This window comes from Erpetoichthys calabaricus, chromosome 8, assembly GCF_900747795.2.
Source record: "Erpetoichthys calabaricus chromosome 8, fErpCal1.3, whole genome shotgun sequence".
Lineage (NCBI taxonomy): Eukaryota > Metazoa > Chordata > Cladistia > Polypteriformes > Polypteridae > Erpetoichthys > Erpetoichthys calabaricus.
Window position 1 is genome coordinate 123,297,382 of NC_041401.2, and position 72,089 is coordinate 123,369,470.

At 39.4% G+C, this 72,089-nt stretch overlaps 1 protein-coding gene across 1 annotated transcript; it reads right to left on the minus strand.

Annotated features, from left to right (window-relative positions):
• Positions 1–18,961: 18,961 nt before the first annotated feature.
• rpl22 (ribosomal protein L22) lies at positions 18,962–38,649 on the minus strand. Its single transcript, XM_028807415.2, has 4 exons — positions 38,545–38,649; positions 37,216–37,320; positions 36,930–37,054; positions 18,962–19,154 (listed from the first exon to the last, which is right to left on the minus strand). The coding sequence occupies exons 1-4, from the start codon at positions 38,554–38,556 to the stop codon at positions 19,010–19,012; spliced, it is 387 nt and encodes a 128-aa protein (XP_028663248.1). The 5' UTR covers positions 38,557–38,649; the 3' UTR covers positions 18,962–19,009.
• Positions 38,650–72,089: the final 33,440 nt, after the last annotated feature.

Genomic DNA, 72,089 nt, shown 5'->3' on the forward strand with positions numbered 1-72,089 from the left:
TACGCCGCCAGGGACTCAGATCCTGCAGTGCCAGACGTGTTCCGCTGCTTTTAAGCCAGTACATGTGCAGGCCCGTCTGAAGTTTGTTAGAGAGCATTTGGATGATCCAGAAGAGGATTGGGAAAATGTCATATGGTCAGATGAAACCAAAATAGAACTTTTTGGTAAAAACTCTACTCGTCGTGTTTGGAGGAGAATGCTGAGTTGCATCCAAAGAACACCATACCTACTGTAAAGCATGGGGGTGGAAACATCATGCTTTGGGGCTGTTTTTCTGCAAAGGGACCAGGACGACTGATCCGTGTAAAGGAAAGAATGAATGGGGCCATATATCGTCAGATTTTGAGTGAAAACCTCCTTCCATCAGCAAGGGCATTGAAGATGAAACGTGGCTGGGTCTTTCAGGATGACAATGATCCCAAACCCACCGCCCGGGTAACGAAGGAGTGGCTTCGTAAGAAGCATTTCAAGGTCCTGGAGTGGCCTAGCCAGTCTCCAGATCTCAACCCCATAGAAAATGTTTGGAGGGAGTTGAAAGTCCGTGTTGCCCAGCGACAGCCCCAAAACATCACTGCTCTAGAGGAGATCTGCATGGAGGAATGGGCCAAAATACCAGCAACAGTGTATGAAAACCTTGTGAAGACTTACAGAAAACGTTTGACCTCTGTCATTGCCAACAAAGGGTATATAACAAAGTATTGAGATGAACTTTTGTTATTGACCAAATACTTTTTTCCACCATAATTTGCAAATAAATTTTTCAAAAATCAGACAATGTGATTTTCTGGATTTTTTTTTCTCATTTTGTCTCTCATAGTTAAGGTATACCTGTGATGGAAATTACAGGCCTCTCTCATCTTTTTAAGTGGGAGAACTTGCACAATTGGTGGCTGACTAAATACTTTTTTGCCCCACTGTAGGTTGGATAAAGCCTAAGGGGAAACTAATTCAAATTGTAAAAAGTTACAAGAGGTCCAATTCACAGTGCCTGTATTCATGAAAGTACTGGAGAGATCAATAGCCATCATTCTGAGAGGAATGTAGACCACTGATTTTATCTCTAATCAGGTCAATCTTATTTATGAAAAATCTCAGAAATTCATCAGCATTGAATAGAGAGCTATGTGCAGGAGCATTATATGTGAACTCGATAACCGTATCAAACAAAAACTGTGGATTATTTCCACATAGATAACCGTATCAAACAAAAACTGTGGATTATTTCTATTAGTGTTATTAAAATTCAAACAAAAACTGTGGATTATTTCTATTAGTGTTATTAAAATTAGAGAAATATGCTGTGGTAGCAGCTGCAAGTACGCATTTCTAATTTTTAAAAGTTTCTACCCAGGCAAGATGTGTATGTGATGTGTAAACCAATGAGCCAAACAGACTAAAAAGTATACTCTGATTGACACTGTATGTAAGTTCAATTGTTTATAAAATGGACTTCTAGCCCTTATTTTTTGATCATTCTGACCATGTTGTAACAGACCGCTGTGATGGATGCTCCCTCATTAGCATGTTTCTACAGAAGTAATAAAGGACGCAGATGGACAAGCTTTTGTTCTGCCTGATTACTGACTCAAAAAGTTTTTATCAGAATTGTCCTGTTAGAGGATACGTTTCTTTCTTTAATTAATATGTTTGATTTCTACCAGAAGTGGCACCCCTCTACTCTCCATTTTGCTTGCAGAAAACTGGATGCCACTTATGATGCTTTGCGGCAAATAGAAAATAAAAGTAAGCCTGTCATGGGAAAACTGTGACAACCTTCTTACTTCCTTCTTGTCTCTTCTGTCAGCAAAGAACTTTTTTTTTTTTTCAAAACATCATTGCATCTTAAGAAAGGAACCCTTGTCGCTTCATGTCTACCTTTAAGACTCTCCTGAATCTTCCTTCTGCTTAGAGCCTACCATCCCTGTCACCTGATGGCTGTTTTCCAATTTAAAATGACCAATATTTAAAACAGTTCAAGACTGACAAGCATCCATTGACTTGTCACTAAATGGCTCTTGTCTTTCTTTCTGTCCTATAAAGGATTGTGAGATTTCTGACCTGCTCTATAACCACATTGCCACAATTTGTGTATTAGACCTCATTCCTTCACATCTCATTTAGTACATCTCTTCTCCATCAACTCCTCACTACACACAGGTACCTTTCTCAGCTTGCTTCCTATTGAGCATTGCAGTTCTGTCTCCATTCAGTCACACTTGAATACATAAGGTGCAGAACTCCACTTTATCATCATGTGAAAAGACAATTTCCACTCAGGGATTAACAAAGTATATCAAATCAAAATAAAAAAATCAACAACCCACAAGATTTTCTTCAATCTTTGGTCCACAAGTGCCATTCTACAGAGCCTGCTTTTTCAATAACGTGTTATTGGCTCTGCTTAAGCTGCTTCTCTCTCTGTCAGTTCTGGCATCCTACTCACCCTTCCATCAGCTTTCACTGCCATTAACCACTCCCTCCAGAAGCTTGTAATCATGGTGAACTAGTTTCTGTCCTGTCATTCTTACTACTCATTCCACTCGTCATTTACCTAATTTTTGAAAAATATCTCAATTACTGTATAAGGTAATCAAACTACAATTATGTGCCACAATACTTGAGAATTTTTCCACATAACTTTTTTTTGTATGAAGGAAACCACTTAATATTTATTTGAAGTTTCCCCTAACCAGGCTGCCCCTAAGTTCTTTTTGATGTACTCAATTTAAATTAACAGCTGTAATCCAAACATACTAATTGCCATCAGAATTTTGGACACTTAAATCATGTTTCCTTTTTACCCTCTGCTTAAACTGAAAAGATATGACACTTTTAATCTTTTTGCTTATAGCTCATACCCCAAATCCCATAGTCCTGGAATCACACTAGTCACTCATCTCTGGATTTTCTTTAGTGTTAATATGTTCTTTTTACAGTATAGAGACCACAACTACACACAATATCCTAAATAAGGCCTCACTAATGTGTTGTATAGATTAAGAATAACCTACCTTTGATTTATATTCAGTCCACCTTGCTCTATAACTAACACTGTTAGCCTCCTTAACTACTTCATGGTTTGGATGTGGATATGCTACTATGACTACCTGGTCTTTCCCATAAGGTAATCTTTCAAACTTAAAACCATTGTGTATTCAAGTCTAATACATTAACTGTCTATGTGCAATTATTTATATTAATTCATAATAACTTTCCTCTACCCAAATATGAATTCTTCACAGATCCATCTGTAATGATCCTGCTGACCCCAGGTTATCTGCCATTCCACCTAGTTTAGTATTATTTTCTATCTCTACCAGCTTGTTAGTTATTTTCCATCCATTTTCCAACCCGCTGAATCCGAACACAGGGTCACGGGGGTCTGCTGGAGCCAATCCCAGCCAACACAGGGCACAAGGCAGGAAACAATCCTGGGCAGGGTGCCAACCCACCGCAGGATGTTAGTTATTTTCTCAAGTGTATTTACATAAACTAAAAAAGGCCTAATTTGGAAAAGGTTCCTTTCATCATAACCACTTGTTTCTTATTTGTCTTCTTTCTTTGTTTTATGGGTTGCTTGGTCAGTTAAATGACACCTCCTTCTGGCCTGCTCAGAATTTATGAGCTGGAGATTGGAAGGACTGTGGTCAGTTGCTTTTACTGGGCATTTTCTCAGTACTGTGAGGAGAAAAGGAGAGGTCATGATTAGCACCAGTTCTCCCTCTCATACTGTAGTACATACCTCAGACGAGCCCAGAAGGTGATCCTCTGACACACATGTGACAGCCTGTACTTGACATGTATTGCTTCTTCTTTTCTTTAGTGATTCTTTTATATTGATTTGCTCACGACACACTTTATCTTACTGACCAGTAGTTGTTATGCTTATCCAATCACCTGTTTCTGATATTATAGGAATATATTTTCTAACTTTGATTTTTTTGGAATTTCATTGTTTTCTGAAGGATACATGTTAATGGGTTATACTGTATTTATGTAATCACAAACTTCTTTGAATTCTCTAGGATTAATGTTTTCTTGTCCTGGCAATTTGTTTGATTTAAAACTTTTTATTAGCAATTCTTCATATCTCTGCTACAGTGAGGTTATTGACTTCTTCATACATAAAAAGTGAAAAAAATTAATTCAGATAATTTACTGTTTCATTTTCTGTATACTGCATTTCACTGTATTACGCACTTCTGAATCTGTTCCTCGGAGAGTCGCAGTCAGGGCGGCTGATGGAACGGCCCTTATAGATGACACTGCAGTTGTGACCTGCTGGGCTGGCTACTTTGAGTAGCTGTTTAAAGCTGATCCTACGGCTAGGATGTTGGATATCTCTGGGTCCATGGTTCTTGAGGCTGATCCTCCAATTAGCTGTGAACCACACAATCTCACTGAGATAGCACAGGTGGTGAACCAGCTGAGGGTAGGGAAGGCTGCAGGGATCTGTGTTATCCGGGGTGAACTTTTCCAGGCTGGTGGTAAGGCTGTCCTCCTAGCATTGCAAGCAATCTTTGCTTCCATTTGGGAGACAGGCATCATCCCAACTGACTGGAAAATGGGACTTGTCATCCCTATCTGGAAAGGGAAGGGTGATGTGGCAACTACAGAGTGATAACATTGCTCTTGGTGCCAGGTAAGGTCCTTCCTAGTGTCATCTTCAATAGGATCTGTGATCATTTGCTCACTTACCAGAGACCGGAGCAGTCTGGTTTTACACCTAAGAAGTCTACCATCGACTGCATCCTGGCACCGAGGGTTCTCATGGAGCGCAAACACAAGTATTGGCAGAGTTTCTTTGCAGCCTTTGTCGATTTTTGTAACATATTCGACTCAGTTTATCTAGATGTCCTATGGAACATCCTGAGACTTTGTGGGATCCCCTCAAGGTTGCTGGATATCATGGCCGGGCTGTGTACTGGTACTGTGAGTGCTGTGCCGAGTGGAGGCATGTGAAATTAGTTTTCCATGTCATTGATGTTAGGTAACAAACTGTCTTCAATGCTTCTGGTGGTTTGCTGGGAAAATGTAGAAATACATACATTTACCTCTGTAAAAAAATAGTGTTTTACAGTATATTAAAGTGCTTTTAAGCACTGTTGCAGAATGTGTGATACTAATGACAATTACCATATATACTCGTGGATAACTTCTCCCACGGATAAGTCGGGACTTGATTTTATTGTATAATTTCTGGTATTTTATAATGTCGGTTGTATAAGTCGAATGCGAAAAACTTACACTCTTGGTACAAGGGATTATGATATGCTAACGCCCACCTGAGAGAGTAACCATGGAGCACACTGCCTTTTTTTTCTATATCGGTACGGCAATGCGCTGTATCAGCACGTGCTCCTAACCTCTCTCTCTCTCTCTCTCTATTGTGCCTACATGACCACACGGTAATACCCAAACTATTCCGAAGCAACGTTTGCACTGATTTGTGTTTTTTGTGTCTCATACACCATTATCGTAAGAGCATCCCTTATCTATGATGGAGCGTTCAATTAGAATAAACTATGAAGGTTCGTTGAAGTAGCGAAAGAAATTGGTAACTGCGTTGCTGCAACAAAATTTGATGCGTTTGAGAAACTAATGTGAGATTGGAGGAGGCAAGAAGATGTAAAAAAAAAATTGTCATTTTTTTGAACGGGCGTATAAGTCAGGGTCTGATTTTATGATCAATTTTTTGGTTTTTCAAGACCCGACTTATACGTGAGTATATACGGTATATAGAATCTAACAGACAATTAATTAAATTGCCTAAGAAGATTAAAATACTGTAAAGTCAACAGAAACACTTAAATCCAAGGGAAAAGTCATTTTTGAAAAAGAGAACCATTACTACAAGACTGAGTAAGCAATATTACACCTCAAAGGACTACGCAGAATCTTGGGAATAGAAGCTGTCTGTTTTCACAAGGCAGTGGCAGCAACACAGGGCCGGGGGACATCCGTGGAGCACTAGATGGCAGCTCCTCTGGGTTGCAGCAGTGCCTCGGATTCCTACAGGGCTCCATGGGAGTACTTCCAGATAATGCCTGTGTCTTCCACCTCCACTCCTATTCCGGGAAGTTATATCATGTATTTCACTGTATTACACACACCCAAATCTGTTCCTCAGAGAGTTGCAGTCAGGGCAGCTGATGGAACAGTCCTTACAAATGACACTGCAGTTGTGAACTGTGACATCTTCTTCCCAACTCTGGCTCCTCAAATGAAGTGAAGCAGTCCCGTTTATGCTACACCTGGGAGAACTTATATATATAAAACTACTCAAAAAAATGAAAACACATCAGATCTCAATGGGAAAAAAAAATCATGCTGGATATATATACTGATATGGACTGGGTAAAGTGTTAGGAATGAAAGGATGCTATATCATTTGATGGAATTGAAAATTATCAACCTACAGATGGCTAAATTCAAAGACACCCCGAAAAAATGTGAAAAAATGATGCGGCAGACTAGTCCATTTTGCCAAAATTTCATTGCTGCAACTCATAATTGTACTCAGTAGTTTGTATGGCCCCCACATGCTTTTATGCATGCCTGAGAAAGTCAGGGCATGCTTCTAATGATACAACGGATGTTGTCCTGGGGGATCTCCTCCCAGATCTGGACCAGGGCATCACTGAGCTCCTGGACAGTCTGGGGTGGACCGAAACATAATGTCCCAGTGGTGTTCCATTGGATTTAGGTCAGGTGAGCGTGGAGGCCAGTCAATAGTATCAATTCCTTCATCCTCCAGGAACTGCCTGCATACTTTCGCCAGATGAGGCCGGGCATTGTCGTGCACCAGGAGAAACCCAGGACCCACTGCACCAACATAAGGTCTGACAGTGGGTCGAAGGATTTCATCCTGATACCTAATGGCAGTCAAGGTGCCATTGTCTAGCCTGTAGAGGTCTGTGCGTCCCTCCATGGATATGCCTCCCCAGACCATCAATGACCCACCACCAAACCGATCATGCTGAACGATGTTACAGGTAGCATAGCGTTCTCCTTGGCTTCTCCAGACACTTTAATTTCTGTCACATGTGCTGATGGTGAATCTGTGAAAAGCACAGGGCACCAGTGGTGGATCTGACAATTCTGGTATTCTATGGCAAATGGCAATCGAGCTCCACGGTGCCAGGCAGTAAGCACGGGGCTTACTAGAGGACGTCGGGCCCTCAGGTCACCCTCATAAAGTCTGTTTCTGATTGTTTGGTCAGAGACATTAACACTCTTGGCCTGCTGGAGGTCATTTTGTAGGACTCTGGCAGTGCTCATCCTGTTCCTCCTTGTCCAAAGGAGCAGATACCGGTCCTGCTGATGGGTTAAGGACCTTCTACGGCCCTGTCCAGCTCTGCTAGAGTAACTGCTTGTCTCCTGGAATCTCCTCCATGCCCTTGAGACCATGCTGGGCGACACAGCAAACCCTCTGGCAATGGCATGTATTGAAGTGCCATTCTGGAGAAGTTGGTCTACCTGTGCAACCACTTTAGGGTCCAAATATCGCCTTATGCTGCCAGTAGTGACACTGACCGTAGCCAAATGCAAAACTAGTGAAAAAACAGACAGAAAAGATGAAGGAAAAATGTTAAACCATTCCTGTTTTGGGGGTCGTCTCATTGTTGCCAGCTCTAGTGCACCTGTTGTTAATTTCATTAACACCAAAGCAGGTGAAACTGATTAACAACCCCCTCTGCTACTTAACTGACTAGATTAATATCCCAAGAGGGAGTGCAGTGGAGTGTGTACACCTGATGAGCCCAGAATGAGGGCGAAACACGTGTCGTGTACTCTTTGCATTTATTTGACAGTAAACTATTGCAACCACTCTATGATCTGCTCTTCACAAACTGAGGGCACCGTGGCGGATGTTAGCAGATTGCTGGCCAACCACAAAGCGTTACCTGGTAGGTAACCACCCACACTAACAGATTGTGACACAGACTTCGAATGCCGTGAATATATATATATATATATATATATACACTACAGTAGGGGGCTTCGCTCACCAACCCCTGTGTTTGGTTTTCCAGATACACACTTTTAAGATTTTTTTTTTCTTTGAGTTGTTGCAATTTCATTAGTTTCAGTTTTATTTCAGAACTTCTTAAAAAAAACAATATTTGGAATCTTTAGAGTCCCAACATGCAAAACGATCTACGTCATCAGCAGTTAATAATTTTTTTTGCAAAGTAACCAATAAATGCATGTGAGGTAAACTCCGTTTTTGAAATTTTCTGACTTAAACTTCAAAGCCTTACAATATTTACTACTTCAGACATATCACCTTTGTCCATATATTCGATCTCTATTCACCTTTTCGTTATTTCTCTGAGTAATAATTTCTCTGTTTGTGCTAATGCGATGTTTACTTTCTTTGTTTTGACACTTTCGTTTTTTCTGCTTTCATTTTCTGTATCTTGCTCTACATGTATTTCGCGCCTATGTTTTTTTTGAGTCTTTTGAATTCCACTGTTTTCATTATCTATAACCTGCTCAGCATGTGTTTGGCCCCCTTGTTTTTTAACCTCTTTATGACGTTTTACTTTGTTTTATACTCTTTGAAAAAATAGCAGGACAAAGCAAGGTCAGAAATAAAACACAATGACACCTGGTCCGTGATGATTATTTTCCCTTTTTTCGAGTAATAATTTCCTTTTGTTTGTGCTAATGCGATCTTTACTATCTTTTTTTGATACTGTAGCGACCTCCGCGTCCGGCTCGAAAAGAGAAGAAGTAAAAAAAAACCCAGACAAACGTAGTAAAGTCTCACAAAAGTTTTACTTGAACAATCAAGAAAAAGAATGCCGACTTCATAACCCCAAACACAACCTTCTAGCACCCTCTCCAACCCCTCCTCCTGTCCCAGGACACCCCCCCCCCCCTTAATGCATCAATCAATACCCTGCTGTCACTCTTCCGAGCTGTACTCCGCCCTCCCTCAATCGAACCTAACAGTCACTCAAAAAAAAAAGGATTCAACCTGCCTGGGACGCTACAATACTTTCGAATTCCACTGCTTTCATAATCTCTAACCTGCTCTGCATGTGTATAGCGCCATCGTTTTTGAACGTCTTTATGAAGTTCTACTTTGTCTTTTACTCTTTGTCTTTTAATTCTGAGCACGATTGGACATGCTTTTTTTTCAATTCCACCTGTTCTGGGCTGATTATTACTTTCCTTATTTTCTTTTTTGCATTTTTTTTTGTCCAATGCTTTTGAGTGTCTTTTCTCCGCACTGCTCTTTCTTCTTCGCTTAGTCGTCGACATTTTATCTATAACGTATTGTCCTTACATGCTTTACATGCACTGAGAGCCTTGGATCTGTGTGTGCTCAAAGCCTTGACACTACTGAGTGTTTTGCTGCCTGTGGTCTTATTTGATATTGGTTGTAAGTAGGGCGTGTCTTGCAAGAATCTCATGTTCTACGTCCCCGCGAGACGCTCCGTGGCCAATCTGTTTCGTCTCGCAGGTCTTTTAAGTGTCTTCCATGATCTTCACGTGAAGATCACGTCTCGTCTCCCTAGACTTTCTCTCCCAGGATTTTTTTTATAACAGATATATATATTGTCACAAACTCCACTCTGAGTCATAGTAAGGTTTGGGGCAGCCACCCGTATATTTGGTATCCTGGCTGCAAAGTTGCAAAAATGTAAACAGCACTGATGTGCACAAAACTGAGTCCAAAACAGAACTGAGGGAATAGGGAAAAGGTGGAGGCTTTTAAAGGGGAAGACTTTGGGGACTTTAGGGGTTTAGTGTGCACTGTTGTAAATAATGGATTGTGTAAATAAACGTGTTGTGGGTGAGTTGAACGTGTCCGCCTGTCTGTGTCCGGGTCATCTTCCACAATAGATACATGTATTTATATTTATATATTTTTAGTTGATACTAAATTAGGTAGCTCTGAATGTCAGCATTTTGACAGTTGTAACCACAACTGGGGGGCACCACTGAGCCCTGAACCTCAGACACAGTTCCACATAATACAATCCTAGGTACTAATAAAGGATATTAATTTTTCACCAATATCTTTCCAAGTGAAAAGAGACAATACTAAATGAAATGAATACTCTCTTTCTCCTTTTGCTCCTCCTGGTGAGTGTCGCCCGTTGCCTCCCAACTCCGACTCCTCAAGGTGAGGCGGAAGACTCCTTTTAAGCTGGACCTAGAGATGCTTCTGAATTGTTCTGGCACTACTTGTTGGGAGCACTTCTGGGTCATGTGGAAACTATTGAGGTCCTCCTCACCAGCACCCAAGGACCCCAACAGAGTTGTGCAGTGTTGTCCCATTTAATCCTACAGGAGTCTAAACAGGGATTACTCGAAAGGGACACTGCCACCTGTCATATGCAGAAATGAACTGCTCCCAGTTTCTAGCTTTCTGTAGTCTGTATATTGTTCTGTTATCCCAGCTGGGATGAGGGTTGCCAGATGGCACTTACAGCACATTGAGCATGGGAAAGGTACTATATAAATAAAATGTATTAATTATTATTACTGTTATTATTACACAGTGTAGAACATTTGGCTAGGGTCTTAGAATATAATGGCTGTGAAGTATAAAGTTTTATGCTTTTAGACAAAAGACAAATGATTATAAGGATAACATTTTATACACATCTATTTTGCAACCCACTTAATCAAAATTAAAAAAATAAAACACACTCAGATTGGAGCTTTGCATACTATAACATATAATAGACATTAAACTGGTGAAGGCAATCAAAGTCAAACAAAGTAAGTACATATTAAAACCAAAACAATCATCAATTTTTGCACAATACAGTTCCTACCTATATGAGCAGGCACTACTAGATAAGAACACATTTAAAACTCACAAATCATAATTGCATCGAGTAATTCTTTCCAAAGAAGGGAAATCTGTCAATACGTTTCAATGTAAGAATGTTAATGTTTTTCTTCCTCACTGAATTCTGTGGTGTCAAAAAAGGCTTGTTCACTTCAAAAGGTTCACTACATTTGAAGCTGAGAGCAAAGAATTACAATTTATTTTATCCCTTCATAATAGGTCTTAGTCCAGTGTGCCTCACAGACCATCAAAAACTAAACCTCCATAAAAAGACAACCAAAAACATATCCAGCAAAAACCACCAAAGGCATCTACTGTAAGTGAAGGAACACAAAGCAACCAGCAACATGCACACCCTGTAGAAAGCAAAAACAGTGGAGAAGTGCAGTCCCTGTCTAAATAAAAAGACTGGTAAACCTATCTTAGTTACCACACTAGTACAACTCTGGACCTTTTAAAAAGCAAACATTATATGTGTGTAAATATATATATATATATATATATATATATATATATATATATATATAAACACACAGATAGACAGATACACACACACCCCCAGGGAAGTGTACAAAACTAGGACAGGAATGCATTAACCTTTGGAGTAAGTCCATCTCTGGGATTATACTGTAATGATGCTGTTTCTCCTAGTTACAATAAAGATATGTAACATATCTACAGTAGCTGCTGTCATGGAAATAATGTCCTGAGGAAGAAACACAAAAGGTAAAGCAAATATGTGCAAAGCCTATAGCAAAAATGAAAAATGTAATACGCACACAAATAGATAATACAAGAATTGTTAGTACATGAAATGTTTATTCATATAAATGAGGAAGGAGAGAACCATTCTCAGGTATACAAGTTAGTATTTTGAAATCCATTCTTAATTTAACTGGAAGCTAATAAAGAAAGCAGGATTTGAGAATGGTATTATTGTATTATTATTCATATGATAATTGTTGTTGCATGTTAAATAGTAGTATTTGAGAATGAATGTATTGAAGTGGTAGAATGCAAGACAAACTGCACAGTAACCAAATCACAGCCTAGATTCTTGGCATATTTTGCAGATTTAAAAAATGAGCATTGGCAGTATAATGATAAGTTCTATGGACTCATACCTCTGGAGACATAGGTATGGGTCCCAGTCCTGTCACTGTCTCTGTTGTTCGTCAATTCACATCATTCTCTCATATTTGTATAGGTTTTCTTGCAAGAATTCTGAATCCTTACCACAAGCCAAAACTGCAAGGGTTATTCATTTACCACATTAAATTGGCCCTGTGCAAGTGAATGTTGAAATGTCCATCCATAGTTGACTCCTGCTTTGCACCAAATCTATACTGTACTAATAAAAGGCAAAGCCCTCACTGACTCACTCATCACTAATTCTCCAACTTCCTGTGTAGGTAGAAGGCTGAAATTTGGCAGGCTCATTTCTTACAGCTTACTTAACAAAAGTTAAGCAGGTTTCATTTCGAAATTCTACGCGTAACGGTCATAACGGTTGACAACGTCCGCCATGTTAAACTTTCATATTTATGGGCCTATCTTCAAGAAATTTGGTACACGGGTTCCCAACGCTAACTGAACTTACATACTTACATACATATATACGTCCATAGCCTGCAGCTCGGTCGCCGTGTGAGGCGGCGTTGGGTCCCCCATCCCCACGCCTCCCACGTAGTTGGCTGCCTGCCTATATAAGGCCGTCCGTCACTCCGGTCTCTTCATTCCCTTCCTTGCTCCGCCACGGTATTCACGTCTCCTTGCTGATAACTGCAGCCTTTTTATTTAATCCACGGCTTCTCCTCTGTTTTATTGTTCATTTATTACGATTATAATTATTGTGTAGGTATTTTAGACGTAGTTTACATTGTTCAGGTACCCATTTCCTTTATCGTTCCAACCGTACCCCCATTAACATGTCTATCGAGGTGATCACCATCGATCAAAGAACTGTCACTTACCGAGTGGTTTCCATGCCCAGAAATGGCGACTGCCTTTTCCATTCTCTGTGTTACATATTGCACGGCCATATCAGGCTCTCTGTTGATATCCGGAGGAACATTGTGTCTTATGTATTGAATGACTGGGACAGGTTCAAGGTGTGGACTGATGACGGTACAGGAGATAATTATACTACACAGGAGCACTATAAGACTGAAATGCTTAAGCCCTTCACCTATGGTTCTGCATGTGAGTTGATGGCTGCCGCTGAATTGTTCGGTTGTCGCTTTCAAGTGTACTGAAATGGCCAAATATTTTACACCTTTGGACAACCGCCAATGCCTCTTAAACATCTTAGATTCACAGGTGACGATTTGAGTAGTGGACACTTTGATGTTTATGAATGTTTAAACTCTCAAAAGCTGGATGTGAAGTTATCGATGAAACCCATTTCAATTCAAACGCCTCCAATTTCCAGTAAGGCTCTGCTTTGCAATGACAATTAATAAGTTTCAGGGACAGACCCTACAAAAGGTTGGCATTGATTTGAGGCAAGATTGCTTTTCACATGGCCAACTATACGTTGCATGCTCAAGAGTAAGCTCAGCTTACAGCTTGGTCATATTACAACCGGAGGGCCCAACTGACAACGTGGTATACAAAGAGATCCTTAACAAATAATTATTGGTATATTTTTCCTCAGTTTAAAAAGGTTTACTTTTCTTCTTAATAAAAATTTTAAAGCAGTACTTAGCCGCTGCGAAGCACGGATATCTTGCTAGTACATTAATAAATTTGATAGATACTGTATATGTTCAAGCCCTTTGAATCTGATTTAACAGAGCTGCATTGCTATTTTCAGAAATTCCACTGTGACATTCATTTTTTTCTTAATTTAAAGATAAGTAGTTTTCATCCATGTACCCTTTAATCTCATTGAAGCAATTAAAGATGTAACAGGTTATAATTAGGTTTTTATAGGTAAGGAAAGCTGAGCTTTGTCAGCATTTAAATTGCATTTCCATAACACTGTTATGTGTAGTATTCACAGTTCAGGCAAAATAATACTGTTACATTTATAAAAAATATTTAACAAGAGAATAAGGTGCAATTGTCAGGTAATTTGATAATTAGGAATCAAACTAAATGTGAATAATGGAACAATACAACAAAACTAGCAGACGTCTGTAATTAAAATGACAAACATTATCAAAGACAGGAAAACAGTAATATATAAATAACACTTCGACTGTGATAACCCAAGTCCTATCATGACTTGCAATTTCTTTCTGTGAAAGAGCAAACCTATGGACTGAAAAAAAGACAACCAAAACTGAAAGCCCTGGGGCCTCATGTATAAACAGTGCGTATGCACAGAAATGTTGCGTAAGCCCATTTCCACGCTCAAATCGCAATGTACTGTATAAAACCTAAACTTGGCGTAAAGCCACACACATTTTCACGGTAGCTCCAACCCTGGCGTACGCAAGTTCTCTACTCTGTTTTGCAAACTGGCGGCACCCAGCGTCAAAGCAGTGTTACTGTTCCAGTGTGGTTTCCCTTTCTATTTTAGATCCACATCCCTGATGCGGCTTTATAAATACACTGAAATTAACCTCATATTGTTCATTAATTTAATGCATCTGATTGTAATTAACCTGTAACAATATAATGGTCCACAGAATGGTCAAACTATTCTAAATACCATAGCTGCTTTAGTGTTGTTACTCTCACTGCACCTTCTTCTTCTTCTTTCAGCTGTTCCCATTAGGCGTTGCCACAGTGGATCATCTTTTTCCATGTTACTCTCACTGCACCATGCAGAATATTTATACCACTGTATCTGAGTGGGGAATCACAGCTCTACAGCAGATGATTGGAAAGAGAATTACCAGTATACAGCATCAAGCACATGCTGCCTCAGTCATGCTGTCTATTGAACTGCTCTCATACGGCAAACGCTTCAGGGTCTTTCCTCACGGTTCAGAAACAGTCTCATCCCAAAAACTATAAACGCACTCAATCAGTCCATCAAGTGCTCCTTGTAGAATGCTTTGTACTTATAAGTACAATTACCTCAATGTAAACTTGTGATACAGTTATAATATTGCACAACCTGAGCCACTTTATGAAGCGTGTATTTACATATGATGACGATATCATTTTTAAGATGAAATGCAGGAAAATATGCTTATTATATTATACAGATAAAATGTTAACATCATTTAAATAATCTATATTGTTAATAATTAAACATGTGAGGACACAGTGCCGCAGCGCTAGCAAGGCGCTAGTGCTCCGTTCACAGATTGTTCCTGCCTCGCGCTGTATTCTTGCTGGGGCTGGCGCGACACTGGAAGGATAGATGGATAGAATAATTAAACATGTACTATGAAGATATTTCGATGTTCCTTAAAAGTTTTGAAGAATCTGCGTTCTAAGCTTACAGATGGCTTAAAGTCTATTACAGAGCTGATTGTGTGGCGATTGGGTATTTGGAGAAAGAAAAGTAAGGACAGGAATTGGGGGTTAGTACATATGAGAGAGACAGTACTGCTGCAATAAGTTATTTCATCGAAGGTAGTGCATGGCGCAGCAAGCATCTTGCGTGAAGCAGGAACAATCACTACGCCACCGTGTTTCCATGTTTAATAACATGCTTTAACTCTTATCATCATGAAAATGATATCAAGTATACATCTCAGTATTTTAATTATTCAGAGAGCTGTAATATCACGAATGTAATGGATTCTGTGTCCTGTTGGAGGAATAGAAAGCCCATAGTGATAGTGATAGCACATAGTGATTCATACACATAGAAGATCAAATACAAAACAAAGCATGTAACGTGCTACATTAGTTACGATGGGATTTGAGAAACTTATAAATTAAACGATTTTAAGATGAAGTGTATGATAGTTTATTTTTTCATAAAAGTAGAACATGTAATTAAAGTGGAAATTTCGAGATTAAAGTTGACATTTCGTGCTTTTTTCCCCACTGTGTGCCTATTTTTTTTTCTCTGTACCCTAATAAGCTTTCATTTGACACTCAGACAGTGGGCTACGACTCTCCTTTTCACAGCGACTTTGATACCTGACAACTTTTTTTATTTCGGGCACTGTGCAACTTTGTGAAATAGAGCTTTTGAGTTTCTCCGACACTCTGTCACTAGATCAACTTCCTTTTGTTGATTATATCACTGTTTAAACCAACAAATAGTACGTTTTTCCTTGCCTCCACTTAATATTCGCTGAAATTGTTCTATTTTCCCCCGTGCTTTTGCCATTGTCTTTTCACAGAAGGCTGAGCTTAAGGGCCATTTATATTGATTTGCATATCCAAAGAGGCGTAATTCTGGGAGGAGTTGGGGCTGGACAGCAGGCACGTGCATTATTTTTCACGCTGACCGGGATTTATGTAGCGGAAGAACGTGGAAGTTGGCATACGCATAAGACTTATGCATCTGGATTTTTTTGTGCTTAAGCACATTTCCACTTTTGTCCGTACACCATGTTATGGTGCGAATTCTACGCACGGCGTTATACACAAGGGCCCTGGTGATCCATCAATAATAACTGGAAGAAGTGGAGGAGAAGATTCAAGAAGCAAAAACTGCTCAAGTTCACTCTACAGGTTGTTTAAATGCTACACCTGACAGTATAAACATAGAAAGTCCTGGTATTCTTAACATAATACATGTATCAAAAGAAACCACTCAAACATCTTCAATGCTGAGATTTTTTTCTGGCTAGGAATAATGTGTGCTAAAGCCTAATTCCAACATCTACAGACTGGGAATCAGCCCTGAACCAGACTCCATTCCATTAAACAATACATGGCAGCAGTTCCTGGAAAACAGAAACACGTGCAGAATTTATAAATCCCTATTTCGCAAACTTTTTGGTTTTCATACACCATTAAGCAGCAATGTCATTCATTTTGCTGCTCTTCCTGAAGAAGCCAGTGGGATATACAATACCTGTAACATTTTTTTTGGCTTATTTATTCACAAAAGTACCCATTATCACTACTGTTGAAACTAGAGAAAGGGGGCTATATATAAATAATGTTCACATTATTAGCATATCCTATCTGCCTTTCGCTTGATCATATGCTAATGTAATGGACATATTTGCCGTCACCCTATTCCCCGTTTATACTCTTTATTAGGTAAACCTTAACAAAATGTCTCCAAAACCCCACAATGGCCCTCATGTTACACTACTTTTTATATCTATATCTTCAGGCAAAAAGATAAAGTAGTAGAACAGGTGGGAGAGGGAAAAAAAATAGATAATGAGCCCAAGTAATAAAAAAAGTAAAATCAGTATGATAAAACTGTCTTTACAACCTAAGTTGCTATTAATCTTGCATCCATATGCTTACTACCAGACGGCCTTTCAAGGGAGTAAGCAATGTCTTGCTTTTCCATGGATGGAAAATGACAGAGAGAGAGACAAAGAGACCAAACTTATGCCAATTTTTTGGGCTTCTGTCAAACTTCAGTCAAAGGTGTGTTGTGCTGCAGTGTGACTGTCCTGATTCAGCTACCAATCATATCCAACCACAACTCAGTTCTCCAATGACCAATAAGATGACATGATTTCCTACTTCATACTAGTTCTTGTTTCAGCCTAATCCCAAAAAAAAAAAGGATGCGGTCATTTGGACAAGATGTAAAGCCAAGGTCCAGACTTTGTGATCATTAAAGATTCCTGGGCATCTTTAGATAGGAGTAGAGTATTAAACCAGTGTCCTGGCTAAATGGTAAACTATGACCTACTCCATTCTGGCACTTGCCCCATCTCTTATAGGTTCTCCCTCTCATCTTCAAAACTTAATAGCTCATGTGTGGTGAGCATACTAGCCCAAAACTGCGGCCATCGCATCATCCAGGTAGATGTTGCACATTGGTGGTTGAAGTGGCTCCCCTACTATATTTATGTATTTTCAGCACAATCTAGACAATCCATGCTTGATATTTCTGGTGTGGAGTGCTTTGTTCATTATTAATATAAAATTAACAGTGAAGTTAAGAGAGCAAGCACCACAGAAAAACAGTGAACAGGAAAATGACAAAAGTTAAGAGCTTAAGTCTATGGCAAAAATGTCTTAATTTGTCATGAATATAAATTTAACACTACTGCTCTTTTCTAAAGACAGAACATGGCACAAGGGGGAAAAATGGCTACATTAACAAGGAAGATTAATATATATATATATATATATATATATATATATATAACCGAAGAAGGTTATGCTGAACCTTTATAAAACACTCATAAGGAGTGTGAGGTACTGTTTGCAGTTTTGGTCTGCTGGCTTTAAAAAAAAAAAAGGTGGGAGGGGGAAGGACACTATAAAATTTCCAGGGAACAGTGAATAGGCTCAGTCCCGGACTACATGGGAGAAATTAAGAATAAAGTTTACAACAGCTAAGTCTTTTCAGCTTAAGAAAATGGAGAATAAAGGTGTGACATGATTAAGTCTTCAAAACTATGATAGGAATTATAGTATAGAATAGTATAGTAGTTTGAGAGTTACTTTAAAATGAGTTCAACAGCTGGACACTTATGGCTAAATTTTGCACAAAGTTTTTCTTCACACAGAGAACCATAGACCCAAGAGAAGTTACCAAGTAGTGTGGTAGAATGCAGGTCTTTTATGTACCTTCAGAACTCAACTTGATGTTATTTTGAGACAATTAAGCTGATAGGCCTGGCGAGGTTTATTGGACTGAATGGCCTATTCTCATCTAGATTTCTCTTAATGTTCTAACAAGTCAACAATTATAAAACTTGTTAGCACAAACACCTGCAGGCCTGCATGGGACCCTCCAGGACTAGGATCAAAAACTATTTCTATATTTTACTCCATGTTATTTCCAACCCTGGCATGAGCAAATACTTCTGCAGTGTCTTGCTTATTCCAGAAAATGTTTCACCATCCATTTTACTTAAATATACCAGGAAGATGTTTTACAATATACATCTAAAGACTCAATATTAACATACAAAGAATAGGGACAACTTTCAAAAGTCTTCACAGACATAAATTGATATTACTATCAAAGTTCTTACAATAAAATTAAGTCAGTTGGTCTTGATTACTATAAGAAGCATAGATGTATAAAGCAGAACATCTTAAAAAATGATTCAAGCAAAAAAAAAAAAAAAAAAAAAAAAAAAAACTTTTCTTATTTTTATTGAATATACAAAATATTCCTAGATCAAAGGTTTAATCTTCATCTTCCTCCTCCTCTTCATCCTGGTTGATCTGGAAGTACCTGAGCTCATAGCTCTCCTTACTATTTGCAACCACGCGAAGCCAGTCACGCAAGTTATTTTTCTTCAGGTACTTTTTAGTCAAGTACTTGAGGTACCTGTGAATCACAAAAGGAAACAGTATTACCAAAAATGACAATACTTTGTCAGACTACCTCTACCTGAAAACAAGTTAAAAAAATTGATCACAAAATTGATCACCCAAAAGTTTGTGCCAATTGGGATGCAAAAATTGTCATTGTGCAAATGAATGTGGTTATGTGCCCTGTCAAACACACATGCCTAGAAAGAACAGACCACCTCGTCTAGGGCTGATTCTCATTTTCCACCCAATATTGCTTGGACAGGTCTCCAGCATCACAACTTGAAACTGCAAAAGGGGAGTTATAAAAATGGATGTAAGAATAAAGTCACACTGAAATATCTATAACCACTTTAGTAACTCATTAGCCTGGGCTTTTCCAAGCTTGATAAAACTGTTTCTGAATACTCCTATTTCTACTAATCATGATAACACATCACACAATCATATTTTTACATACATACGTACACACACACAAAGGGCGAGTCAAAATTATGTTAACATTTGAATGGCGGAAACAATTTATTCACAAAACACACTTCATATGTGCAAGATGATTTACAGGAATGTCTCATCCTGTTCACCATCATGTTCAACACACACACACACACACACACACACAAAAAAAAAAAAAAAAAACAACAACAAGCAACAGTACCATTTAAAGCCCGGACACACATTTTGCGGGAACCTGAAATCACAGGGTGTCAAATCCGGGGAGTGTGGAGGCCATGGCAATGGTCCACCATGACCTATCCATCGACCTGGAAAGGTGTGGTCGAGATAAAAATAATCCATTAGTGTTAACAATTTTGACTCACCTTGTGCATGCATATTATATTATATATATATATATATACACATATATATATATATACATATATATATATATACATATATATATATACATATATATATACTGTAACACGTTTGTCTGCTTTTTATGAAAGAACTACTTAAGGGATTTAGATCAGGTTTTTTCTATGATTTGCTTGAATATTCTGGTTGAATATTGTGCTAAGTATCATAGTCTGCTAGTACCGAATCTAAGAGAGATGCAGCGGTCCAAGGGGAGGGGGAAGCGTCACGTCAGGAGTGGAGAGTTGGTCTGCCTCTGCCTATTGGGAGTGTACCTTGCCTCTGCTTAGCTAGTGATACCTTTTTATTGATGATGGGGCCTCTGCTGTTAATATTCATGAACAATATGAACAAGAATAAAGTAAGCCGGTTAAGTTTGCATGCAGTGGACAATAAACTTGTAGGAGCAGCAGATAATCTAAATTTGCGATATTGTCACAGAGGAACTTGGATAGAATACAGGCTTGGGCAGATTTGTGGCAAATAAAACGTAATGTAAGTAAATGTAAAGTACTACATGTAGGAAGTAAAATATTAGATGTAAATATAAGTATGAAAGTACACCTTGCGAGAAGGATGTAGGAGTCATAGCCGAGATATCACTATCTACAGCCAGATAGTACACTGAAACGATCAAAACATAATAGGATAACATGGTGATGATTTTCAGTCATGTGAGGTTATGCTTAAGTTATGTAACATACGATTTAGCCCTCACGCTGAAGTGCTGTGTTCAGTTTTAGTCTGCATATTGCGCCAAAAAAAAAAAAAAAAAAAAGGCCTAGAGAACAGCAACTTGGCAGATTCTGGGACAGCTATGAAGAGAGTCTGATGGAGTTAAATCTTTCAAGGTTAAGCAAGCGGATTATGCGGTGACATAATTGAAATGTTTAAAATCATTTGCAGTAGATACCAATTGTTACTTTAAAATAAATTCTGAAACAAGACTTTTCACAAACGCTAGAATGTTTTTCTTCATACAAAGAACCGCAGGCACACTGAATATATTACAAAGTAGTGAGGTGGAAAGGAGGACTTTAGGGACCTTCAAATCTCGACTTGATGCAATTTTGGACAATCTAGATGAATAGGATGGAAAAGCTTGTGGGGCTGAAAGGCCTGTTCTCATTACAATTTTTTTAATCTTCTGAAAAGAGAAACTGAAAGTTGTAGGTGAAATATCTACGACTGTCATATCAAATTTATTTGAAAATAATGTGTATTAAGAAATCCTATACATTTTACTGTCAGTTTGTGTCTTTGAATAAGATGGGTTGATTTATCTTGCTATAATTTCAGAATGATACTACTCTGGAGATGATGTGCAACATTAGGATATTCTTCAGATCTGTTTTGAACATCGCTTCTAGGATAAGCTTTTTCATATTTTTGATTCGTTAGCCTATATTGTCATTAGCGAAACCAAGTTGTCTGGTTGGGGGATGGTGGAATTTGGGAGGGTATTCCATGCTTTTACAACACATCTGGGGCAGAATGTTTTTTCTTTTGGTACTCATAAAAATTCCCCATCCACTCTTAAAGATTAACTTACTGCTACTGTATTCTACAACTTGAATATTACAGAAAACTAATGAAAGATAGAAAAGTGACCACCATATGCGAGACTTCTTTTGTCTGTAACCTGCCGATTTTAAAAGATTTTGCCAGTTGCAAATAGGGATGTAACAATTCCTGTATAGACAAACTTATAAGGTGCATTACATGCAGTATACATCTTAAGAGACTTAATTTTAGTCCCCATATTATTCACTGACTGCAATTGCTAGCCCATAGCACTGTGCTGGCACTCAGCATCTCCACACCACCAAGTATTAAGCCTGTTCTTGATGACTCGAGAGAGAGAGAGACTTTTTAATCTAATCATGAGACTGATTATAGCCTAACTTCTTGTGCTCTACTTTAAAATATTCTTCTGTATGGTACCAGGACTTTGCACTCCAAGGATAACAACTTAGATGCATTTTATATAAGCTGACTTTTTCATATTTAATTACACTACAAAATGACTGATAATGAGGAGGCACTCGTCTATTGTAGTACAGTATGCAGCATTTTCATTTTTTCTTCTTTACACATAACATTTTCAAATGTACTTGGTCTGCTTCAGAGTTGTGGTAGGCTGAAGCCTATCCTAGTTTAGTTTGAAAGAGAGAGAGACTGACTTAATCCCAAGGGAAATTCACATACTCCAGCAGCAGCATACTGATAAAAAAAAAAAGTGCTAAAAATACAGGTATAACAGACAGTAACTTTGTATAATGCTAACTTATCACCACCCACCCCCATTAATGCCTCTATATAGTACAATGTTAAATATTTTGTACATCAAAACAGGTAATTGTATTAAACTTTACAAAATAAAAATGGCACTTTCAACTGGCATTCTTGTATTAGGTATACAACAGTAACAAGTACCCAGAATTTTTAGCCTATGTTCAAATATACTCAAACAAAAGCATAGTTTAGAATATTATTCAAAGCTGAATTGACTAACTTTGAAAGTTCCAATACATAATAAATACTAGGATATTTAAAAATGGGGAAAATAACACTTCAATTGTACATCCTTTTCATTTGCAATACTATTTTCAAATATTTCCGCCACTTCTCCAGGACTGTTATATTCACATCAAACTGATGAAATCTGAATGGAGTAAAAATTCCCATTCAATGTATTTACCACAATACAGTAATGTCACTATTATTGCTTCTGAAAGCATGTGGAAGAAAGATTACATATCTCAATTTCTAGGTTGCTCACTTGATTGAAGCAGGTTTACCTTATACTGTATAGAGGTACACCTGCAAATGTATGTAACAACTTCTAAAAATTCAGTGATTGTCAAATCTCAAATAAGTCATTTTTGGAAGCCCCGTGTAAGTTCTCCACACCTACTTCACAATATGCTTTCAGAAACGTAATGACTGATTTTGATACAGATGTGCAGCAGTGCTCAACATCTCAGCAGATATAAGATGTACATTCTTAAATCTCACATTAAACACAAATTAGTCAGCATGCATTACACATAATTAGTATAATAAGCTGTTTAACATTTCATGTTCTTGCATTTATTCTAGGGATGCTACAATTGGCCAATTTTCACTACAAAAAACTTGATCCGTGATTGGTAAATTGGCCAATCACAAAAACCTTTTCAGCTCCTGCTTTTCAAAGCTTTATTGTAAATTAGCTGCAGTGCTTCTTTACATGAGGTATTACAGTATTTGAGCTAGCACACATTTTCTTTGCAGCAAACTTCCCGTTGTGCAAAGAAAGAGTAGCAAGTCTTGTCATGCTTTACCAGAGGGTGAGACACTAGGAATATTGGCCTTTATATAAAAAAGGGTGGAATAATAAACAGAGAAAAAGAAATTGGTGAAGTTGTCATGTGCAATTAAGATAAATGGCACAGAAAGACAATTGAATGAATTCAGATCTTTTTATTTTGTCAATTAAAATGGACATAATGAGTTTGAACAGCAAGCTTACATTTTTAATTAGAAGATGAGAATTTGAAATTGCTGCTTTGTAAACAAGAGGCTTGTTAGCTTAACAGCAAAATTGGTCTTTTACTTATAAACTTGTTAAGCATGCTAGCCTTGCATCTTCTTGATGAAAATCTTGACCATTAGATAAATTATTAAAAAAAAAATCAGCTAAAGATTTGTACTGTGTTTATTCTTAGTGCGTGTTACAGTATGTGTTTTGGTAAACAAGTTTTGCAAAATTAAAATGGTGATCCATATAAGTGCACCTCAAGAATTATGAATGTCTAGCTGAAACACTGAAGACAAAATAAATGTATATATTTTAACTGCAAAAAAGTTGTGTGATTAATAATTAAAAATGACTGTAACCAATAAGTGCATGTATATTTACATTTAAACAGTTTATCAATTAATTGTGTGAGAATATATTTGTTAGAGAAAAGGTGAAAACTACTTTAAACTGTTTCATGTAGGTACAGTACGGCAGAAATTAAACAATACAACAACTTGCTTTTATGAGAAACATTTTCTTTTATGCCATATGCATTATGGATCAATTTTTGTACACAGTATGTATTTTACATAAACAGATGACACCTGCGGGCTATAGTTTCATTATAAAAAAAAACAAAAGTAACACTTTAATGAAAGACGTAAGGATTCTACGCATCTGGTTACACAGCAGCCTAGTGTAAAGTTTTTAATGGGATTTAAAAAAAAAAAAAAAAGTAAATCAAAATTATTCCAAACGCCGTACAAACAACTTAGCACAGGATCCAATCTCAGGATGCTGAATATGCAAGGCAGCTGTGCTACCTACTTTGACACAAGGTTTCACTACAATTCAAAAGCAAGATATCCATAACTACATGTTGAATATTTAAATTTATCTGTAATAGATACCTTTAATTCCGACCATCTATGTTTACTTTCAGACATTTAAAATACAAAGAGTTAATGTGTAACAGACAAAAAAAAAAAAAACTCGTATAACTATATTTCCTAATTTTTGACAGAGCAAAATGGAATTGATACCAGCAATTTGTAAGCAGACTCCCCAAAATTACTCTAACTCAAATTTTAAATAGTTAATGTATATTTAAAAATTTATTTTTTTTTTACTTTAAATTGTTACTACTCAAAAATTAATTTTGCATGCAATTGTGACTTGCCAGAAGCTTGTGAAACAATTACGTGTTTTTTTTTTGCCATAAAAATTAGTGAACCCTTAAATCCTATGACTTACAAACCAAGAGGGATAATGACAGTGTTAACCAATTAGCTGAGCTAATCAATGAAACTAAAGATCTGAAATGATGTGCTGCAGGAGCTAAAACAAATAACTGCAAGAAAGCAGGGGAGTATTCCATGAAGCATACTGGGTAAATCCTTCTCAAATAAGCCTAAAATCTGCATTTAAGTATTAGTTATCTTAGTTAGCAAGCCTGACTTTTCCCTAAGTGCCATGTCAAGATGAAGTTTAATATTGTAGATTATGAATTATGAAATTCTTGCTCAATGAGAAACAAAACCTCAGATAGGTCCTGAGTGTTTTGTGGCATACCTAATACTGCAGAATTTTTGTTTAAATTAATTGTCCAATCAGACAATATGATAAAGGCAAACTCCAGCAGGAGTGACACTGGAGGCAGAAGCTGTAGCTTTCCTTTTTGTGCTTAAATGTGCAACTTGTTTGCATTTAAACATGCTGTATATTTATGTAATTCAGATGTTACGTATTTTACCAAATGTACTTCATATTGCTACTGAATATTTTTTTAAAAATTTTCAAGTATGACATTCACAAACTAATGTTTACATTGTTTATGTGAATAATACCATTAACATGTAATTATGTAATGCACAAACTCAGAACCTTAAAGTACTTAGACACCGGTCTGCTATAGATTGCCTAGCTGCACCTCTGGCTTTAATTATAGCGAATGCAATTCCCTTTTTCTGTTATTAGGGATCAACTATTTCTTGATCAACTGCTGAAAAGCCTGCCACTCTGTTTCCACTACGTTTTCCTGTTTTATGGCAATTAAATGAAATGTAACTTTTCAAAAGGTGTCCCATAATATATCATTCAACAGTTGCACACTTAAAGTCAAAGCTCCTATATCTGTGCTTTTTGAGCCTTCATTGAAGTCACTGACTGTTTGTTGGGTCTTCTTAAATCTCACAAGAGCATGCATAATTGTGGATTGCTAAAGTTTGTCTGAGTTAACTATAAACACTGTGTTTGTGGACCCAAATGAGCCTCTATTGGAAAGCAAGGCTTATTCAAGCAAAATGTACTCAGCTAAGTCTTGATTTCATAAATACACTTCGTGGAATAATCTGCTCCACCCTCCCAGTCAAAGTTGTGGATACTTAGCAACACTGACAAGATCATAAAGCTATTCCAGAAAGATTCACATTGTATAAATCCATTGTTAAGCAAATACCATGAAAGTGCAGAGCGTTAAAACAATGAAAGAAAAAAAAAAATTCTCTGGAAAAGGGAGTCCAAAAATAACTGGGCACAACAACAGGGGTTCATATGCAGCCAACAAGACCTGCCATCAATACAACACAACCTCATCTCTACTGTCAATCATCCTGATGACACTTTTTGTAAAAGGTGGTTTTTCTAACTCTAGCCCTGGGCAAGTTGACATCTTTGAGGAAATATATTATTCTGAGGAATTCTTCAGAAGATTATCAGGACATCAATTTGAAAATCCCAGCTGAGCATAAAGTGTTTCAACTAGACAACAGTTTAAACACTAACTCATGCCATTAATTGTATCCATGTCTTAAGTTAAGCAAGTTGTTGTTTACCAGTTTATTTTGCACACCACATTCAATCATTAAAAACAAATGATATCTGCCACATTTGACTGGATAACTGTTGGTTATATGGGAAACAGTTTTGCAGGTTGTTGCTTTAAATAACACTTTCTTTTTAATGGAACAAATACAACAAATTCAACAATAATCGAAAAAATGAAAACTGAAAAAAAAATGGTAAAATGTACAATGACAATGAAATAAGCAGTACCACTTAAGAATAACTTTTGCAGATTATTTACAATCATTAAAATGGCTTCTGCTCAACCACATTTGGCTAGCTATCTGATCCTTTGTTTTACAGTCTGCAGTATTAAATACCACATAAAACTTTGGATGGAATAAATCTAACCAATCTATAATTTTAAAAAACAGAAAAGCGTACAACAGTAAAGAAATAACTTTTCTTCTGGAGGCTTATCATTCTTATCTATTTTGTAAGCAGGATGGGGAGGTTTTTCTTAACGAACAAGAGCATCTCTGCCTTGTCGCAGGAAATTCTGTTTCTCTTTTTGTTGATCACATTAGAAGCCAAACTGAATAATCTCTCGCTGTCCACACTAGTACATGGGGCTGACAGGAACTTGCGTGCTACTTTGGCAATGGTAGGAAACTGACTCCAGTTGTTGTTCCAGTATTTCAGTGGATTTTCATTCCTCGGGATTGGTGCTTCAGAAAGAAATCCCTGCACCTGCCGAGTAGCACGCATACATATACAGTATTATATTCTGTGTCATCTTTCATATCTAAAAGATAGATCTGCATTTTGGCTTTTACCAGGGCTGTCAGATTAAGATTAGAATCCTTACAATAAAAATAAGTATATGGCATTTGAATTGAATGCATGTCTGTATTGTATTTGCTGTTTTTTGGAACATTTTATTGTTAATATTTTTGCTTTTCACTGTAGATCAGGGGTGCCCACACTTTTTCGGCTTGCAAGCTACTTTTAAAATGACCAGGTTGAAATGATCTTCCTACATTAAAAATGCTATTATATATACAGGTGCTGGTCATAAAATTAGAATATCATGACAAAGTTGATTTATTTCAGTAATTCCATTCAAAAAGTGAAACTTGTATATTCGATTCATTAATTACACACAGACTGATGTATTTCAAATGTTTATTTCTTTTAATTTTGATGATTACAACTGACAACTAATGAAAGTCCCAAATTCAGTATCTCAGAAAATTAGAATATTGTGAAAAGGTTCAATATTGAAGACACCTGGTACCACACTCTAATCAGCTAATTAACTCAAAACACCTGCAAAAGCCTTTAAATGGTCTCTCAGTCTAGTTCTGTAGGCTACACAATCATGGGGAAGACTGCTGACTTGACAAGTTGTCCAAAAGACGACCAGCGACACCTTGCACAAGGAGGGCAAGACACAAAAGGTCACTGCTAAAGAGGCTGGCTGTTCGCAGAGCTCTGTGTCCAAGCACATTAATAGAGAGGCAAAGGGAAGGACAAGATGTGGTAGAAAAAAGTGTACAAGCAATAGGGATAACCGCACCCTGGAGAGGATTGTGAAACAAAACCCATTCAAAAATGTGGGGGAGATTCACAAAGAGTGGACTGCAGCTGGAGTCAGTGCTTCAAGAACCACCACGCACAGACGTATGCAAGACATGGGTTTCAGCTGTCGCATTCCTTGTGTCAAGCCACTCTTGAACAAGAGACAGCGTCAGAAGCGTCTCACCTTTGGACTGCGGCTGAGTGGTCCAAAGTTATGTTCTCTGATGAAAGTAAATTTTGCATTTCCTTTGGAAATCAAGGTCCCAGAGTCTGGAGGAAGAGAGGAGAGGCACAGAATCCAGGTTGCGTGAGGTCCAGTGTAAAGTTTCCACAGTCAGTGATGGTTTGGGGTGCCATGTCATCTGCTGCTGTTGGTCCATTGTGTTTTCTGAGGTCCAAGGTCAACGCAGCCGTCTACCAGGAAGTTTTAGAGCACTTCATGCTTCCTGCTGCTGACGAACTTTATGGAGATGCAGATTTCATTTTCCAACAGGACCTGGCACCTGCACACAGTGCCAAAGCTACCAGTACCTGGTTTAAGGACCATGGTATCCCTGTTCTTGATTGGCCAGCAAACTCGCCTGACCTTAACCCCATAGAAAATCTATGGGGTATTGTGAAGAGGAAGATGCAATACGCCAGACCCAACAATTCAGAAGAGCTGAAGGCCACTATCAGAGCAACATGGGCTCTCATAACACCTGAGCAGTGCCACAGACTGATTGACTCCATGCCATGCCGCATTGCTGCAGTAATCCAGGCCAAAGTAGCCCCAACTAAATATTGAGTGCTGTACATGCTCATACTTTTCAGTTGGCCAACATTTCTAAAAATCCTTTTTTTGCATTGGTCTTAATTGATATTCTAATTTTCCGAGATACTGAATTTGGGAGTTTCATTAGTTGTCAGTTATAATCATCAACATTAAAAGAAATAAACATTTGAAACACATCAGTCTGTGTGTAATGAATGAAAACTAATATACAAGTTTCACTTTTTGAATGGAATTACTGAAATAAATCAACTTTGTCATGATATTCTAATTTTATGACCAGCACCTGTGTGTGTGTGTGTGTATATATATATATATATATATATATATATATATATACACACACACACAAACACACACCCTGAGTATACTTTATACATAAAATATGTTGTCGTACCTTGCATAACTGACTAACCCTTATGGCACAATATCAATACATTTATGGTCACTACAGTATTTAGATTTAACAATCTTCAAGTGGGAAAAGGCTGACTCGCATAAATAGAGCCGAATAATGCAGTCAAGGAGGCAGCACATTTCCTCATGTTTGGGTATTTTTTCTCTGTAAGTAAGTTCCAAAACTGTCCATGAGCCCCAGACTTCAGCTGAATTTGAAAAATGACGGCTGTCCGTTAACTGCGATTTTAGTTCCCTCTCATTTCTCTTTCTCGGATCGCTTTTCATAAGGAAGTCAGTTTCGTAGTTTTTATGAACAGTTCGAAAGTGCCTTTCCACATTTTCCTTCTTTGGAATAGCAATGATAGATTGACAGATCAGACAAATGCACTTCGATTGTGTCATTGTGAGAAAAAAAAATCCTCTTCCAATTCCACATCCATCCCATACCCTCCCCCAAACAATTTTTTTTTTTTTTAACCCCTTCTTTAGTCGATATAAACTGGAAGGCTAACTAGATCAGAGCTGGAGTTTTGCACTAGCTCGCGCGTTTGATCGTGCATGCGGGATGACCAGTGTGTTAGGAAAAGAGAGATCTCAGACTGGCCGCCCTGTAAATCAATCAAGTGGCAAATGCCATAGGGAGGATATATGATAGACCAGTGGTTCTCAAAATGTGGGGCGGGCCCCCCTATGGGGGCGCAAAGTAACAAAAAGGGAGGCGCAAAGATGTGAAAAAAAGAAAACAAGAATCGAAAATATGAAAAATACATCTATTGAAACCAAAGCAAATTAACTTAAAACTACATTCTGATACTAGAAAAATAAATATAGAGTTAGATAAATGTCGATAAAAGTTAAGTAGGTATAATAAAATATGCACTTATTAATTAAAAAAGAACAAATTGGTATTAGTGGGCTCCGTTCAAAAAAACGTTAGGGGGGCGCGCGATTAAAACTTATGAAAACTCAGGTCGCAAATACTTAAAGGTTGAGAAATGCTGTGATAGACTAACGTTTTAAAAAAAATTTTTTTGAATACAACGCGATCTACCTGCACTACCTTTGCGATCTACCAGTCGATCGCGATCAACACATTGGGCATCCCTGCTGTAGATCATGATCTGCTTACAAGTTGCTCATTATTGCTTAAGAGACTCGGGTGAAAACAGTGGCTTCCATGAATGTGATTGGCTCTCCCACAAAAAGCAGCGCAAAGAGAAATAAGACACAAACTGCACTGGCACTTTGTAAAGACAATGTTCAAAAGAAAAACAAACAAAATTGTCAGTGATTGCTCGAACAAAGTAAATGCGGCCATTTTTTTCTTTTTTTTCCTAGAGGCCTGAGGACCTTATATCCCTGTGTCTTTTTTACAGTAAATAAACTGAAGCATTGTGACCCTTTAAGTGTTTTACAAATTAACTCAAGTGTATTAAATGTTACTTTGTTGAGGTCTTTTAAGTATTTTGTGTATTATAATCAATTATTAGCAGACAGCATTTTTCAAAATAACAAAAAAATGTAAAATGAGTTTGTGTTTATTTATGAAACTAGTTAACACGCACCGAACAAAAATATGAAGCAAAGAAGCATAGGCTATAATTTGGCTCAGTCACTTGATGAAAACTAGCTCTCTTTAAAATGGGTGTGGTTAACACAGAAGATGTCGACCGTTTAACTAATGACTAATAACAATATGGGTTAACAATTCAGAAACACATATTGACTGATCCTAAAAAGTTACATGCAAAAACAGATCTGTAAAATCCCACAATAGTGTCCAGCACGTCTTAAGTAATATGAAGCCAAAGTTAGTGCAAAGTAAAACCAACAACCGCTCTTTTACATTCGATTGCCGTTTTTCTTTCTTGCCTTCCAAGATTTTTAATGCATTTGAATTATGTTAGAATAGTGATGTTCAATCCGACAGCCCTAGTTATTTACTTAAAACAATGTTGTAAAGATATCCACAGAGGTTTTTTTTGTTTTTTTTTTTAAACTCACCTCTGTTGTCATCTGGCTGTTTTCCTGAGGCATCAATATGTTCTCAAGAATTTCGTTGTACATTTCGAAGAGCGTGCATGCCACCTCGTCATATATCTTGGCTCTTTTCTGTTTTGGACCATCTATCTGTGATTCAGTCGTTTGCATTTCATTCGATGCAAGGTCCATCTGAGCTTGCAACATTGAGTGCCAGTGATTTTACATCTGCATCGAAATAGCGGTCTTTGTATCTCGGGTCTACAATAGTGGCAACACAGTACATGGATTCTGTGTAAATCTCAATGAAACAATTGTTTACAGCCTCCAAGAGAGCACTTTTACTGGTTTTAACTCCAAAGTCAGTATGAGCGCTTTTAGTCAACAATCGTTTTAAAACATTAACTGAGGGAACAACGTTAGAAGCCAAGGCTTCAGACTGGCAAGTTTCTTTTGTCAGTTGTTCAAATGGAGCAAGGAGTGCGATTATGTTCTCGATCAAACCCCACTGATTAGGCGTTAGAGTTGCAGGTAAGTCAAAATCGGAGGCATAAGCCCCAAGGGCTCTTTTTCTGCTCCAGCAAGCTTTGCAGCATATAGAATGTGCTGTTCCATCTAGTCGAAACGTCTTGCTGAAGCATTTTCGGCTGCATACCAAGTTCAGTTTGTATAGTTTTGAGACGCGAGTTGACTAATTGTGAATGCTTAAAGTGACCGACTATTTTTCTGCCGATCGCTATTGTATCCGAGATGCTGCGCCGGGATAGTATGCCATCGTTCACGGCAAGCTGTAAAGTATGAGCCATACATGGCAAACTTGGGATCCCGCATTCCTCCATAGCCTTTGCAATGTTGCGTGCATTGTTTCGTAATACTACATGAACATTCTCTTTGGGTATCTTCCATGTTTCAAACATTCTTTTAAATGCCACAGAGAGTGCAGCACCTGTGTGTGATCCAGAGCATTCCTGGGCATGCAAGATTGCTTTATACAATTCAAACTTGCGGTCGATCCACTGAGCAGTTAAACTAAGCATACTAATAGCACTCATATCAGATGTCCATGTATCAGTGGTAAAGCTTATGGCTGTGACATCTTCAGCAAGGAGTTTGTGCACATGACTTTCCACAATCTTATGTAACTCTGGAAGCGCTATGTCAGAAAAATAACGGTGACTGGGTATCTGGTAACGGGGCTCAAGATGCTCAAGCAGCCTTCGAAATCCTGTATCTTCTACAACAGAAAATGGCTGATCGTCCAGAGCAATAAATTCCATCACCTTTGCAGTAATTGTTTGAGCTTTAGGGTTATCTTTATCAAATTTCTTTGATTTTTCAAGTAACTGATCAACACGTTGAGCAACTGCAGTTTTTGATTTTGTGCGCGGTGGTACAGGATTCTCCTCTTTTGCTCTGAGGAATTCTGTATATTTGTCAGGATGGCATGTCTTCAAGTGTGTAATTAAGTTGGTGGTATAGAAATTTCACACTTTGGTCCCTCCACGCAAAACATTAGTTGAACAAGTGTTGCAAATGGCATATTTTATGTCACTCTCACTCACTTTGGAAAAACTTCCACACTGCAGACATTTTCGCACAGTAGCCTAGCATCGCCTAAATGTCAGGCACATCCGGAACACAGTGAATGCGTCATCAATATCAGTTTGAAGTATCTGTCCAATTTAGTCATCGGTCCGATGCCGATAAAATTATTTTAACCCATTATCTGCTGATACAGATATAAATCCGATATTGCGCATCCCTATTAATAACTGTTTCTAGCTATTGAAGTACTTTCTCTTCTTCGTGTTGAAATCATAAGATGAAAAAACAGCTCCTATGTGGTCCTTGTGGTAACAAGCCATTAGATATACTGTTATCTACTACTGGATTGAGGGACAACCATTTTTCAACTACAAACTTAAGTCCGCAAGTTTGTGGCATTGCATTAAGAATTTTGTTTTTTGACTTTTTACAAATACACTCATTTGTTTTAGGGAGGGGAAACAACTGCAAAATTACTGTTGTATTGCAGGGTGTCTAAAATGTTCTCACAACCCATTCTTCCCCTTCTAAGTGTCTTTAGACACCCATTCCACTACAATCATCTGATTGGGGTGGGGGTCCCCTTTAGAGAATTGCTAGCAATCAATACAGCAGATGGATGAGGTGGGGGGTGTCAACCCCTTCAAGAATTGCAACCGATTGCCATATCAGAGCAATGTTGATTGCTTAATCAGCCTGTCGACTCACTGCAGCACACTTCAAACGATAGGTGACACATGCCCATTAAATACAACGGTATTACCCATAGTTTTTAAAAAAACTCCTCCTAATTTGAAATTTGTGTTTCAGCAAGTTATTTTGATGAATTTTGCTTATTTGCCTAGAAAATTAAAACTAGGTTAATCTGTTAAAAAATACATAGGTTAGCAAACCTTTTTAAATAATTAAGTACTATTAAACCAAAGTTTGGTAATTTAGATAATTATTTCTGACCCATTAATTCATTTCAAAAACTCCCCCAAAAACTGGCCCCGATGGCCAGTGTATGCAGTATTTCTTTAAAATAGTGTGTGAATGTCTAGCTTTAACATCCTCTGCCTCCACACCTGTATTTTAATTAGCTGTCCAATTACAACCCCAATTCCAAAAAAGTTGGAACACTGTAAAATGTAAATAAAAGTAGAATACAATGATTTGCATATCTTATAAACCCTTATTTTATTCACAGTAGAACATAGAAAACAGGTAAGATGTTTTACTATTTCATGAAAAATATCTAATTTTGAATTTGATGGCAGCAACATGTCTCAAAAAAGTTGTGATGGAAACAAAAGGCTGGAAAAGTAAGTGGTATTAAACAGTTTGAGGAACATTTTGCATCTAATTAGACTAAATGGAAACAGAACAGAAACATGACTGGGTATAAAAAGAGCACCCTGGAGAGGCAGTCTCTCAGAAGTAAAGATGGACAAAGATTTGTAGTCTTTTTTGCAGATTTGTGAATTGTAGAACAATTTCAGAATAATGTTCCTCAGCCTAGAATTGTGAAGACTTAATATCTCATCATCTACAGTACATAACATCACCAAAAGATTCAGAGAATCTTGAGAAATCTTTGTGCGCAAGGGACAAGGCTGAGAATCAATATTGGATACCTGTGATCTTCAGGTCCTCAAGTGGCACTGCATTAAAAACAGGCATGATTCGGTCATGGAAATCACTGCATGGGCTCAGGAACACTTCTAGAAATCACTGTCTGTGAACAAAGTTTGCCATGCCATTCAGAAATGCAGGTTAAAGGTCTAACATGCAAAGAAGAAGCCATATGTGAACAAGATCCAAAAATGTCACCATCTTCTCTGGGCCAAAGCACACTTAAATGGACAGAAGCAAAGTAGAAAACTATTCAGTGGTCAGACTTATCAAAATCTGAAATTCTTTACGGAGAACACGAATGCCGCGTCATCAGAACTAAAGAGGAGAGGGAACATCTGTCTTGTTAATCAGCACTCAGTTCAAAAGCCTGCATCACTGATGGTGTGGTGGCAGCATGCACATCTGGAAAGTCACCATCAATGCTGAACGGTATTATACAGACTTTAGAGCAACATATGCACCCATCCATACGACGTCTTTTTCAGGGAAGTCCTTGTATATTTCAGCAAGACAATGGTAAACTGCATACTGCATCTATAACAGCAGCATGGCTTCATAGTAGAAGAGTCTGGGTGCTGAATCGGTGTGCCTGCAGTCCAGACCTTTCACCAGCTGAAAACATTTGGCACATCGTGAAAAGAATAATATGACCCAGGACTGTTGAGCAGCTAGAATCCTAGATCAGACAAGAATGGGACAACATTCTTCTCCCGAAAGTCCAGCAACTGGTCTCCTCAGTTCCCAGATGTTTATGGACAGTTATTAAAAGAGGGAATGCTACACAGTGGTAAACACAGCCCTATCCCAACTTTGAGACGTGTTGCTGCCATCAAATTTAAACTTACCTTATTTTCTTAAAATGGTACATTTTCAGTTTAAACATTTGATATATTTTCGGGGTTCTATTGTGAACAAAATATGGGTTTATGATATTTGCAGACCATTACATTCTGTTTTTATTTACATTTTACACAGTGTCCCAACTTCCTTGGAATTGGAGTTGTAATTAAACCAAATTTTACTTTGAGGGAACTTTTAAAAGAAAAGCAAGTCAGCCATTTTGAAAAGGAAACGAGTAATAACTGATGTCTTGTACCTTAGCAAACCTTAACAACCCAACCAACTATATTCTAAACCAGGGGTGGGCAATGTTGGTCCTGGAGAGCCGCAGTGACTGCAGGTTTTTGTTCCAACCAAGTTTCTTAATGAGCAGTCAATTACTGCTGATTAAGCAATTATTGCTTAAGTGACATTTTGATGCTTCATTTTAGTGGTCTCACTTGCTATGGTTCCCTACCCTTAATTGCTTATTTCAATCTTAAACAGCTGCATTCACTGTTGTAATGGCTCCTTATTAACAATAAGATGCAAATGACAAAACAGTCAGCAGTTCACCATCTAGCGTGTTTCAATTTACATCTATGTTTGTTCATCATGCAGTGTTTGATTTATTAAAACACTTAATAGAAAATGTGACTGGATTCAAATCATTTTGATACCATTGGAAAGGAAAAAAATATACGATACAAGAACCCAAAATTGTCCTGCGGTGGGTTGGCACCCTGCCCAGGATTGGTTCCCTGCCTTGTGCCCTGTGGTGGCTGGGATTGGCTCCAGCAGACCCCCGTGACCCTGTGTTTGGATTCAGCGGGTTGGAAAATGGATGGATGGATGGAAGAACCCAAAATTGCAGACTAACAAGCCATAGAATTAAATAAGGTCTGAGATTGGAAAGGATTGGTTTATAATTAAGCAATTGGATTGGAATGAAAACCTGCAGCCACTGCGGCTCTCCAGGACCGACATTGCCCACCCCTGTTCTAAGCTATTACTCTTTGGCAAACAACGCTTTTAGGACAAACAGTTGTAGCACAGGAGAGGATCTATTATTGTCAAAAGCCACAACCACCTTCTATGAAGAAGCTCACTTGAAAGAAAGCAGTAAGAATTCTGTTTAAAAAATAGTTTAACAGCAACAATTTGGTTGTGACCAAAGATGCATACATTCTCTGAACCTACTCAATCAAATTTTTAAAATAATTAGGAACTAATGCACAAACCAGAACAGGAGGCTAACTGACTATAAGGCACTCACCCACAACATACTAGTCCAATAACATATTTGGTCAAGTATGATTATATGATTGGACTGTGGGAGGAAACCGGAGCACCCTAAGACATGCAGGTTAGGTGGATTGGCGATTCTAAATTGGCCCTAGTGTGTGCTTGGTGTGTGGGTGTGTTTGTGTGTGTCCTGCGGTGGGTTGGCACCCTGCCCAGGACTGGTTCCTGCCTTGTGCCCTGTGTTGGCTGGGATTGGCTCCAGCAGACCCCCCGTGACCCTGTGTTCGGATTCAGCGGGTTGGAAAATGGATGGATGGATTATATGATATGATGCAGGAGACAAAACCAGAGCGGCTGGGGTGGGAAACCATGCACAACTGACAGACATACATGGGTATAGATGCCTAAGTTCCATATAAACAATAACCAGGCATGGGTTTAAACCTATACTCATCAAGCTGTGAGACAGCAGTACCAACCACACCTTGAAAAATATTCTCAATTTGGATTTTAAAATTCTCCTATGCTGAAACTCTTCATAATGTTCATTAACATTTACAGACAATCCAGATTTACTAGCAAGTTAAGCTACTGATTATCCAGGGTATTTTTTTTTTATTTTACTGTTATTAACAGGCAGTTGTCCTACAGATGTACACACTGTCAGCCGTAAACAGTTTACTTGCCTCTTAGAGAATGGAACCTCTGAGGTCACAGTGATTTTGCTCTTGCTTCTCTCAATTGTGACCACACCACCGCCCAGGTTACCGGCTTTCCCGTTTACCTTGATGCGCTCCTGTAGAAATTGCTCCTGAAGGGCAAGTGTAAACAAAAGAAATATATCAGCAGTGAAAGAAAAAAAAACAAGAAAAACCATACCTATCCAATGAACTCACTGGCCATTAAGGTTAGACAGCAAGTAGCAATAACAGCAGCCAAAAATCATACCAATAAACCGCTTTTCATACTTACAAAATTTGCAGCATCCATAATACCATCTTCAACAGGATGGGTACAATCCAGAGTGAATTTTAGGACCTGCTTCTTTTTCTTGCCCCCTTTGGCAGCTTGCTTCTTCTACAATTTAAAAAGAGTAGCATAATTACCTGACGAAATGTTAAAAAAAAAAAAAAAATGTACGTAACTGATAAACCCAAACTTCTGAAAAAACAGAAGAAAAACAATAAAATGATAGCTGCATCCATAATTCGGGGGCAGAGAAAAAATGGTTTAATACAATTATTTCAGCTGCAGAAACTTCAGATGGTGTGAGGTTAAAGAAAACGTTTATAACAATGACCACCTCAGAGTGACAAAACTTTCAGTTAAATAAAAGCGGCAGATTTTAATGTTCACTTTACTCTAATTGACAGTAAGCAATACTTTCCTATATATGAATTTTAGTTCTCCTTGATACAGATGACCAATTTTCACTTAATACAAAAGGTACACCATCGCCTGACTTTCATGAAATCTCTACGGCTCAGATGAGATAACCGTATTAAGCAAAAAGAACTTAAAAATAAGGAATCGAACAGTAATTAATTTCTGGTTTTGACACGCAGGAGGGCTAGGTTTCTAAAAGTTGTACTTTAGCATACTTGCCGTCGGTTTTGAAAAATACGCCGTTGTTTCGGAAATCTGAAAAAATGACTAAACGCAAATTTCTTGATAATAATTGCCGATAAGTTACAACCTTCACCCAAAACCACAGATCACTCACACATCACAAAACAAATGATGTGGCTTAAAGCTTTTCACTTCTGGGCTTACAGCATGCACCATACCGCACAAGTATTTTCCAACCTCAAAATCCGTTTATCCTAAGACATGGTGACTCAATCCAGTTCACGGTTCGAGACCCACAGGTAAAACAATTCTTCAGCGAAGACTCTGCAAACTAGAACGCTTTGACAAAGCAATCACTTAAAACTCTCCTTCGTAAGCCTTAGAAGTGATGCTTTTAGTGCGTTGGTCAGTCGCTTTATTTTCTTTTCCTTTTAACTATTGTAAAAAGAGTTGAAGCACGAGTTCGGTTAGGCCCTTTAATCACCGAGCTCGCATTTTTGAGATCCCCTTTTAAACCACACTACTACCCGCGAAGAAACAACGTGCTCCTCGCACAGTCCTTGCAACCGTAGGATCGCCCAGTATCTCAAAACAAATTAGACATCACCGAAGTTTACTTTGTCCGTCTCTCACTATGTAACTTAAATACGGCTAAATAATTAATCAAAGTCGGAAAAGACCCCAGTAAAAAACGGCATTCTTATGCGACTCCACGAGAGCTCACATACTAACCAGTGGCGCCATTGCGAACCAAGAGGCGGAAAGGAAGGAAGCACAGTGCGCAGGCGCCTCAATACAGGCTCTCCGATGCAAGCAGAGCAATCAATGTAAAAGAGCAGGCGGAGATTGATTCTTCTGCTTATTCCTTCCGGTGTGACGTGTTTAGAGGAATTTTGAGTCCGTTGTATGTTTGTTGCACTGTTAATCACGTCGTTCAGGAATGTGAATGTCATATGTGCTTGTGTTGGTGGGCAGTATCACTGTACATTTTAAAATGATAATAAAGTTATAAACATTTAACCTATTTGCTGCGCATTAATGACATTCATTTGAACCGGCATATACTGTCATTGCCAAAAAGATTAAATACTGTAGTTCATATATTAGTTTACTCACTGCATTTCCAAACTCAACTAACTTTGCACCATTTTTCGTGCTGATCATACAACTCAGCCCGAGCGGGGTTGTGAAGGGCTGGAGCCCCTTCCAGCAAGCCTAGAGCACAAGGCCGTTGCAGGGTGAATACATACAGTTTGCACATGCAGAATAGGGCCAGTTTAGCGTTGCCAATTCATCTAACCTGAATGTTTTAGGAATATGGAAGGAAACCCAAATAGACCCAGCAGGAATATGCAAACTCCACACAGGGAGGACCTGGGACGTGAGCTCTGGTCGCCTTACTGCAAGCCAGCTGCACAGCCACCCACATTTTAAGTATTTATATTTATTACAATACTGTAATGCTAAATATGTTCATAGAGTTCCCTGCTATTACACAGCTTACACAACTATTTTATGATTTCCTGTTATGTTATAAATATTACTTATAAGACAGTATGTAATTGTAATATGTCACTTTTTTAATTTTACTCACATCAAAATTAATGTATCTGTTACTCGTAACTGGAAGGAAATGTATTTTGTACAATGTAATACTTAAGCCAAATTCACCAAACTACTTTGCAAAACTTTTGTATCAAATTATCTATTATTATTATAGATGTAAGGCATTATCTATACACCACAGATGATATACTTTTCTGCCTACATAAAATATTTTAAATTTATTTTCAAAATATTCTATATAATGCATGTATTTGCATTATACAGTATATGTTTATGATACACCGGATAATTTATAGTTGGCATCCATGTGTGCTCTAGAGACAATGGTAAAGCATCAACAAAAAAAGACACTGATTGCAGAGACATTTCCTTAAATGTCTGAATAGGTCCACTAGAAAGGCAGTCTCTTTCTTGTGCAGCAATTGGTGAGGAAGATGATGGAGGATGGTGCTTCAAATGAAGTAGCTTTCTCCTTCCTCCTGGCTTTCTTGGCAGTAAGCAAAGTATACCTTTGGGGCTCTGTCCTCTGCACTGACAGAGGACTTCCATAACATGCTGCTGTCTGCTATGCCCTCCAATTTTTGAAGTTAGTCAGATTCATATCACGCTTGCAGACATCTTTGAAGCAAAGATGTGGTCACCCAACTGGGCAAGTGTCCTTCGTCAACTCACCTAACAGTACATCTTTGGTGATTTGATCAGAGTTTATTTGCCATTTGAGATGTCTCTGGCTAAGTAAAGTGAACGTGCTAATGCTAGCACGTTGGAGGAACTTTGTGTTGCTCACTCTGTTTTGCCATATAATGTGTAAGATGCACTTCAGGCAGTGTATGTAGAAGCTCTTCAACTTATTTTCCTGGCTAGTACGATATGGTTATCCAGTAGTCACTGCAGTATAAGAGTGTACTGAGAATTCAGGCCAGGCATACTAATTCTATTCTTAATAATTACAATAATTATTTTAATAATATTATAATTCTTAGGCATGCTAAGTTACAAACGCAGCACCCTGATCTAATCGCTGGAGGTTTTAACCATGTGATGCTGGACAAATCATTATCTGCCTTCTCCCAGTATGTGGACTGTAACACCCAGGGAAACAAGACTATTGACTTACTGTATGCAAACGTTAAAGATGCATACGGCGCCACCTCACTGCCTGCGCTTGGGAAAGCAGATCATAACCTGGTTCTGCTTCAGCCTCATGACAAACCAAGAGTGAGGGAGCTACCTACAACCACACACTCATTCAGGAAGTGGTCCCCGGAGGCAGAGCAGGCTCTGAGAGACTGGAACCACAGACTGGGATATCCTGCAGGGATCACATAGTGAGAACATTGAGGAGGTTGTTGACTGCACTACTGACTACATCAACTTCTGTATGGACATTGTAGTTCCAGTAAGAACAGTACGCTGCTATGCTAACAAAAAGCCATGGATTACAAGTGACATCAAAGGCCTTTTGAACCAGAAGAAAAGGGCTTTCAAAGGCGGTGATCAGCATGAGCTCAAGCACGTGCTGAAGGAACTCAGAGTCCAGCTCAGGGCGGCGAAGGAGCAGTACAGGAGAAAGCTGGAGCAGACGTTGCAGAATAACAGCATGAAGGAAGTGTGGGATGGGATGAAGATCATCACTGGATGCAGCTCAAAGTGGGATGCCACCATCGAGAGAGACGTGAAGAGAGCAAACCAAATGAACAACTTCTTTAACAAGTTTGACCACCCTAACCCACTCTCACCTCAGAGTACGGCACCCTCCACCCATCCTTCTGCTGATACCAGCATAGGAGAGACATCCCACCCACAATTACAGCAGCGCAGGTGAGCAGAGAGCTGAGGAGACTTCGTGCCAGCAAAGCAGCGGGTCCAGATGGAGTATCGCCACGACTGCTGAAGGTCTGTGCGCTGGAGCTGGGGAGTCCTCTACAGCGCATCTTCAACCTGAGCCTGGAACAGGGGAGAGTCCCGAGGCTTTGGAAAACATCTTGTATCACCCCAGTCCCAAAGGTATCACATTCTAGTGAGCTGAACGACTTCCGGCCTGTCGCTCTGACGTCACATGTGATGAAGACCATGGAGTGGCTGCTGCTTCACCACCTAAGGCCACAGGTACGCCATGCCCTCAACCCCCTGCAGTTTGCATACCAGGAGAAGGTGGGAGCGGTGGATGCCATCATCTATATGCTACACCGATCACTCTCCCACTTGGACAGAGGCAGTGGTGCTGTAAGAATTATGTTTCTGGACTTCTCTAGCGCCTTCAACACCATCCAACCTCTGCTCCTTAGGGACAAGCTGACAGAGATGGGAGTAGATTCATACCTAGTGGCATGGATCGTGGACTATCTTACAAACAGACCTTAGTATGTGCATCTCAGGAACTTCAGGTCTGACATTGTGGTCAGCAACACAGGAGCGCCGCAGGGGACTGTACTTTCTCCGGTCCTGTTCAGCCTATATACATCGGACTTCCAATACAACTCGGAGTCCTGCCACGTGCAAAAGTTCGCTGACGACACTGCTATCGTGGGCTGCATCAGGAGTGGGCAGGAGGAGGAGTATAGGAACCTCATCAAGGACTTTGTTAAATGGTGCGACTCAAACCACCTACACCTGAACACCAGCAAAACCAAGGAGCTGGTGGTGGATTTTAGGAGGCCCAGGCCCCTCATGGACCCCGTGATCGTCAGAGGTGACTGTGCAGAGGGTGCAGACCTATAAATACAAATACCTGGGAGTGCAGCTGGATGATAAATTGCACTGGACTGCCAATACTGATTCTCTGTGCAAGAGAGGACAGAGCCGGCTATACTTCCTTAGAAGACTGGCATCCTTCAACATCTGCAATAAGATGCTGCAGATGTTCTATCAGACGGTTGTGGTGAGCGCCCTCTTCTACGCGGTGGTGTGCTGGGGAGGCAGCATTAAGAAGAAGGATGCCTCACGCCTGGACAAACTGGTGAGGAAAGCAGGCTCTATTGTAGACATGGAGCTGGACAGTTTGACATCCGTGGCAGAACAACGGGCGCTCAGCAGGCTCCTATCAATTATGGAGAATCCACTGCATCCACTAACCAGTGTCCTCTCCAGACAGAAGAGCAGCTTCAGGGACAGACTGCTGTCACTGTCCTGCTCCACTGACAGACTGAGCAGATCATTCCTCCCCCAAACTATGCGACTCTTCAATTCCACCCGGGAGGGTAAACGTTAACAATATTCAAATTCTGTTAGGTGGATGATGTTGTTCAACTCCCTCTTATCCAATCTGGCCACGATAGCTGTAGCTTTAGTGATCTTCTGTCTATATCAAAGGACACTGAGTTAGATAGTACTAATTCAAGGTAAGTAAAGCTTCCCACCGCTGCAAAAGGGCAGACATCAAAGGAGTTATTTGAAAGGGAGTTCACAGTCTGGGCCATGATGTTGGTCTTTGTTAGGTTGATGGTCAACCCAAACTCTTTAAAAGTATGGAACAGACTGTCCAAAAGTTTTTGCAGATCAGATTCAGTATGTAACATCAATGCAGCATCATCAGCATACAGCATCTAACGGATTAGGTCATTGGCAATTCTTGTTTTAGTATGCAGATGAATGAGTTTGAACAATTTAAAATCAGCGTGGATCCAGAGATAAATGCCCTCAGTGTAGTCTGTACAATCATATTGGAGTGTCATAGACAAGAATATTCCAAATAGGGTAGATTCTAGAATACAATCTTGCCTTATCCCACTGCACACTTGAAAGAGATCTTGCAGAGCATGTTCTCTTCTATGGATGTTATCATGCTAAGCAACCTTGGGTGACAGCTGATCCTCTACATAATCCTGAAAAAGGCCACTTCAGCTGAGCAAGATGAATGCCATTGTAAGATCTACGAATGCAAAAAAAAGTGGCATTTGTTTTTCTTGGCATTTCTCCTGCACCTACTGAAGTGAAAAGATAATGTCCACAGTCGATCTGCTCTCTCTAAATCCAAGCTCTGACTCAGAGTACATTTGGAAAGAAAGACTCTGAAAGTGTGCTAAGTCAAAGCAGGTGAGGACTTTGCCACAGTGCTGAGAAGAAAGATGCCACCATAATTTGTACAGTCACTGAATCCTCCTTTATTCTTTTAAAGGGTAACAGTACTGACATTGTGGATGTCATGTGGAACATAACACTTCTCCCAGCATAGACACAGTAGTGCTGGTTTCTTGCTTTTCCAAATTTCAGGTGATATACCATCTATCTTGGGGGCCTTTCCATAAGTGAGACAGTCAGTGTCTTTACAGACTGCTTACACAAATTGCAATGTGTCTAAATTCTCCATGATAGGAAGATGGAGTAAGGCTTCCAGTGCAACACAGTTGGAACCAGCAGTTCCCCATCTAGCTTGTTTCCATTTACACCTGTGTGTATTCATCATTCAGCATTGGGTTTAATAAGTACTCAAAAGAAAACTGAAGAGAAAGTGAATAACTGAAAATTATTTATCAGTTTTAGGCTTCAGATCACCTGGATGATATCATTAAGTGGTCTGCAATTTAAGAATGACCTGATATTGCATTGTTAAAACACTAACAAGTCATGATATTGAATAAGACCTGTTATTGGCAAGGATTGTTTTTTAATTAAACAACTGGGTTGGAACAAAAACCTGCAGCTAGTGTGGCACTCTAGGAACAATGTTGATCATCATTGGTATATAGCTTTCCAGCTGTTAACTCTGGTCTGTGAAGACACAACCTTCTTTAGACTTTAGAGAAGCAATCTTGATAGGTGTAGGTCCTGCTGCTTTCCTAATGCTTTCTTACATTCCATTTATATCCTCAGTGTCTGCAGCATTTTGAATTAAGTGTCAAATGTTTAGCCAATAGTTGTTGACATAGCGACGAGTGGTCTGCTGTGCAATGCTCCTGGCATCTCTGTGAGCTTCATGTATGATGAAGCATGGAAATGTCTTCAGGGCCAGAAGACCTTCCATCTTGGCTACAGTTAATGATTCCATTTCTACTCATTGTGTCACATACCAGGTTGTTTTGGTTGCTTACTTTTACCAAAGGCAGCAATGGCTGAGTTGTGTATTACACCATGAAGGCATGTTCCCTTGGAATTGGCATTGTCAACATCACCAGTGGAGTTCTCCATCATCTCCTCAAAAGTGACCACAAACTTTTTTATTTTATCAGTATTGTTTTTCTATAGCATATTTTTATTAGACATGTAGCCCAAAGTGCTTTTCAAGAGGTCAAAGAAAAAAATGGCAAGAAAAATAGTAAATTAGAAATAAGAATATGTATAACTAAATTCAATAACAAATATATTAAATAAGAATAAATACATACATGCTTATGTAGCACCCTAGAAGATTATTTGAGTCTTTGTTATAAAAATAAATGCAGTGTTTGGTTCAAATATATTTATCTTACATATATATGAACTGGTCATTTTATAGTAATAACTGAAATAATTTCATGATTTATATTTGCATCAGCTGCAAGGAAACCAATTTACTGTTAAAATGGGGGTACAGTAATCCCTCCTCCATCGCGGGGGTTGCGTTCCAGAGCCACCCGCGAAATAAGAAAATCCGCGAAGTAGAAACCATATGTTTATATGGTTATTTTTATATTGTCATGCTTGGGTCACAGATTTGCGCAGAAACACAGGAGGTTGTAGAGAGACAGGAACGTTATTCAAACACTGCAAACAAACATTTGTCTCTTTTTCAAAAGTTTAAACTGTGCTCCATGACAAGACAGAGATGACAGTTCTGTCTCACAATTAAAAGAATGCAAACATATCTTCCTCTTCAAAGGAGTGCGTGTCAGGAGCACAGAATGTCACATAGATAGAGAAAACAATCTCTAGCAAACAAATCAATAGGGCTGTTTGGCTTTTAAGTATGCGAAGCACCGCGGCACAAAGCTGTTGAAGGCGGCAGCTCACACCCCCTCCGTCAGGAGCAGGGAGAGAGAGAGAGAGAGACAGAGTTTGTTTTTCAGTCAAAAATCAATACGTGCCCTTCGAGCTTTTAAGTATGCGAAGCACTGTGCAGCATGTCGTTTCAGGAAGCAACTGCACAAAAGATAGCAACGTGAAGATAATCTTTCAGCATTTTTAGACGAGCGTCCGTATCGTCTAGGTGTGCGAACAGCCCCCCTGCTCAATCCCCATACGTCAGGATCACAGATAGTCAGCGCAAGAGAGAGAGAAAAGTAAGCAATCTAGCTTCTCAGCCATCTGCCAATAGCGTCCCTTGTATGAAATCAACTGGGCAAACCAACTGAGGAAGCATGTACCAGATATTAAAAGACCCATTGTCCGCAGAAATCCGCGAACCAGCAAAAAATCCGCGATATATATTTAAATATGCTTACATATAAAATCCGCGATGGAGTGAAGCCGCGAAAGGCGAAGCGCGATATAGCGAGGGATCACTGTAAATATTTTTTAGTAGACTATCTGTGCTGCCCATCTAAGACTGGTTGAAATCTAAATAATCAATCAGCGTTAATGGTTGCAGTGCACAGTCCAATGCATATACTTCTGTTATATGCCATTTATTATAGGATTTGTGAAAACATTGTTAATGTTTATGATACGCCATCTATTAGAATGACATAGACATATCAATTGGACAAACGCAGGCAGACACACAGACATTTATCCTTTTATAAAGGTGGATTCATTTCTGTTCCACAAGGCAGTTATGTTTGGTATTCGTTGACTGGTAAGGTAGAAAAGGAAAGCGTGAAAGTCGGGTAGAAAAAAAGAGCAGGAGGGAGAACAGGGAAGATATAGCTTGCCGGCATTGAAATAAGGCGTATATGTTTGGTTTTTTTTTTCTTCTGAGTTCAGTGTGATTGTTAAAGAACAATAAAAATAATAATCTATTATGAAGGAAAAAAACTACAGATGTAGACTTTTCAGTTTGCTGGTGAACCGATTTGCAGATAGATTTGGGATTTGCCTTTGTTGTCATGAAATAACAGGAAACTCGACAAAAAAGTGGTGGTTGTCATGCTGCACTACAGTTTAAATGAGCAGAAGTTAAAGTGCTATTACAAAGAATAGTACATCTTTATTTTCTTGGTCTAGATGCAAAGTTTTGGCATCAAAAGTGTAAGTAAAGTAATGTTTTTGGCAGCTTCCACAGACTTTAAAGACTCAACGTCACTTTATTCTATATATATATATATATATATATATATATATATATATATATATATATATATATATATATATATATATATATATATATAATTGTCATGCACGTGCGAGTAGGAGGACGTTGTATGGACCAAGTGAAGATAATTCCACGCCAGGCCAGGGGGTGGTGGGGTGCACTAAACCTTCTCCCGTTATCTCTGCAGGCCAGGTATGGGAAGACCTGTCTGACTCAACATTGACAGCTTCACTTTCGGTTCTGACGCCTAGGAAGACGTCACTTATGGTTCTGGTGCCTAGGAAAACGTGACTTCCATTCCAGGCGCCTAGGATGACGTCACTTCCGGTTCCTGTGCCTTGACTGACATCAGAAGAAAGTCACTTCCGGTTCCCCATACGTCACTTCCGGTCGGACTACTTTAAACTGCCATCTTTACAAACCCACATCAGTTCATGTTTGGACTCCAACAGAGACACTTCTGTCAAAAACCAAACCCATTGCAGCCAGGGATAATATATGGGTGGCTGCCCCAAACCTTTTTAGGTGCTTCAAGTCTGATCTTTTCACAATATAAAACAACAAAACATCCTGCATCCACAAGATAGCTGCAATGTCTGATTAACAAAGGCAACAAGAACTACGAAGAAAGAGGGACATAAGGGATAGAATATGAGGTTCCTAAATACACAAGAAACAGACAGACTTACCATTGTGTTTTGCTATGCTAGTAATATATATAATGTGATAAATATATTTCTGATTTTTTCTCTCTCTTCTTACTTATGTAAAGAGTTATGATAAAGTGCATTGCAGTTTGTCAAGCTTGTATATATACAGTCATATGAAAAAGTTTGGGAACCCCTCTTAATTCTATGGATTTTTGTTTATCATTGGCTGAGCTTTCAAAGTAGCAATTTCCTTTTAATATATGACATGCCTTATGGAAACAGTAGTATTTCAGCAGTGACATTAAGTTTATTGGATTAACAGAAAATATGCATCATAACAAAATTAGACAGGTGCATAAATTTGGGCACCCCAACAGAGATATTACATCAATACTTAGTTGAGCCTCCTTTTGCAAATATACAGTAACAGCCTCTAGACACTTCCTTTAGCCTTTGATGAGTGTCTGGATTCTGGATGGAGGTATTTTTGACCATTCTTCCATACAAAATCTCTCCAGTTCAGTTAAATTTTAATGGCTGCCTAGCATGGACAGACTGCTTCAAATTATCCCATAGATTTACAATGATATTCAAGTCAGGGGACTGTGATGGCCATTCCAGAACATTGTACTTCTACCTCTGCATGAATGCCTTTGTAGATTTCGAACTGTGTTTTGGGTCAATGTTTTGTTGGAATGTCCAACCCCTGCCTAACTTCAATTTTGTGGCTGATGCTTGAACATTATCCAGAAGAATTTGTTGATATTGGGTTGAATTCATCCGACCCTCAACTTTAACAAGGGCCCCAGTCCCTGAACTAGCCACACAGCCCCACAGCATGATGGAACCTCCACCAAATTTGACAGTGGGTAGCAGGTGTTTTTCTTGGAATGTGGTGTTCTTCTTCCGCCATACAATTTTTGTCTCATCAGTCCAAAGCACTTTGTTCCAAAATGAATCTGGCATGTCTAAATGAGCATTTGCATACAACAAGTGACTCTGTTTGTGGCGTGAGTGCAGAAAGGGCTTCTTTCTCATCACCCTGCAATACAGATGTTCTTTATGCAAATTGCACTGAATTGTAGAACGATGTACAGATACACCATCTGCAGCAAGCTGTTCTTGCAGGTCTTTGGAGGTGATCTGTGGGTTATCTGTAACCATTCTCACAATCCTGCGCATATGCCGCTCCTGTATTTTTCTTGGCCTGCCAGACCTGGGTTTAACATCAACTGTGCCTGTGGCTTTCCATTTCCTGATTACATTCCTTACAGATGAAACTGACACTTTAAACCTCTGAGATAGCTTTTTGTTGTCTTCTCCTAAACCATGATACTGAACAATCTTTGTTTTCAGATCTTTTGAGAGTTCCTTTGAGGATCCCATGCTGTCACTCTTCAGAGGAGAGTCAAAGGGAAGCACAACTTGCAATTGACCACCTTAAATACCTTTTCTCATGATTGGACACACCTGTCTAGGAAGTTCAAGGCTTAACAAGCTAATTCAACCAATTTGGTGTTGCAAGTAATCAGTATTGAGCAGTTACATGCATTAAAATCAGCAAAATTACAAGGGACCCACATTTTTGCACAGCTAGTTTTTCACATTTGATTTAATTTCATACAACTAAATACTGCTTCACTAAAAATCTTTGTTCGTAAAACACCCCAGTACTCAGATGTTCCTAAACATAAAGATAAAGCACTGTTATCTTTTTTGTTGAAAGTAGATTAAATTATTATGCAGGCTGAGAGGGGTTCCCAAACTTTTTCATATGACTGTATATATAGCCCCTTCTGTATATGTTCCAGGGGAGCAGCTACAGTGGGGCAAAAAAGTATTTAGTCAGCCACCAAATGTGCAAGTTCTCCCACTTAAAAAGATGAGAGAGGCCTGTAATTTTTATCATAGGTATACCTCAACTATGAGAGACAAAATTAGAAAAAAAATCCAGAAAATCACATTGTCTGATTTTTAAAGAATTTATTTGCAAATTATGGTGGAAAATAAGTATTTGGTCACTTACAAACAAGCAAGATTTCTGGCTCTCACAGACCTGTAACTTCTTCTGTAAGAGGCTCCTCTGTCCTCCACTCGTTACCTGTATTAATGGCACCTGTTTGAACTCGTTATCAATATAAAAGGCACCTGTCCACAACCTCACACAGTCACACTCCAAACTCCACTATGTCCAAGACCAAAGAGCTGTCAAAGGACACCAGAAACAAAATTGTAGACCTGCACCAGGCTGGAAAGACTGAATCTGCAATAGGTAAGCAGCTTGGTGTGAAGAAATCAACTGTGGGAGCAATTATTAGAAAATGGAAGACATACAAGACCACTGATAATCTCCCTCGATCTGGGGTTCCACACAAGATCTCACCCCGTGGGGTCAAAATGATCACAAGAACGGTGAGCAAAAATCCCAGAACCACACGGGGGGACCTAGTGAATGACCTGCAGAGAACTGGGACCAAAGTAACAAAGGCTACCATTAGTAACACACTACGCCGCCAGGGACTCAAATCCTGCAGTGCCAGACGTGTCCCCCTGCTTAAGCCAGTACATGTGCAGGCCCGTCTGAAGTTTGCTAGAGAGCATTTGGATGATCCAGAAGAGGATTGGGAGAATGTCATATAGTCAGATGAAAAAAACTCTACTCGTCGTGTTTGGAGGAGAAAGAATGCTGAGTTGCATCCAAAGAACACCATACCTACTGTAAAGCATGGGGGTGGAAACATCATGCTTTGGGGCTGTTTTTCTGCAAAGGGACCAGGACGACTGATTCGTGTAAAGGAAAGAATGAATGGGGCCATGTATCGTCAGATTTTGAGTGAAAACCTCCTTCCATCAGCAAGGGCATTGAAGATGAAACGTGGCTAGGTCTTTCAGCATGACAATGATCCCAAACACACCGCCAGGGTAACAAAGGAGTGGCTTCGTAAGAAGCATTTCAAGGTCCTGGAGTGGCCTAGCCAGTCTCCAGATCTCAACCCCATAGAAAATCTTTGGAAGGAGTTGAAAGTCCGTGTTGCCCAGCGACAGCCCCAAAACATTACTGCTCTAGAGGAGATCTGCATGGAGGAATGGGCCAAAATACCAGCAACAGTGTGTGAAAACCTTGTGAAGACTTACAGAAAACGTTTGACCTCTGTCATTGCCAACAAAGGGTATATAACAAAGTATTGAGATGAACTTTTGTTATTGACCAAATACTTTTTTTCCACCATAATTTGCAAATAAATTCTTCAAAAATCAAACAATGTGATTTTCTGGATTTTTTTTTCTCATTTTGTCTCTCATAGTTGAGGTATACCTATGATGAAAATTACAGGCCTCTCTCATCTTTTTAAGTGGGAGAACTTGCACAATTGGTGGCTGACTAAATACTTTTTTGCCCCACTGTATGGACATCTCACTACCTCCCCCGGTACACTTGGTGGCAGCCTCCCTGGCTGACGATGGTGCAAGTTTGCATGTTTTCTCTCTGTGTGGGTGTTTCCTTCAGGTGCTCTAATTTCCTTCCACACTCCAAAGACATACAGTTTATGTGGATTGGGGATGCTAATTTGCCAGTGATGTGTGTGTGCATGCGTATATGTTTGTGCAATCACACAACGACAGTGCGAATGATGCTTGCTGGAACAGGCACCAGCTTTACCATGAAAATGTTCTGGAATAAGCAGGTTGAGAAAAATCAATTGAGGGATAGTGGAATGGATGTGTTAAATTCTGGCATCATGACACAGAAATAATTACAGAACATGAGAGTATTTTTAGGTATAAAACTGTGACATCATCTTACAATATATTTTAGTATATTTAACCTGAGAGTACTTTTACATACTGGCTGGTTAAATGCTCACACAGTATGACTCGTGTTAAGGAAGTTTCCACAGCTGCTCAAATGTTTAAATAGTAACTGTATTCTGTGATTGAAGGTGTGTAATCGGTGATTTAGGATGTTAGATTTTATAAGTGAAATGTAGCTACACTGTATTTATTTATTCGTTTGTTTGTCTGACGATATTGTTATAGGTCTGCAGCCACAGCCTTCTCTAATATTTGGAGGAACCTTTCTTGCTGATTGTGGCTGCCATGATAGGCCTTCTGAAAAACAGTACAGAGAGCCACAGCATGCTGATGCGCATGTTGGGGGAGGGCAAGGACAACCATTTGATCAAGAAAATACGATACGACTAAAACTTTTAGTCAAATAGTTGATTACGTATCTATCTATCTATCTATCTATCTATCTATCTATCTATCTATCTATCTATCTATCTATCTATCTATCTATCTATCTATCTATCTATCTATCTATCTATCTATCTATCTATCTATCTATCTATCTAATCATGACTAACCTAAAGAAAGCCTTAAAACTTACCAAGTACGACTTAAAACTTTTAGTCAAATAGTTGATTACATCAACTAATCATGATTAACCTAAAGAAAGCCTTAAAACTTACCAAATACGACTTAAAACTTTTAGTCAAATAGTTGATTACATCAACTAATCATGACTAACCTAAAGAAAGCCTTAAAACTTACCAAATACATACATTTTATAAGCCAAGCATTTTATTTAGTAATGATCCACATCTTGAGATTACATATGTATTGCAAAACAGTGTATCCGTGTCATGTTAAGAAGGGGAAAAAAGCAAAAAACAAAACATTGCTGTGATATTCAGCCATTTTAGCAAGAAACTGTCTGTGCATTTTACTCTGCCACTCGTCTCCCTCTGTGGTGACCTTTCAGTCTCAGAGGCATGGATTCAACTCGGAAAGTTATCACCAAGCACTATTAATGATATTATTGACATTATCGGGTAATAACGGTGATTTGGGACTTCTATTAATGGAGCTTGCATCACCAGACCTTTTGCCTTTTTCCCCTTTCCTGGGGTGAATATGGGGGCACCACCCCAAGTTGCTCTTGACCGTAAAAGTTTACATGCTGCTGTTGCACCTGCATTTACATCATCAGGGTCATTATCTTCATTATCAGGGTCCTCCTCTTTGGTCTCCCTTTCATATTGCTCATCATAAAAATCATCTCCCTGGTCTTCTCTCACATTCAGCTGTGGATGCGGGTGAAACGGTGTAGGAGGAGATGTAATTGGTGTGGTAGTGGGGGATTAGGCAACGGTGGGTCGTATGGTGATGGGATATCAACTAAATCAGGATAGTCTTTTTTTTATTTTGGCATGTTCACAGTCTCCTTTACTTTGTCTTTGTCCTTTCCCACCTTAGTAGTGGCAGGTTTTTGCATTACCAGGAAATAACTTTTCTCTTTCCTCCATCAATTTCACCTGGCTGGTCAGTCCCTCATTCCTCTTCTGCATTGTTTCCAGTGCCCTATCTTTAATAACTAGCTCCCACCTATCAAACATGTCCATTCTGTATGGACCACTTGAACACTATCCTTGCATATTTCTACATAATATTTTCCTTACTTCTTGTATCTCATTTAAGTCTCCTGAACATTCTACGCGTCACTGGCCATTACTTTGCTGATTCAATTTTTTGCATTCAGTTTTAAAATCTAGTTCAGTCTTTTGCAGTACATAGTTTCGGGGTGATCCTCCCTTCTTCCCCTTTGATGCGCTAAGGTCTTCCAAAAATAATCCTCCCAACAGAGACTCTGGTTGTGCTTGGCTTCCCTTAGATGGACCTTTTGACCCCTTATTACCCATCGTTTGTTCCACTACCCTATCTCAGTACCAATATTGCTTTCTTATATACAGTACTTTTCTTTACAGCATCTTCCCTTTTATTCCTGAGATTTACTCATCAATCTGTTCCAAAGTATGCCCTATATTTTATTGCTTAGTCTTCCAGGTGGCCACCCTTCCTAATGTGTCCCTCCTTCACCACGGTCCACTGATAGAGACCAGTTTAAGTAGCAAACTAACAGTCAAGCAAATATTTGCCGCTGGTTACCACTGATGAAACAGTCAACCTCTCACATGACCTGTTGAGTTTAGGATATGACCAGATGCAGCAAGTGCAACACCACCCACCATCGAATTGGTCCCCTGTTACTCACCGGTTAACCATACCTCCTGTCTGCAATAGCAATTTCTCTCAGCTTCTTCTGTCGAGAGGGGGCCTGAGGCTCATGCCTCCCAGCCCTTTTCTGTGGACGAGCCAGTCCTAACTTTTCACGGAGCTGGTCTCACCAGTCGTAACTACTTCACTAGTCCTGCATGGATCTCTCTCTTGGACTTGGACTCGGAGCCTTCTGCCACCACTTGTCCCTATTCAGGTGTCAGAAAAACTGTGGAAGAATTCACCAAGGAAGACAGGAGCTTCATCAATTAGTCAGTAATCTTTATTAGTAACAGTTGAGTAGCTGTGAGTTCTCTGCTTGCAAGCCAGAGAGAAGCTCCTCTTACAGTTCCCAAACCGCTCCTTATATTGTGAGCTTGTTTACTTCTTAAAGAGTAGTTCCTTTTTTATCTAGCATAAGTCATGTGGTTGTTTTTAACACAAAAACAGAAGTTCTTAGGAAGCAGTTTTGCACTTTAAACACAGAGTTCATTCTTGCTCAACAGCTCAGTATATGACAGACCATATGTTAACCCTTCCAAGACAGTGGAATATGTAATTTGTGTTCCACAACGGGCAACTTACCTGAGGCAGATGAGAGCTCAGATGAAAAATGGAAACACGAATGGGAATGAAATGAGAGGGCTAAAAGAAAGGAAGATGTGCAAGAGCATTTCCTTCCATTTTTGGGTACAGTTTGATATTTAGGCATGGGGTGGTCAGATGAACCATAAAAAGTAATTACGTTTTCTAGAGTCATATTTACATTACATCCCAAGTCAAAAATTGTATGTTGTTCTTAATGCACTGTATAAAGTTACAATATAAAATATAACTTACTATAACACATTTAAAACTTTTAAATTATGAAGATGTACACAGGTATGTTAATGATAAAAAATGACAGAAAACATTGCTATCGCAATCATGGCAAAATAATCACTTTGTCAAGTTAGAAAATGTATACTGTACATCACTTTCAGGTGTTCGGGTGCATTTCTGGATTAGATTAACTGTTTTGAAAGTTGGAGCATTTTTTAATTTACTTCATTAAAGATACATTTTTGTTTATTAAATATTTTGTGACAGGATTCTGTGTGACGTGATAGCAGTTTTCTCAGATCACCTTGATGCTTGAACTGACTACTAAGGATCTGTTTACAGACAGGATTGGCTATTGGACATGTAAAAGTAAACACATTCTTATACAAAATATACTATACAAGTTGAAATAACCTCTGTCAAGCTACACTTAAAATAGTATACTAATCCATAATTGAAGTTATGCATATTGTTTCTGTGTTGTTTTATGAATGCCCAGTGGGGTCTGGGTGGTCTTTTGGAATTGAAACCCCTGCAGATTTTGTTTGTTTCTCCAGCCTAATTTGAGTTTTTTTGTTTGTTTTTTCTGTTCTCTTGGCCATATGACTTTACCTTTTTTGTTACTTATTGTTTAATATTATTGCTTAATCTTAGTTATTTTTCTTTTCATGTAACTTTCTCTTTGTCATCTTGTAAAGCACTTTGAGCTACATTGTTTGTATGAAAATGTGCTATATAAATCTTAAAAATCTTTTGAGAAAAAAAACGTTAGTGGCAATATTTTAATAGTATATCTGGTGTTGTGGCTCAGGGGCTCCCGACAACCCTATCCACTCCACCCATGCTTCCATTATTCTCCTCTACACTCTTTTTTTCCTACAGTTTCATGGTCTATCCAGTATTTGAAGAATTTGCATTAGTTATCTAATTTTTCTTTTTGTTTTATTTATCTGCACCACCATTTTTGTATGTCGGTTTTTACACGCAAGTGCAGCCAATTTGTGGCCCTTTGCTGATAACAACAAAACTCTGTTGCCATCACATAAAGTTGCATCATTTGTCGTCATGTTCTGGAGGGGATTTAAGATGGTGATGCACTGCAGTTGAGTGTTCAAGATTCTGGATATTTAAAAAAAACAAAAAAACTTTGTGAATAAGTTATTTCAAATCCATTTAGGGACATTGGATTTTTTTACATTGTTTTTTATCTTTGATTTTTGCCATTTGTATTGGGCTTTCACAGTTGTTTTTTCTTTATCTTTCCTGGCTTTTGACTTTTGGCTTTGAAGTTTTCTTTAATCTCCTTTTCCAGCATCGTTTGAATTTCTTGTCCTACTATTTCTATCAAAACTGAAGAGGCAGCTTGATAATTTAAAGAGTAGTTAGGAACCAGAACCTATTACTTCACTGGATAGATTTGTGGCTAAAACTACTCATTCAGAAATTGGTGTCTGGTTGTTGAAATTGTAACTGTTTTGTAATAAGTCTGTATTTATGTGTATTTTATGTTTTGTTGTCAGTTTTCGCTTTTTATTTTTCATACTGGTTTATTGTATAATGTCTCTTTATGTTTGCCTATGTTCCTTGTTCATTTTTGGTGAAGCCCCAGGAGGCAAGGTCAGCCCACCCTCTGGCTATTTGTGGCATGGCAGTGACAAACCAACTCAGGATCCCAGATTAGGACTTGAGTGCAGCCATCCTACGGGTGACACCTCAAACTAGTTCAGATGGAATGAAACAGTGTGAGGTTTTTTATGGTGGCTGAAGTTACAGTCCTGCCACCAACCCCCAAGTTTTCCCTGTATTTAATTTCCCTGAATACATATTGTATGTAGTCAATTGTTTTGTATTTTATATTTGTAATTACAGTATTGCCCCCGGAATCTGAATGCCTCAGAACTTGAACAACTTGAAATACAAACGAAAACTTTGAGCAAATTTTGCCCCGGAATCTGAACGCTGCTTTGGAATCCGAACGCCCAGCACGTTGTTCATGTAAGTTTGTGCGTACAATTCCCCAGTGCTCGGGCCACCCATACGCTTTGTCATTCAGTTTGTTGTCAGAAGCTGTAGTGAAAGCATCTTGGGTGCTTTTCGCTGCTAATTTTATGCTTTTGTGCCTGTTTTGTGTTATTTTTTATATAATAACAACTTAGTGTATGAGTCCTAAAAAGTGTAGTGAGGAAAACAAGAATAAGAGTAATGCTGTTAGAGCTACCATTGAAGTTAAGAAGATCTTACAGCTAAGCATGAAGGCGGTACACATGTGGCTGATCTCGCTACTATGTTCGGAATGCCCAAATTGACTGTTTGTACGATTTTGAAAAATAAAGAAGCTATCAAAGCAGCTGATGTGGCGAAAGGGGTTACGACACTGACCTCTAGGGGATCAAAAAGTATGGAAGAGATAATTCCATCATCATTCCTTTTTAAGGTAAATACAGGTTTTTATAGTTTCAATTTTATTAATTTACATTTTTATTCAAACATTATTATTATTTGTTAATATTGTACCTTCAAATCCAGTGTATTTACTGTTAAAATCATTTTGAAAATTCGAGCTGATGGGACCCAGGAACGGATTGATCCAGTTTCTATTATTTTAAAGGGGAAAAATTGTCTTGGAACTTGAACGATTTGGAACTCGAACGGGGTTCTGGAATGGATTAAGTTCGAATTCCAAGGTATCACTGTAGTTTAGACCATTTTGCAGATATCTATCTTCACTTTTACATTCAAAAGTCTTCTCCTATTGGTTAGTATAAAAACATCCACTGTGATTTAGTGTTTTATAACAAAAAAATATAAAAAATTCCAAGTGGGTGAATACTTTTTATAGACACTGTAGCTGGCCACCGGAGAGTACAGAAATCACAAGAATTGATTAAAAAAATTTTTTATGGTGCTCTATCAGAAAACATATTAAAGGTAATGTACAGGCTTGCAAAGCTTGTAAGATGTCTAAACCTAGGAACTGTTGTCCTTTTAGTGTTCTACAGCTTATTATTATTATTATACCAATACCAAGCAGTGGATTGTTGACATGAAAATCCTTGGGGAGCACTACAGACCTGGAAAGGAGACGGTGCAAAGGTGGAGCGATTCAGAGAACATAAAAGGACATAAAAGGTGAGAGAGAGTGTGTGTGAGTTTATGAGAAATATATAGAGAGATGATCAATCACTTAAACAGTAGCACTTATGAGACCCGTCTTCTGCTTAAATACAATGGACTGGGTATTTCGTCACTGGCAACACTCAGGAACAATCCTGGCTTAGGATTTGTAGTTGGGGAAAGTGAGTCCATATGGTATTGCCATTGCCCTCAAGTAAGCAGTGTGAGGTATAAATGTGTAGGTAGTGGACATGAAAGAGAAATGTCATTGAAAACCTGTGGGAGAAGCAGTGGAAGATTTGATTGGCAGCAACAACATTTGAGAGTAGCTGAGAAAGGAGACAGCCTTCACTAATTTTTTTTACCAAGACCAGTGATGAAAAAATGTCAGTTCAATAATTCCACAACAACCACACATAATTAAGATATATCAACATATTGTTTTGTCGTACAGTACAAACAATAAAGGCCGTTATTAGAAGCAGAACATAAATTTTATTCTACATAAGTAATCAACATGATCCATAATGATGATAACAACTACTCCAAAATAGTCACAAGTGCAAGTTCATACACCCTTTTAATTGCATTACAAAAATTATATCAAAGGGTTGCTTAAAAGATTTCAAGCCTCAAGGCAGGACTGAAAAGTATGGTATGTCAGGAGCATTGCACAGTCGAAGTGCATGGACAAGCAACTGGAGGCAGGCTAGTACTGCCAGGCACAAAGAAAATGTCACATCAAAAATAAATATTCATTACATAAGAATTTGCATTGAGCATATCATGAAATATGAGAAAAAATTGATTTTGATAAATAGGTTGAAGTTGCTGTAAACAATTTAGCAATATGTTATTAAGATGAATGTACTAATTGTTTAATTTTGGCACAGCAGTGCCACCCCACCAGCTCTTAATATAGAGATGCCTGTGGAAATCTTCTTGGATTTCATTAGTGACCATCAACCTTCATATTTGTGCTCCACAATTTTGATCATTATTGCACATTTTATCCCGTTGATAAAATTTTCAACACCAACCCACCACAGGGGATGCACAAACCAGTGTGTTTCTTCGTACCAGTCCCAAGCCCGGATAAATGGGGAGGGTTACGTCAGGAAGGGCCTCCAGTGTAAAGTTTTGCCAAATCAATATGTGGACAACAATACTAATTTTCATACCGGATTGGTTGAGCCCCAGGTTAACAACGACTGCCACCAGTACTGTTAGTCAACAGGGTACTGGCGGAAATTGGGCTACTGTTTACCATAGAAGAAGAAGGAGAAGAAGAGGGGGAAGACATGTCCAGAGGCAGGAGGAAAGAAGGAAAGTAAACAGAGCTGAACTGAGGGTAGGAACTTTGAATGTTGGCAGTATGACTGGTAAGGGGAGAGAGTTGGCAGATATGATGGAGAGATGGAAGGTTGATATATTGTGCGTGCAAGAGACTAAATGGAAGGGGAGAAGGGCCAGGTGGATCAGTGGTGGATTCAAATTGTTTTATCATGGTGTGGATGAGAGGAGAATGGCGTATGGGTTATTCTGAATGAACAGTATGTCAAGAGTGTTTTGGAGGTGAAAAGAGTGTCAGACAGAGTAATGATTATGAAGCTGGAAATTGGAGTTGTGATGATGAACGTTGTTAGTGCATATGCCCCGCAAGCTGGGTGTGCGATGGATGAGAAAGAAGATTTTTGGAGTGAGTTAGACGAAGTGATGAACAGTGTACCAAAGGGACAGAAAGTGGTGATTCAAGCGGATTTGAATGGACATGTTGGTGAAGGGAACAAAAGAAATAAGGAGGTGGTGGGTAGGTATGGTGTCAAGGAGAGGAATGAAGAAGGTCAGATGATAGTGGATTTTGCCAAAAGGATGGATATGGTTGTGGTGAATACGTATTTTAAGAAGAGGGAGGAACATAGGGTTACATACAAGAGTGGAGGAAGATCCAATGCAGAAGAGTCAATCTGAAGGAGATTGTAGTCTGCAAAGTGGTGGCAGGGGTAAGTATAGTTAAGCAGCATAGGATGGTGGTCTGTAGGATGACGTTGGGGATCAAGCAGAGGAAGAGAGGGAGGGCAGAGCCAAGGATCAAATGGTGGAATTTGTAAAAGGAAGACTGCAAGGTTGAGTTTAGGGAGAAGGTGAGACAGGCACTGGGTTGTAGTGAAGAGTTACCAGACAGTTGGGAAACTACAGCAGAAGTAGTAAGGGTAACAGCAAGAAGAGTGCTTGGCGTGACATTTGGACAGAGGAAGGAGGAAAGAAAACCTGGTGGTGGAATAGGGAAGTACAGGAGAGTATACAGAGGAAGAGGATGGCAAAGAAGAAGTGGGATAGTCAGAGAGATGCAGAAAGTAAACAAAAGTACAAGGAGATAAGGCGCAAGGTGAAGAGAGAGGTGACTAAGGCTAAAGAAAAGGCGTATGATGAGTTGTATGAAAGGTTGGACAGTAAGGAGGGAGAAAAGGACCCGTACCAATTGGCTAGACAGAGGGACCGAGCTGGGATAGATGTGCAGCAGGTTAGGGTGATAAAGGATAAAGATGGAAACATACTCACAAGCGAGGTGGGTGTGTTGAGCAGATGGAAAGAGTACTCTGAGAGGCTGATGAATGAAGAGAATGAGAGAGAGAAGAGGTTGGATGATGTGGTGATAGTGAATCAGGAAGTGATTAGCAAGGAGGAAGTAATAGGCCAGGAATCAATGAGGAGGTTCGGCGTTTTGCACTTCCTGTCCGGAGTGTCAGTTGCGACAAATTCCTAGGAAGGACCGTGCTCCTCTCGTTCCTATCCCCTTAATTGATGTCCCTTTTCAAAGAATTGGGGTCAATTTAGTTGGACCCCTAGAACACTCAGCCTGAGGACACAAGTATATTTTAGTCCTCGTGGATTATGCTACCAAATACCCCGAAGCTGTTCTGTTGCGCTCATGTACTTCTAAAGCCATCACACAGGAATAGGTAGGGGTCTTTGCGCAAGTGGCATCCCTAAGGAAGTCCTGATGGACCAAGTGATGCCTTTTACCTCGGAGACATTCAAGGAAACGGCCAAGTTACTTAAAATAAAGCACTTAAAGACCGCGGTGTATCATCCTCAAACCAATGGTCTGGTAGAGAGATTCAATCAGACTCTCAAACAAATGCTTCATAAGGTGATCAACGAGGATGGAAGGAACTGGGATCAGCTCCTCCCCATTGTTTTTTTTGCATATCAGGAAGTCCCACAAGCCTCAACAGGGTTGTCACCTTTTGAATTATTATATGGATGACAACCCTGGGGAATATTGGATACTTTAAAAGATGAATGGGAAGAAGAGGCTCTTCCATCTACAAACATATTAGAATATATCACGCAATTACGTGATAGATTTGGTAAAATTCGACCTCTCCTTAAAAGTCACATGGAAGAGGCACAAGCAGCACAGGTCCGACATTACGACCAAGGCATGTCTCTCTGGGAGTTCCGCCCGGGAGATTGAGTCATGGTTTTGGTACCTACCTCCCACTCTTAAGTTTTTAGCCCACTGGCAAGTTCCATACGAAGTTAAGGAGAGGAAAGGACTCGTCGACTGTTTGGTGAAACAACCCAATTGTCGGCCGAGGGAACAAGTTTATCATGTAAATTTGCTGAAACCGTGGAAGGACAGGGATCCCGATCCCTCCTCCGGTCAGCCCCGCTCGCTCTTTGCTCACGTGAATAACCTTAACTTCGGTGCAGATTTGTGCCCCAGACAGCGACGGGAGCTGGAAATAGTTATCCTGTCCATCCCAGAGGCAGTGAGTGTAAAACCCGGAAGGACCTCTCTGATTGAGCACGACATTGTGACAGAGCCCAGGGTTATAGTCCGGGAACGCCGTATTGCCTTCCCGAGGCAAAAAGAGCTGAAGTGGAGCTTGAGATCAAGTGCATGCTGGAACTAGGTATAATAGAGGAAAGTCATAGTCCCTGGTCCAGTCCCATCGACTTGGTCAGTAAGCCTGATGGGAGTTGGTTTTGTAATAGCTTCCATCGACTTAATCAATTCTCTCAAGTCAATGCAATCCAGTGGATGACCTCCTCGAGATGCTAGGACAAGCTAAGTATTTGACCACGCTGGACATGACAAAGGGGTACTGGCAGGTTCCTTTAACGGACTCCGCAAAGGTTAAAACTGCGTTTAGTACCCCTAGTGGGCACTGGCAGTATCCTGTCCTTCCATTTGGGTTACACGGGGCTCCGGCAACTTTCCAGCGTCTGGTGGACAAAGTGCTCCGGCCTCATAACTCATATAGTGCTACCTACCTGGATGACATGGTCATCTATTCCAGAACACCTACAGCAGGTACGAGCGGTATTACGGACACTTGGTGAGGCCAGATTTCAGATTAATCCCATGAAATATTTCTTTGGATTAAATGAAGCCAAATATTTAGGGTACCTGGTTGGTCGGGGTACCGTGAAGCCACAGTGCTCCAAAGTAGATTCCATTTTGAAATGGCCCCGTCCGAGAACCAAGCGGCAGGTCCAAGCCTTTCTCGGGTTAGCGGAGTACTACCGCCGGTTTGTGCCCCGATTCTTTCAGAGAGTGGCGCCCTTGACTGATTTGACAAGGAAGAGGGCCCTAAACAATGTGGTATGGACTGATAAGACAGGCGCTGCCTTTAGTGACTTGAAGCAGGGCCTTATGTCCGCACCAGTTTTGAAAGCACCTAACTTTTCTATGTCTTTCATCCTTCAGATGGACGCTTTGGACACAGGCCTGGGTGCCGTGCTGAGCCAGAGCATCAATGGTGTGGAACACCCCTTCATGTTCCTGAACCACAGACTGTTGGAACGATAAAACAGGTACGCAGCGGTGGAGAGGGAGGCTTTGGCAATCAAATGGGCTATTCACCCTTGTCATGGACCATGCATCTTGGATGGCCCTGCACAAGGAGTTGAATCCGTACAAGTTTTCACTCGTTCATTGTTGAGGTTCTCTTCATACCAACGTCGATGCTGTTTTTCGGGTTCACGACCTCTCGGTCAGGAACGCCCGACCCGATGGATCTGGGCTGAGGGGGGGGCCTTGTCACACACGTGCGCATGGGATGCAGCTAAAGGGCTTGAATAAGGGCAACTCTGAATCAGACTGGGGTGTGGCAGAGTGCACTGATTCTTTTTCTCGCTTACCTGCAGACCATTCACAGGAAATTTCATCTGGCCCTGTTGATGTCACTTTTGGGTCCGAACCTATAGATGAAGACCCTTCCAATCCCGGCCTCTCTGACGTCACTTCCTATTTTGACCTTTAAAAGCCTCCACCTTTCCCCTATTCCCTCAGTTCTGTTTTGGACTCCTGTTTGTACACGTCAGTGCTGCAATTTGCAGCCAGGAAAATAATATACAGGTGGCTGCCCCAAACCTTGCTATGGCTCTTTGTGGAGCTTGTGACAATGTAAACACTAACATCCTCATGGGTTCCCCAAGAGAATAATTTCTGACTGAGGTCTTCAATTTGCTTTGCAATTCTGAAAATACATGTATGCCAAAATTAGCATACAACTAAGTTTAACATGGGCCAGCTGTAGCATTTTTGCTGCCCCAGGCAAGGTTGTAAATTACACCCCCCCCTCCAAAATGACACTGCCTCCCACCATATGACAAGAGTTTCATAAATGTAGGGTTATTGCTGTTTTACCTAATGATACAGTATTAGCTATATATCATTCTGTATATAATCTGATAATTTAACTGGATTATTAACTGATACATACAGTATACAGTATTCACATTCACATATGCAGTTTATGTGGACTAGAACAGGATATTTGTTTTTGATGAATTTTACAATTCTTGGTGAATGATGCAAAAGGAATCTAGAGTTTCTAAATTTATTGTAGAAATTTAGTACTGATATATTTTATTTAAAAATGTGTAAACATAGCAAACTTTATAACATACTAATACATAGGTTAATAACTTGATGGTAACTTTGTTTTACAAAGACAGTACTATTTTTAAAAAAGTAAATATTTGTTTAAAGTCCTTTACAATTATAAAAGTGCAACAACCTAAAATTCAAAAATTCTTTTTTTTTTATTTATCTTTGCGAACTGTGGCAGACAGCTAGGGCCCTTGCCTGGCCAGTAAGCCTCCACGCTGGGAGGATGGGGGGAGCAAGTGTGGCCAGACCATTACCTCCTCCGTAGCGCTAAATGGCAGCCCACCTGGGTTGCAGCGGTGCCTAGGACTCCCGCAGGGCTTCGTGGGAGTTGGAGTTTGGTGCAGCCCTGTTGGGATCTGTGGGCACCGCCAGGGGGTGCTGCAGCTGCTGCTGAGCCCTGGAGAGCAGCACTTCCGCCACACCCAGAAGTGCTGCCGGAAATAGGTCATCAAGCACCTGGAGCACTTCCGGGTGTGTTATAAAAGGAGCCAGCAGCCAACACTCGGAGAGCCTGAGTCAGGAGGAGGGAGATGAAGCTTGCCCAAGGAGGAGTGGAGAAAGAAAGAAAGAAAGAAAGAAAGAAAGAAAGAAAGAAAGAAAGAAAGAAAGAAAGAAAGAAAGAAAGAAAGAAAGAAAGAAAGAAAGAAAGAAAGAAAGAAAGAAAGAAAGAAATTGTGGTGCTGTGTGCTTTTGGGACTGTCTTGTGGCTTGTGGAGAACGGGGAAGACGTTGCCCACAAAGAAAAAACAAAATAAAATCATGTGTGCTTTGAACTTGTGTCCTATGCCTGTCTGTGTCAGGTTGAGGTTGCGGTACGCCCCCTAGTGTACGACAGAACTTAAAAAAAAATAATTTAAAATCCCTTATTGGTGGTGTTTCCCAGGCTGGAGTGGTGGCTCTGAATGACATAGTGGTGGCTCCAAGGCTAAGGAATGTTGCTAGAAATCTGAAAATCTGAAACCTGCTCCAGGAGTGCTGTATAATGGCTCACCCTGTGCTCTGACCTCCAAAGGTCATGCAAAAAGACAATTTCCCCTTGGGAATTAGTAAAATACTAGCCGACGCTAGAATAGGAATGGAAAACGGTGAGAAAGGAATTCAGAAATCAAGAAGAAATAAATACTTCTTGAAAGACGCAGTGCATGTAGAATTTCCAGCCAAGCAGGATTACATGTGAAAGTGGTAAATAAATCAGGCTTTCCGAATTTACGTACTATGGCCATGGCATCCTGATAGTTTTGTTGCATGTATCTTGGACTTCCTGGAAATGTGGATGGTAATATAATCATTTTGCCTACACGGACGTTGTTATTTTCAGCGTTTGCTTGCAGTGCGTCTAATAGTTCCACGCGCAGATCTTGTTGATGTAATCTGAGATAGTTGAGACACACGCCCTCTGTTTTAACATATGCATCTACGACGTACTGTTGGAATAGTTTGCCGCTGGAGTGCAAAATACTAAATATATTCCTCATTGCTAATCTGTACACATAAAATTGGCATTGAGTAAGCCTTATTCGCTTGGCGGTTCTTTTATCGGGAACATGTTGTTAATCTTTGTGCCAGCCAATGTCTTCGTAAGGGAATAAAAGTGGGTAAACCATAGGATCGCAATTCATATTGAGCGTGGAAATCTGTTTACAGGAGTTGCCTATGGGATAGATGCAAATGTCCCTTTCGGCAGGCGTTTCGCCATCTTCTCCGACGAAAATCACTGCAACATCGGTGTGACATGTCAGGGCATTGTATCGTCATAAATCCTGCCTAGGGTTTTCCTTGAAAACCATTCGTACAGATGCTGTTGGATTGGACTGAGCGATTTCATGCATGTGTTTGTATGATTTAGCGAAGTGGTTGATGGTTCTGAGCATGGAATCTAGCTGGAGAAGTACATTTTCACTGCATGCAGAGTTTGCTTTATTTTGTAAGCGTACTTCAGTAGCTTGCATTGTGTCAAAAACATACAACTGTCCATATCCTGGAGAGGTAGAAGTGTTAGCGTATAGTGGAGAGATTTGGTGATAAATTTGCCCATGTATTTTAAAATAGTATGGTCCATGGCCAGGAGGTTGAGTTATCTGTGCACCCATGGAACGCTAGAGAAGAGTTGTATTCTCGAATGTGTTCACAATAATTTTTAGCTTCTGATGTTTGCAGTGTAAGATGCTGTTGTAAAGACACAGGTGGCTCCCACAAAGGTGGTAAAGCTACTTTACCGTTGTGGCAGCACCTCGAGTACTTGTTGGATGTATTACGATCAGCAGGCCAGTATAGTGCATGACATGGAACAGGACGAATAGGAATCGAGAAATGCCGTGTCGGCTGCGTGTGGGCGGGACTGGTTTTGAAGAGGAGCTGCAGGTAGCGTGGGGAAGGGTTTGGAAGAGGACGAATAGGAATCGAGAAATGCTGTGTCGGCTGCGTGTGGGCGGGACTGGTTTTGAAGTGGAAGCAGGACGAACCAGAAGAGAAATATATATGAGATATAAAACAATTTCATTTAACTCTCTCTCTCTCTCTCCCTCTCTAATGATAAGGTTGCTGAGAACTATATGAATCACAAGGACACACACACACATATTGCTTCCCACAACTGGCTATGTTCCTTTTTCTAAAAGTACACTTTAACAAGGTAGTTATTTCAGATAAGGAAGACAAGTTTCGAGGGGAAGGTTGTTATACTCATTAATTATGATGCTGGAAAGTACTAATATGTTGCATGTTGATTAGCACATGCAAGTAAGAACGTGCTCACTATGTGGAGTTTGCATGTTCTCCTCGGGGATCTCCTTCCGGGTGCTCTGGTTTCCTCCCAAACATTCCAAATACATTAAGGTTAGGTGATCTGAAGATGCTAAATTGGCCCTAGTGAGTGTGTGATTACATTGCAATGGACTCACGCCCTGATGCTTGCTGCAATAGGCTCCAGTTGCCCTAAAGATGGATGGATGGATGTATATGTATATAGATAGATTATTCACATTAATAGCATGACTGAGAAAAATTACCTGCTGTTATTGACTTAAGGGAATGCCACCAAAATGACAAATATTCAGCTAAACAAATTGCATTGTCCCCACTGCACATGCGCTCAGTATGATCACCAGTTGTTCTCCGTTGGGCTCCTGCCAAGTTGTAGCTACCTCTTTGCGATCCTTTTCCTGCATGTAAGTCATCATGGTTCCTCACCATCATACTGGAAACACCAGACCCCTTCACCTCTCACTGCACTCCCTTTTAAATAACATGGGCCATGAAAGTCATGGACTAGACAGCAAGAATCCATAAAGTTCACTGTCAACCAGTTATGTGTTAACACTATATATACTTTACCCCATGCAGTTAATGCATGCTTCAGTCTTATGGCTGCTACAATAATAATTAGTATACATTTAAAACATGTAGTTCATCTACTATCGAAAGTACGCAAAAACAATATGACAGATTAACGCGAGTTGAACAGCTGTATTGAATCTTTGTGTTCTTAAGTCAGGGTTGGTATTTGTTTTAAAAAAAATGAAGCCCAGCGGAGCAATTTTGCCACCCTAGGCAACCACCTAGTTTGCCTAATTGGTAGAGCTAGCCCTGAGTTTGAAGAGGTTATCATCAACACAGTAATGGCAGACAAAAAGGGTAAATCAAGATCTAAAAAAAATAGTTTGTTTTGGATAATAATAAATAAATAATTGTTATTGGAAACAGATACACACAATTGCCACAATTTCTTTATAACCACTGCAGCTGGCATATGCCTTTTTTGATGTTACTATAGTTTTTAACTAATGCCGTTATTTCCTGAATTAGTAAATTCCCATATCCTTTGCCTAATGAAGCAAATTTGTAAAAGAATTAGTAGACCAGATGGAAGAACCTGTTGAAACCGGAGGCCTCTGCTAAAAATTTCTCAGCTTGAGTGAGAAAAGTTCCTCGAAGCTATAAACTACAGCTAAAGTTTTGGTTCATGAAGCAGGGCATTAACTTGAGGGTTTCTTCCTGAAAGCTGGATGTTCAGGTTATTACATGATTATTCGGAAGTTGGGATGAGTTTAGTTTCATCTTATTCTTCAAGCTTTTTTATGGTTTATCCCGCCTTTCATGTCTCATGATTAAAGCCAGGTATTATTTCTCGTTTGTTTTAATCTTCCTGATAGTCTTCCTCCATCTCTGTAAAGGAAATAAGAAATATGAGATTAACAAAATTGTGTACTACTGACACCATGGCACTAAACTCCAATATTTGGTGCATTGAAAGTGGTACGGACCAGGGTTGCGGGTTTCTGATGGTCATACCCGTATGCATTATCTTAAAAAGCATGGTAAGCGATTTTTAATCCCACACTTTAGGAGAGAAGCTTTGTAATAAATTTTAGCTGTGGCTGTTCTGGAATCAATATGTTAAATTTCTGGAATATTTGCATGTTTATTTCAACTTGTTTATTCATTTCATCATTATTCTGTCAGCAATAATATTTGTATTTTTTATGGTTGCCAACATTTCGTGGCCACATCATTTATAGTTTCTCTGTGTATTCCTGGTTACGTGATGTGCTCTGTCACCACACTGCCAATAAAGATCGGGGAAGGCAGTAACATATTATCCTACAAATAGATCTTTTTCTAAATAACAGCCATTACAGGTAGTGAGAGCTAAGGAATTCGAGTTTGTAGTGTGACTACAAATTCTGAGCTAATTTACTAACTATAAATGTAAACTATTTACATTTATTTGCTTGGCAGATGTTTTTATCTAAAACAACTCACAAAAGAGGTACACATAATCGACTAACATTAGTCTAGGGCCTGTTTGTTCAGCAAGTGTAATAATAGGAAAGGTAACAAAAGTTTATTGCCACAAGTGAAGAGATGTAATAACTAATAATTTACAATCATAGATTACAATCAAAACTGCAATTAAACTTAAACAACAAATTAATCAACAATATAAAATATCTCAAAGTTTTTTTTTCTCTCTTTTCAATTAGAAAGGTATTCACAGAATAGGTTGGTCTTCAGTTGCTTCTTAAATTTCACCAACTAGGAACTACACAGGAAAAGAGTCTGGACATGCAGAAGTGGCATCACTACACGCTGTTCCCTGACAGACCTGAGTGGGCAGCAGGCGTATAGCACTTCACCAGTGTCTCCATATACTCAGGTGCTGATCAATTGATTACTCATTAGGCAAGCATCATGGATTTGAACTCAATGTATGCTGCTACAGGGAGCCAATGTAGCGACTTGAAGAGAGGAGTGACATGTGCCAGTATTGGCTGGTTAAATACAAGATGGGCCACTGCATTTTGGATTTTTTGCAGAGGCTTGATATGTGGGTACTCCTGCCAGAAGCAAGTTACAGTAGTCCAGACGCAGCAAGACCAAAGCTTGGACCAGAAATTGTGCTGCATGCTCTATCAGATAAGGTCTGATCTTGCAGATGTTGTACAATGTGAACCTGCATGAATGAGTGAGGTGGAGAAGGCCTGAAGGAGATGTGAGGGGGCAGGGTCAAGTACACAGGTAGTGGGGTGATTGGAGAGGAGGTCAGAAATGTCAGTGGCAGAGAGTGCCAAGAATGTAGAGAATGTTGGGTGATGCTTGGAAGGGGGCATAATGGGTAGCAGTGAGGGTGAAAACTGAGGTTGCAAAGTCATCAGCAGATAATGAGGGTGGGGGAGGAGGTGGAGATGGGTTAAGATGAGTAGTGAAAGTGGAGAACAGAATGCGTGTGTTAGTAGTGCTGTTAATTCTAGTCTAGTCAACAGTAGTAATTTGTGTAAGGATTGCTAGATGTGTTGCAGTTGCTATAGAGTTGGAGTGTCAGTGTGAACATCAAATTTCAAGAACTGGAAGTTAGATCTGTTGCTTGTCATTCAGCTAAGTCTTCCACTTTTTCAAGGGTCAGTGTGGCAGCACCCAAGGTACATGCTAAAGCTGAGGCTGCCCAAACTAGAACTGGCTTATTGAAAAAGGAGATGGAAATCAAAGTAGTAAAAGTCCATCTAGAAGACACTTTAGACGCTGCAGAAAGAGAAAGAAGAAGAAGCTGTGCTGGTTGAAGTAGCTGCAAAATTAAAGGCAACAGTGATTGAACTCGGGTCTTAGTTACTACCTGTTTAGAGTCTGCAACAGCATACTGAACTCTGTGTAATTGAACATAGTGGCAACGGCAGACATTCACTCAGGGAAGGACAATGGAATGTTGGCACAACACCAGATACACTTGTCCTCAACCTAGTATCAGGTGAAGATATAGCCCCAGCAGAAGCGGGACATCCAGCATCACGTCATCCTGCGGATACCATTATATGCAATACTGAGACTACTTTGAGACAAGGAAATCATCCTGTCCTTTTGAGGAATCAGCTAAGTAATGCATTGAGCCCATGTGTGCTAACACCCTACCCCAGTCACAGAAATGTGGACACAACTGCCAGTCACTCTGGGGACAATACCTCAGCAGATCTAGCAAGGTATCTGGCACGAAGCCCAATATAGAAACAGGTCTTACAGCAGGAGAAAAGATAGATTTATTGATTAAATGGCTTGGAACAGAAACTGCAGAACATGGGAGTTGCATCAAATCAGTGATTTTGCGAAACTTGTCTATTGGGTTAAAACACATGTGGGAGAGATTGGAGGAAATTTACTGGTCACCGGAAGCCATATAAAGTGCTCTTTTGCAAAACTGGACAGTTTTTCAAAAATGGTACCAAAAGAACACCACAAGATGAAGACTTGCTTTCTGAGGTTGAGGCCATAAAACAAGATGGCCTTTTACCTGAGCTTTTTTACTTTGATACTGCTATAGATATTAGACCATTTGTTGAAAAACTCTTTTATGCTCTCCAAGAGAAATGGATGATGCAGGCCACCTGGCATAAGCAGAAACATAGGGTTGCCTTTCCACCGTTTTCCTTCTTTTCACAAATTTTACGCATTAAAGCCAAGGCATGTAATGATCTCAGCTTTACTCTCCCCTTCTTCTCTTCTAACCCAAACAAGAGAGACAAATTAATTGAGAATCACTGTAATGTTCACAAACCAGTTTCTGTGCACAAAATGGATGTAACTCTCTCTTTCATTCCCCCAGCCAATGATGACCCAGATAAACAATGCACAGTTCATCGTAAATCTCATCACCTGATAAAATACATCGGCTTCAGAGAGATGGCTCTTGATGAATGCAAAAGAATATTAAAATCAAATAACATTTGTTTCAAGTGATGTGCATTAGCCAAACATGTAGCTCAGCGTTATGAGAGAAGTGTCATATGTTCTGATTGTGAAAGCGACAGACATTCAGCTCTTCTTCATCCAGGCTCAGCTCCATTTGGCTTTCCAAGTCTCCACCTTCATTCGCACAGCATGGCATTGAGAAGAAGGAAGCAGCAGATGACGCTTTTACATTTAAATGCACTGAGGTGTGTGAGGAAGGCTTTAGTGGGAAATATTGGGGTAAAATATACCTTGTAAATGTTTATCCAGCAAGCATGTGCAGCAGAAACAGGACAACAATCCAAGAGGTCCCTGGCACAGGCAGACTTTTTTGACATGCTTAATATAGATGGACCTTCAATTGCATATACACTGAAAACCTGCTCTATATTATCTGAAATCACTGGAAGGCAAGCAGCTGGTTACATTGTAGAGTCATTAAATGGAGAACTAAGTCTGCCCACACTCCTGGAAGTCAATATGATTCCTAACAACAGAGATGAAATTCCTACCCCAGCAGCTACACATAATCACCATCACCTGATGGCATTAACCTATGAAATATCACCTCTAGGCACAGAAGCAGCAATTCTGTTGTTTATATGAAGTGACATATTAAGGGTGCATAAAGTCTGTAAACAAATCAATGGACTCCAAGATATATGCCTAGCAGTTGGACTTGGGCTGGGTAATAGTTGGTAACGTGTGCCTGAATGGTATACACAAGCCTTCAGAGGTCACTAGCGTGAAAACATACATCTTTAAAGATGGCAGACATGTCATTTTTGCCCATGTGAGAACTGTATGATGGTCAAAAGAGAAGTTCAGCCATTTCAAGTAGCACCAGCTCTTTTGCTGCATTCCCAACGAAAGCCATCTGAGCAGCAATAATGGTGAGAATCTTGTCCAAAAGGTTCTCTGCCAAAAAAAAAAACTGACAATAAACTTGCACCATCAATGGAAGACCTTTTATTCCTCAGGATTATGGAGAATGAATTCTTTCAAGCATGCACAAACAGCTAGGTGGCCCTAACACCCTTTCGCAAACTACATAGGGCAACTGCCTTACAATTATGTGTATGCCATGAGCTGTTTTAAATCTCTACACTGCACACTGTGAAAACATCCAGAAATGAAAGCTTATTTTCTGGAATTCATGAAAAAGAACAGCTGGCTATGTAGACCTTGTACCTCCAGTACAAGAAGGTAGGAAGTACAGGTATTTGCCTTTCTTCAGAGTGTACCACCTTCGAAAGTGCACTTAGATATATGTCATTTTTTAATTCTAGTGTCCAGTTTAAAGGGATCTCCCTTAAAAATGTACTGCTCTCTCTGGGCTGAACCTGAACAGTAACATTTTGGAAATCCTTGTAAGATTTAAGAAGATCCTTGTCACAGTTAATGCTGTCATCCTTGTAGTATCAGGACCAAGGTTTTTATAGTTTTGCCTTTTTATATTAGTTTTTATTTCCATATTTTTTCTGACCTTACTTGGAAATTCAGTTTAGTTTTAGTATTCCTTCATCGTGTATTTTTAGTTTTAGTTTAGTTTTTATTTTACAAAGACATTTCTATTTTATTTTTATATATATTAGTTTCATTTTTAGTTTTAGTAATTATAGTATGGTGTTACAAACACGACTCAGAGTCATAGAAGGTTTGGGGCAGCCACCCGTATAATTGGTTTCCTGGCTGCAAAGTCGTAAATTAGATACAGCACTGATGTGCACAAAACCGAATCCAAAACAGAACTGAGGAAATAGGGAAAGGTGGAGGC

Excerpts from the sequence above, each read along its gene's own strand:
- rpl22 (XM_028807415.2), bottom strand. Across the intron at positions 37,055-37,215 it reads TTATGGATGCTGCAAATTTT|GAGCAATTTCTACAGGAGCG; the intron begins GTAAGTATGAAA and ends CTTGCCCTTCAG. Across the intron at positions 19,155-36,929 it reads GAGGTTCCATTCTCTAAGAG|GTACCTCAAGTACTTGACTA; the intron begins GCAAGTAAACTG and ends TGTGATTCACAG.